Consider the following 72,089-nt stretch of genomic DNA (forward strand, 5'->3'; position numbering starts at 1 on the left):
TCCAAATGACCCCAGTCCTTCGTTGTTACTGTCGGGGTGGGGGAAAACCCCCCTTCTTCCTTTCTTGTGTTCTTAAGGCTAGACTAATAATAAAATTAACACAAGACCAGATTAACAGGAGAAAACCCCAGTTTAATATGTACGTGTTGGCGATCATAAAGAAATGACGGTCAGAGAGCGAACAAGGCAGGCAGTACGTATATCTTTAACACAAAGAAACATAAATTTGCGAGGAATTGACAGGACAAAGAAACTTAGGTTTAGGGTACGTAAATAGTGAGGAATTTAAGCAGAGTTTCGGCCTGAGGTAGTAAATTAGCTAGGTTTGTTTATGTAGCCTTCTTGGCCCTGACTTCCCCAGCTCTGGTGATGACGACGCAGGGAGAGCGCCTTTCACAGGGAGATTTACTTCCTGCTTTCAGGGGGAGCAGAGACGGGGGCTCAGAATGCCCTTCTTGCTTCTCAAGTAACTTTAATTCAAAATAATCACTATGCTATTGTGGGATATTTTGGGGTGGCCTGCCCTGGGCCCCAACATTACATATCACAGCGTGGCTTATAGGTTTCTGTTTAAAGTACTCTAACTTCAGGAGCCAATGGAAAGAAACCCCAAAGGACTGCACAGGATGTTAGACAGTCCTTGCAAAGTAATTTTTTTTCTGATAAAGTGGTTACTCACACATAGAAGTTTTGGTTTTTTAATCATCTCACACTTCTCTCTCTTACAAGTATTGCTCGTAACACCTGGGATGGAGAGTGCTGACCTACTTTTACAGGAAGCGAACCAGAAGGAAAGGTTGCCTCGTAGGAAAAACTGAAGTACACTGTTTAAACACAAGCTTGTTAACTTGGTTTTTGTTTTGTTAAAACTCTTTAGCATTGAAAATGAAACACTTGGGTAAAGATGTAGCAAAAAACATATTTCCCCTTCTATTACCTTTTGTTATTTGAGTCCAAATGACTGGAAGCAGCTGTGTTGGATAACATAAACTTTCTTGAAGTATTTGAAAGGTCTAAAGTCCCAAACCTGGTACAACATTTATTTTAAACCGTCCCTCCCCATCGCCCGCTCACAGGCGTCGTCTCTCCTTGCTTTCCTGCTCCTGCTCGAGGGTGGCATGTTCTCTCAGTCCTCACGGCCGGCCAGGCTGTTAGAGAAGATCTTCCAGTACATCGATCTCCATCAGGATGAATTTGTCCAGGTAGGAAAAACTAGACACACAACATGCTCTCATGATATGCCCTTTGAGTATCTGGGTGAATGGTTATTTGCTGGGAGATGTGGATTTTTTTCACCTGACAACTTAATTCCATTTAAAATGCCTGTGACTCCTCGTTGAATTAAAATAATTCATTAGGTTTAGGTAAGAGATCCCTTCCAGCCATTCCTCCTAAAAAGGGCAGTCCCAGCTCGTTGGATCCAGAGATGTCCGTTTATCGATGACTAGCAAACTCCGTTCAGCCCACGTTTACTCTGGACCGTTATCAGATGGCGCATCCTCCCCTTTAGAGGGGCCCTTGATGATGTCCTCTCTGCCTTCAGAACCTGCCTGAAACTCATCCTCCCCAGGACACATTCCAGGGAAATGCTGCTTGCCTGCAGCAGCCTTAGGTCCAGACAGAGCTCTGCCAAGTTCAATGTCAAAGCTGTTTGTTTTGTAGTCCATGTGCAATATGCACTTTATCTCCTCCTTTATACCCTCTGCTTCCTTCCTAACTCACCACGTGGTGTGGGCACATACAGAGACAGGGAGGGTGAGGAGCAGAACAGGAGCTTCCGTCTCTGTGGGGTTGGGGTGCACCACCCTCCCGGCACATGGAGGTGTTCCCCTACCCGGAAGCTCTTGAACCCCATGCTTGAGGGATGTTTATGGAGGCTTCACCACGTAGGCGTGATAGATTATTAACTCAGTCTCAGCCCCTTCCCCATCCCCAGAGGTTGCAGGCTGGGGCTGAAAGTTCCCAGCTTGTACTCACAGTTGGTCTTGCTGGTGACAGCCCCCATCCAGGAGCCACCAGTGTGCCCTCATTAAAACAAAATATGCTCCGATCACCCAGGAAATCCCAAGGGAGTGAGGAGCTCTGGGTTGGGAACCCAAGGCAGAGACCAAATACTAGAACAAAAAATGCTCCCAGCACCTTGATCACTTAGGAAATTACAAAGGTTTTAGGAGCGCTGGCCAAGAGCCCAGAACAAAGACCAGGATATATATTTTTCCTTGTATCACATATCACACTCAGCATAACCCGCAGTTAGGGAGCATTGCTCTCCTAGAACAGATGAGAAAGCCGAGGCTAGGAGCGTTCAAGGGATGTACTCAAAGCCACACGACTATAGTGGGAGGAACAAAGGCTGTCTGCCTGTACCGCCCTGAGCAAACCCTGGGGTGCTCTGCCTACTGATCCTAAATGCACAGGGGCCACAGGAGGAGTCCCGCAGCCCGGCTGAGGCCACTGTGGAGTTAAATCAGAGTGGCCTACGAGGTCAGAGGCCTCCAGGGGTATCTGTGGGAAGCCCAGAGTCCTGGAGTCGGGGTGGCCGGCCAGAAACAGTGAGTCCGGCGTTCCCTTCTCTGCAGCCCTGGTGGACCCAGCAGGCACAGGCCCAGGGTTTTAGGAAGGCAACCTCCCACCCAACCATCCTGCCCTAGTCTTCTTTATTAACCAGACGTCTCTGGCCTCTGATCTTGACTAAAACTCCAGCTTGTCTTTTAAATATTGGGTGTTTGCCAGCTCCGTCTTCAGGTCAAACGGAGAGCACTGGGGGTTCTGGGTCTCTTGCCCTCACATCCACCCCGAGTGGACGTGGATGACCCCCCCATGCTAATCACCTGGCCGCCTCTCCTCACAGACACTGAAGGAGTGGGTGGCCGTTGAGAGCGACTCCATCCAGCCCATGCCCCGCCTCCGACAAGAGCTCTTCCGGATGATGGCCCTGGCTGCAGACGAGCTCCGGCGCCTGGGAGCTAGCGTGGACTCTGTGGACGTGGGCTCTCAGCAGGTGCCGGGCGTCCCTCCCTCCTGCAAGCTGCCACTCTCCAGATATCAGCCACGCCTTCCCTTGGTGGGGGCAAGACGGGGGCTTGCCCTGATCCTCAACAAAAATGCCCCCATAATCTCAGTTCCCAGTAAGGATGAAAATTTCCACCTTGTCCCAAATGAGAGGATATTGCCGATTTCTTGTGTCAGGATCGGGGGTGGGGGGCAAGTGGATGAGGTGAGCGCAGGTCAACTTGTTATGGAAAGGCCCTGTACTATTCACATCCTTCGTGTGCCTCAAACCTCTCCCAAACTGTCCTTCCCCTTAGATGCAAATGCGTCTTTCTCAAAGGACGTCCATATGCAGAGCTGCGGTCTCTTACCAGAGTCATTGCTGTCCCTGCCGAAAGGCCACAAATGGCGGTCTTAGACCCAAGCTCCCGATGCCTCCTGCTTTAGCACTGATGAGTCTCTGAATGGTCTGTGTTTTCCAGAACTGTGTCTACCTAATTTAAGCTAGTCGAGTCTGAGTTTGGATTGAAGAGCATGTTCAATTAAGTAGATTATTTGTCAGTGTGTATCTAAGGAAGTACTTACTTTTAATTATGTCTCATGGTACCCATATTAGAGCTGGAAAAAGTGATGATTAGGAAATTCATGTGGGCTCTACAAGGACCCAGGGGTGGAAACAGGACTCCTAACATCATGTCTGTGGAAGAACTAAACGGCTTTTTTTTATTTTTTTAAATGTATTTCTTTTTTCTTTTTGTGAGGAAGATCAGCCCTGAGCTAACATCCATGCTAATCCTCCTCTTTTTGCTAAGGAAGACTGGTTCTGAGCTGACATCTATTGCCAGTCCTCCTCCTTTTTTTTTCCCCCAAAGCCCCAGTAGATAGCTGTATGTCATAGCTGCACATCCTTCTAGTTGCTGTATGTGGGACGCGGCCTCAGCATGGCCGGAGAGGCGGTGTGTCGGTGCGCGCCCGGGATCTGAACCCAGGCCGCCAGTAGCGGAGCGCGAGCACTTAACCAGTAAGCCACAGGGCCGGCCCTAAACGGCATTTTTTAAAAAAATGTGATCCATTTTCCTTCTGCAGCTGCCTGATGGTCAGACTCTCCTGATACCTCCCATCATCCTGGCCGAACTGGGGAATGATCCGAAGAAACCCACCGTGTGCTTCTACGGCCACTTGGACGTGCAGCCTGCTAGACAGGAAGACGGGTGGCTCACGGACCCTTACACGCTGACGGAGGTGAACGGTCGGTGACACATCAGGGCTGTGTTCCCTGGGGATGAGGGATTGCTTACCAGGCTTAAGAATTTAAGATGTGACTCTGTCCCCAGCTGCAGGGCTCACCCTGTCATTCAGAATGAATAGAATGCTGCTCTCATAGTCTATTGTCTCATAGTTGGTCCACTGAGGCTGATTTTCTTTCATTTTTGAGAGAAACTATGAAACTTTGTGCCCCTGGGTGGACTAACTCCCCAGGATGAGCGTTCTTGGGTTGTTAGGAAAATAGTTGTCTAGGTCACGCATTTTCCGTTTTAAAAATACCAAATGTAATTATGTTTTATAAAGAAAAGAAGAAGAAAGGTTAATAGAGATACACATACACTCTTTTTTCATTCTTCTGCCAACTGTCAAGTCTCAAAGTGAGAGGCTATGTTATATGACATTCTGCAACAAATCCTCGGGTCCTTCTCAGTGAACTTGGATAAAGTAGCTAATTACTATTAAGGCCAAAGGGGTCTGTATATTTCAGATTAGCATACATTATCTGACTAGATGATGACGCTGCTATTTGTGCATAAGAAATCATCCTTTGAGCTTTCAGAGCAAGATTTGTGCCTCGAAAAAATAGAAAGCACTGTTAAAATCATTACTCATAAAACTACCTCTGTTCTTAACCCACTCAACTTGGCAGAGGTGTCCATGCTTTTCTGAAAATTCTTCCCCCATTTTTAAAGGAAAACTTTACGGACGAGGAGCAACAGACAACAAAGGCCCTGTTTTAGCGTGGATTAATGCTGTGAGCACATTCGGAGCCCTGGAGGAAGTAGGTGACCAGCTGTGTTTGGGAGAGAGGATGGTGATGAGGATGGTGACGGCGATGGTGACGATGATGATGATGATGGTGATGTTGATGACCGTGATGAGGATGAGGATGATAAGGATGACAATAAAGGCAGTGTGCTTTGAGCCGCTCACTGTGCTCCACGCTTTAAACTGTGTGTGTCCTTTCCTCTTCCCAACAATCCTCAGAGGAGTGGATTACAATCACACCCATTTTACAGATGAGGAGAGTGAGGCTGGGGAAGGTTAGAGAGCTTGTCAAAGATGCCCAGCTGGTCTGGGGCACGGATGATAAGCTGAGCCTGTGCTGTTGACCACACTGGAAAAGAAAACACCACAAAAAACATGGTGAGCCCGTGGCTAAGTTACTATCTGCTGGGATTTGTCTTTTTTATCTTTATCTTATCTTGTCTTTTTTTATCTTTATCTTATCTTAGCTTGTCTTTTTTTTATCTTCCACTCCTTCTTATCACAAAGTATAGTTTTATTAATAGAAACAGACATACACTTTTTAAGAAAATATTAGCTACTTTGCAAATTATCAAGATAGAAATCTCTGGTTATGTGACATTCTGTCTGAATCCTTAAATCTTTTTCCATCCCTGTGGAAAGTAGTTCCAATAGATGTCCAAATAATGGTTCTGGAAGAAAGGTGGGGGTGCAGCTTTGAGGGGGAGGGCTCCCCTTCAGGCCACCAGAGGACCGTGTTGGTGGGCCAGGCGTGCATCTTTAACTGTCTCATGTCATGCTCTCAGGATGGTTTCATCTCACACCACTCTTTTCTCTTCCACTAGTCAATGTGCTTGGACTCCAGACAGAGGATTCAATCTAGCTGTGTGGCCACAGGCAGGAGAATTAATCTCTGTTGGCCTCAGATTCTGTTCTGTAAAAATGAGGGTGTCGATTTGGGTGGGCAGCTTTCTGACACTGTGTTTATTTGATGACATACTTCCATTTTACGCAGAAATGGCCCATCTAGTTAGTGAACTTGAGACGGGAAGAGCCAGGTGGGTGGCTCTTAGCCCCTGTTCTCACTCCCCACTCTGGGGAAGTTAGAGAACTCCCACACTGTGGCTGGGCCAGCTCTGAGTTCAGGAAAACTTCAGAAGAGAGGAGGCAGCTCCAAGCCTGGAGATGTTGGGAGGAGTCATTGGAAATGGCCAAGGAAGTGGGAGAGGGAAAGGGAAGAAGGAGAGGCACAATCATGACACCCCAACTCCAAGGCACTTCCCAAGGAAAGCCAACCTGTTGGCCTCTCCTGCACTTTAAGTGCATGAAACATGCTCAGAGCACCTACTGTGCGCCAGGTACTATGAGAGGACCTGGGGCTGGAGGTGCAGGTCTCCACCGTCCCGGCCTTGAGGACTCTCGTCTCGTTCCTCCCTCCCCCTGGACCTGTTTCAAGGCCCTGCGGTCTCCTGGGATGCACTGTGATGGCCTCAGCATTCTAGAAAGTTCCTCAGGACACTTTGAGCCAGAGTTTCTCTTCTGCTCCGACCCAACCTTTGGGGTGTCCATTGTTGAACATTCCTTAAAGTGCAGTGTGTAACAGGAAGTCAGACATGCGACTTCCTAAAAGAAGCAACTTTTAGGTCATAGGATTGACATTGTACACAAACATTCAGAAGCAGCTAATATAAACATTGTTCAACGTGGTATTTTATAATACAAGGAGGCTTGTGTTGGCTTTGTGGGCGATGGGACATGCACAGGAATTAGACAGGGCTGGTTCAAGTCTGGGCTCCACAAAGTATTAGCTCTGTGACCTTGGGGTGCAGAAGGATTTTGTAGGCTAACCTTGCTACCTTTCCCTCATCTTACTCACCTGGCTTAATTGAATTAAGCATTTTTGAACACTGGAAATTTAAGAAGGAAATGGGGCCAATTTGTTGGGTTCATGGACACCAGTCACAGTGCAAGCCCTTTACCCATCGTCCCCACCCCTGGCCCTGCAGAAGGCTCTGAGAACAGCACACCTCTTCCAGGACAGAGGAGGTTCAAGGTCAGGGCTCGGCTGTGCCGGTCTCCATCTCACCTGTTCCGAGGAGGACTGGGGGAGTGGGGGTCAATTTCCAGAACCGTCCGCACAGGGTGAACACGATGCCAAGTGGAGCAGCACAGCCCATGCCCAAAGCTTGGATGTCTGATGGTGCCCCTCCCAAACCCCGCCCTTCAGAGCGGGTCCTGACGGCCGTCTCTTCTGGAGGCAATTTCATCAGATGCCGGGGCTGCTCTTTCATGGGTTTATTTTCTGTTGAGACATCAGCAGAAGAGAGGAGATTTAAGAGTTCTTGACTCAACTGCTTTATCTTATGGAGAAGGACAAACTTAATAAATCAAAGCATTTTCCAGCTGGGTCCTGTTGACTACTCCAAAGTTGTCCTCTTGTTCCTAATGTTCACACTAAATAAGCCCTGAACGCTCATGTGGCCTTGGTTTTTCTCTCTCTTTAATTCTCTCTCTCTACTTTCTTCCTCTCTTTTCTTCTCTCCTTCCTCCCTCCCTCCCTTCCTTTCTTCCTTCCTTCCTTCCTTCTTCCCTCCCTCCCTCCCTTCTCTCTCTCTTTCCTTCTTTCTCAGGGGAAAAAAGCAATATTTATAAGAAAGGTCCTATATAAAGGCCAAAATCTGCTTTGCTTTTTAATTTTCATCTCTGAAACTTACACAATCACATACAAAACATAAGAAATATTTGCTGCTCTTGGACAAGTCAGTTAATCTCCCAGGCTTGCTGAGAGGATTCGATGAAGCGACATAACGTAAAGGTGCTCTAGGGCCTACATGTGCTAGGCCCTTCAGGAGCACTGGCTTCTTCCTTCCTGGGGCCTCCAGCCCTCGCATCCTTTCTTTCTGTCTCGACTGCAGAGCACTTAATGTACATCATCTCACTGGATTACTTTAGCACGAGGCAGAGCAATGTTAATACCCATGCTGCATAGATAGAGAAGTGAGCTGCTAAGAGGTGAAAGGGCTTGTCCTAGGTCCCTTGGGTGTCAAGGAACAGAGCAGAGACTGAAACCCAGGCCTGGCTGCTGGTCCATCGTCCTCCTCCTACACTTAGTGGCTATTGACTTGTATTTTATTAATCACGTTTTGCCGGAAAATTCTTAGGCTTTCCAACTACTTCTCAGCAATTGTTTTCTAGTTGATAAACAGCTTTCAAATATTAAGATTTCAGAACTTTAGCTTACCTTCCTAAGATACATAGAAGTGTATGCAAGGGACACATTTGAATAAATCATTATCCCCAAATGCCCTTAACTAACTGAATGACCGAAGGTCACTTGTTTTTCATAGATAATCCTCCACTCATCCTGCCTTTGTTCATCTTTGGTGAGTCCATCCCACTCATTAGAACTAATTAGCACGTGTACCGTTCTTGCCTCTGCACAGAATCACTTTAAAGTCTTCCATGTACGTCTTATGCTCCAGGGAAGGACTTTGACCTCACGTCTTCATGTGGCTCTCAAAGATATGAAGTTATAAATTATAAAGATACAAAAAGATCAAAACCAAACTGGGGAAAAGGCACATCGTAAAAATTTTAAAGGAGCTATTCCATGCCCTGATATTAACTAGAGAAATACTCAAGTTCCATTTTGCTGCAAGATCAAAGCCTGTGAATAAGTTAAAAGGCAGATTGAACCCGCAGCTGAAAAATAACAGATACTTGAAATAAAAATTATCCTGAGGCTTAAACATTAGACGGTCTTTCAAAGGCGAGAGTTCTCATTTATCATGCTCAGAATTATGAGGACAGAAAAGAAATTTGTAATTGAGTAATCTTTCTGGAAAAATTCCTTTTGGGGAGAAGGAGGAAAGCACATCTCTCTGGGGCAGCCCAGAGAGCTCTGTAGTGTGGATGTTGCTTTTTCTTTAGGAATTCCTTCCCCAAATTCTTTGTCATTAACATCAAATTGATGGGTAACGCTGGAGTGTATACACTGGGCATTATCTCAAATTCTCCTTCCCAATCTTAGTTAAAATTCCTTGTTGTAAACAGACCTGTTGGGAATGTAAACAACCCATAAACTGAATATATATAATAATTTAATGTATTTATGTTATATACAAACAAATCCTGGGTCTTAAAAGGTGAGGGGGCAAGTTGTGCAGTTTTTTGATGGAATGGTTTGTTCCCTTGTTTATTTGTTAATTCAGGATCTCCCCGTGAATATCAAATTCGTCATTGAAGGGATGGAAGAATCTGGTTCTCTTGCCCTGGAGGAACTTATTAGAAGAGAAAAGGACCGGTTCTTTTCCAGTGTGGACTACATGGTCATTTCAGATAACCTGTGGATCAGCCAGAGGAAGCCAGCGCTCACTTACGGGACGCGAGGGAACTGCTACTTCATGGTGGAGGTATTGGCAAGCAACAGCGGCGAGCAGGGAGGCATCCGCTCTAGGACCTTGGTGGGGGAGAGAGAACACTCTTGGGAGAGCAGAGTTCTCACCTGGGTGCGCAGCCGGGGGGATCACGGAGGTCTTGGGACTGGGGGAGTTCGTGAAACCTCCCAAGCCGGGGGTGGATGTGCTTTCTGCATTTTTCTGGAGAAAGGATTCAGAGGGGTTTGTGACGCGCAAACCAAAAGGTTTAGGAACTATGGCTGTGGAATCTGGAGGCAGGAACAACAGCGCTGAGGTTGCGGGGTGCGGGGGGTAAGGATGCTGCCTGATCAGAAGCTGGGGATGCTGTGAGGGAAACAGTACCTGCTCTGTGGTACTGCCTGCCGCGTCTTGGGTGGAAAGAGAAGCAGCGCTGGACTTGCCGAGGCCTGAATCTGCACTCTGGCTCACACGATAGACAGCCTTGCCCAGGCACCTCCACCTCTGAGCCTCATTTTACTTGACTATAAAGTGGGCACAATAATCCCCTGCCCAGGGTTGTTGTGATCACTAAATGCGACCTCCAGGTCAGGTTTGACACCTAGTCCATTTCCTTCTCCTTTCCTATGAATACAGACAGCCTGTGATAGAGCACACCTTAGAATCAGAAAGTCCCTCCCTGATAAACCGCTAGTTATTTAGCTACTTTAGTCTGTTTTCTCATATAACAATGTGTATGCTAATGATACGTGCCCTATCCAACCCCTGGCTGTTGTGAGAATCAGGTGGTATAAGAAAGATGAAACATTCATGCATTCTTGTGCATTTTAGAAACAGTGTGTGCCCTCTGTCGGCAGACAGGATGATGCTAAATCCCAGGGGATACAGTACTGACTAAGACAGCATCTGCCCTCAAGGAGTTTACTGCCAGGAGATACAGATACTTCTTGAGATGATGTGGGAGTGGAAGGAAGAGGAAGCCGCGATGGTCCTTGTAGAAATCTCGCTCAAGAAACTTGGCTGTGAAAAGAAGGAGCGAGCTGGGATAGCACCTCAAGGGAGCATAGCCTCAGAGCCTTTAGGAGGCAGTAGAAAACCACCTGGGGAGAGGGGGTATTCATGAGAACAGAGGCACTGAGGAGGTAGGAGGGGATGAGATCCTGAGCCAAGTGAAGGAATTTACCTCTTGCACAAGGGTATCAGCTGGTTGCAGCTACAAGATGGAGTTAGAGAGATGAAAGTTGTGGATCATCTCCCCTGTTGTTGGCTTCTATTTTTTCTGTTGAGAAGGAAGGAAGTTTATCTGCAGAGAAGTGATTGCTTGAAGTGGTCTCTCTGGGGACATGTCAGCAGGATTAGGGGTGTAGAGTCACGTGGCCATGCAGTTGGGTAATTTTTCTAGCTGTGCTCAGTGGCCAGGGATGGAGAAGGCCCAAGTGGGAAGGGCTGATTCAGGGTTGAGGCTATTCCAGGTGGTGTGATGGAGGAAGTAGGAAAAAGCAAAACCTGACATTGACCACAGAGAGGCTGAAGTGATGAACAGTGGCATTTAGGTCGAATGGAAGAAAAAAGAAAGACAGGAGGACGACAGGTGGGGAAATCTTGAAGGGATCAAGGGACTGGACGTCTTGCTGAGGCCAACAGCAGGCAGAGTGCAGGATAGTGCTAAGGCAGCCAGGAGGAGAGAAGTTACCACCAGGAAGTGGGATAAGGGCTTAAGATTTTGGAGGTGGGGTTCTGCAAATTGCAAATTGCTTTGTTAGTATTACTGTCTGATAAAATGAAGTGACTAAATGGCAGATTCACCTGGCAGTACTTTAAAGATGGATTGGAGCAGCGCAGGAAAGACAAAAGGGAATGAGCCAAAGAGCCAGTTCAAAAATAACTCATTAGAAATTGGCAATGGATTGGATATGGTGTGCCCAGGAGAAATCAAACATAATTTTAAGGCGATAGATTTACGGAACAGATTTACAGATTTAGGGGTCTGTCCTTGTTTTGGAAATGGGCAAGCTGGCAGGAAGTAATTGTAGGAGAAGATGTGGAGTTCACTTCTAGACCTACTGAATTTCAGAAACTGGGAGCACACCTAAGTGTCATACACCAAAAGCAATCAAAATTTTAGGTCTAGTGAGTAGGTAAAAGGTCAGACCTACAGAGATGAACATTTGAGCGTATGGTGGTAGTAAATGAAGACACGTGAGTTCTTGAAGCTCTGTGTGTAGAGAATGATCCAAGGACTAAGCTGTAGGGGTGGGAGACAGAAAAGAAGTTATTAGAGGAGACATAAATAGAACTGTCCTACAGGCAAGAAACGAATAAAGAGAAGAAAGTTTCTCAGAAACCATGGGAGAAGAATTGTTCTGGAAGGAAGGTTGAGCAATAGATGGGACAAAACCAAGAGGAAGATGACTCTATAAACATCAATAATCTGGCCAAGGAGGGCTGGTGATCTTGGAAAGGACCATGTTAGTGGAATAGTTGGGGGCTGAAGTCAGTTTCAGGAGATTCAGTGGGAACTGAAGACATGGGTGGCAAGACGCTCCAAGTCGTGTGACAAATACGAGAAGTGACGACGTCAAGTTACCCACCTGAGTCCTGAGGGACACCAAATGAAAGCTATTGCTAAAGCAACCACGAGGTAAGCACTTGTCTTCTCTTTTACCTGTCTTACAGGTGAAATGCAGAGATCAAGATTTTCATTCAGGAACCTTTGGTGGTATCCTTAATGAACCAATGGCTGATTTGGTTGCTCTTCTCGGTAATGTCTTATCTCATTTCACTTTTTAAGCATCAAGGAGTCTATAAAATACAGTTCTGTTTGACTCAGTGTGCCTCTCCTCCCTTGGTTTCCAAGCCAGCTCTGAATAAGGGCGGAGTAGAGGAAAAACCATATTCTTAGCTTTCCCCCTTTTGGCTAAATGTTCCTTAGGCTTATTAAGTCCACGTTGTTTCTTTTCGTGGACTGAAACTCTTCCTCGACTCACCCCCTTTTCTTTTAGTGGGTCTTTTGACACATCTGGCCACACTAAGGACAATAGCATAGAGACCCTTCTGCAGAAGCATCCAGAGATGGTACCAAATATATCAGGGTCACTTGGCTTCGTTTTTCCGGGTTGCTGTGGCCCCAAGTGGCACAGAGACTCCAATGAGTTTGCTCATTGCCCCCTACTTCTGACCTACTGTAGAGTGCCTGGTATATACAAGCAGAAGTTGTGTGTGTGTGTGTGAGTGTGTGTTTCCAGAGAGCCAATTGCCCACTTTGATTCATCCTATAGCTCTTGCCTATGTCAGGACTGCCCAACATCCTGGGAATTGAAGGAAGCTTCATGTTCGGAAGCCTTCCCTGCAGGAGGCCCTTCTACAGTCCTGTCAGGGACATTGCACTTTTATATTCATAATTTGATGTTCTTTTTAAAAAAGAGGTTCTCAGGTTACATAAGCTTCAGACTCCACAACACCTGGGTCTGTCTCATCTGGCACAAAAGGCACTTTTATGCAAATTTTACAATGTGCCCCTTTTGGGCAAACTGCCGATAAGCTCGCCCTCTATGGGATCAATCAGTCAAAGTCTCCTCTTTTTCCGTGTTGACACAGCTCTAACCTCAGCCCCGTCCACCTGCATCCCCTTGGCCGTGGCAGGGACTTGGCAGTCTAGGACAGCCCGCGTGGCCGACCTGGTGGGAGGTCTCCTCAGCATCTTCAGCATCATCTTTAGATGTAGAGCTTCCTGCTCCTTCTTTCCCCAAATTAAATAATGAAATCTGTCTATCTATCTATCTGTCATCTCTCTACCTGTTATCTGTCTATCTTCTGTCTATCAGCAATCATCTACCTATCCTCTATCATCTATTCTATCATATATTTTATCTATTATCTGTCTATCATCTACTATTCTATCTATTGATCTCTCATCTATCTACCCACCTACCTATCATGTATCTACCTATCATCTACCCATTCTAGCTATTCATCTATCATCTTTCTATTCTTCTATAGTCTTCTAGTTTTCCTAAAATATAACTCTTGGACTATATTTCCCATGCTTGACAATTTCAGACAGAACACAACAAGCCCTTTTCCTTTAAAGTCCTTTAAATTGTATCCAGAAGAATTCAGATAGCATGCAACTTAATATTTTTTGGGGAAAAAATGTTAATTCTCTATTTTACCAGAACTAATTTTCTCTTCCCTAGGAATGGCATCATCAAATCTTTATGGTGCATTTCGATTTCCCCCAGGCATGACTGCTGCATTACATCCTTTTAGACTGTATGGTTTCACCCAGGCATAGAATTCCATTTAGCCCCACAAATGCATATTACTCTGCTGGGAAAAGTCAGATCAGGATCATGAACATAACGAACATCGCATGGTTTCACTTTCTTTAATTTTTGAAACAAATCAAATAATCAATCCATAACAAAGTGATTCTGGATTGGCCCTCTATATGGTTTTCATATGGTTTGTACAAATACATAAGGACAGAGGTTGAGTTTCAGTATTGCTCAGAGGATAAGGAGGAATTTTGCTTGCTGTCCCTCTGAGCTCTTGAAGAGAAATCCACATAGCGTCTTGACTTCCACACCCCACCTCAGGCCACTGCAGATTAGGATGTCATGTCGTGGGAGAGCTGGTTCTATCCTGTCCTCCTCCTGTGGGCTGGCAGGTGCCCTACACATCAGTCAGGAAATGGAAATCCAGATGGCAGCCGCCCCGCTGCTATGTGACCGCGCACAAGTCTCTTAACCTCTCTGTCCTTCAAGTTCCTCATCTGTATGATCCTGATAACCATCATGATTACTAGTAGGTCTCAAACGTTTACTGAGTGCCAACTATGTAAAAGGCATGGGAATCTTCGTTAGGGGATACAAAGGGAAATCAGTAAGTTCCTTGGCTTCAAGGAGACTTCAGTGCAGTGTGCTGGGGAAGCGGGAGGTGGGGAGTGGAGTCCTCGTGTTTACACGGAGAGCTCTCTCCTCTGTGCTTTCCTCTTTGCAGACATTTCCCACTCCCTGCACTCTCCTAAAAGCCACAAAGCAGAAAAGATCACTGGGCCCAGGGCGTTTTTATAAATACCAAATATCCAACATTATTAAAATGTTGAAATTCCAAGAAGACTCCTGGGGATGGAGTATTCCGTTTCCTATGGGCAGTTCTCAAAGGCGGCCCCCTCTCCTCCCAGGCATGTCCCAAGCCTGGGCTCCTGGCTGAGGGACCTGTGGCTGCAGAAACTACCTCACATTCAGAGGATCATGATTTCAAGTGGAAAATGAGAAAGGGGAGATGGACTCTTAAGCGTCCTGTTTTCATGAAAATACACTCAATATTGAAGCACTAGGCAAAGAAACACCAAAATAGGATACGTGAAGCAGAATTATCTGCATGGCACACACATTGGCGTTTTCCCGTCCCCACCCCTGGACGGAGATTCCATTGGGGCAGAGAGTACCGAGCAGACCCCCAGAGCTCTCTCTAATCACACCTCTCTCTAATTAGACCTCTCTGCCAGTGAATGAAAAGGGAAGGAAAAGGAGGACATCACCTTCTATTCTGTTAGGATGTGTGTCCGCCGGCACATCCCAAGCCAGCAGCTGGGAAGGCTGCCTTGCATCCTGAGAAAATAGGATCCGTGATTTCAAACTACGCCGAGGACTGGGCCGGGCAGTTCTGCTGGAGACGTGCAGTGCTGTGTAGACAGCCCATGCTGCTCAAATCACAGCTTGATTTGCTAATGACATCTGAATCCCCCCAACACTGCACCACATCCCCACCCCCACCCCGCCACACAAACACACACACTATGGTAATGTCTGGCAACACCAGCTAAAATGACAGGGAAAATGTCACAGCTCATTCCAATTAGATGGACATTGAGCATCCTGGCTGCTAGAATATTTCAGGTCTTTCTTGTTAACCTTGACATCTCAGACACGCCTCTCTCTTCTCACCACTGAGACTGTGCCGTTGCGTCCTACTCAACCTCTGAGGCCCGAGTGATGTGGTCGGCTTTCCCGACGCTCCCTCCCTGGCTGGTTCAGTCTGCTCTCTGTGCTCCTGATGGTGTGCTCCTCTTTAGAGTTCTTTGCACGTGGACCCGCAGTTATTTCTTTACCCTGCATCTTCTGGCTGGATTATGAGCAGAGTCTATCTGTTATTCATCTCTGCAGCTCTGTCCTTGCAGAAAAGAATGTCAGCAGAAGTTCAGGGACATACACTAAAGGGAAGACTTCATGATTGTGTTATCAGTGGTAGGTTGATGTTTGGTTTTGATTTTGGTGAGCATGCTACAGGGTGGGTGGACTGTGAATCAATGACAGTCCCAATCACTCAGTGCTCAACTTATTTTTCTGACTTGAATTTTACTAATGGGTTTGTATCATTTATTCAATGTACAGTATGCTTTATTGGGCTAAATGAGGGGAATTCCACAACTCAGGACCTGCAGGGAGGCTGATACCTGCACAGCAATCTGCGGTACTGTCCCCGAAGGGCAGTTATACAAGTCTGGGAAAACTCTTAAGAGGACCAGGAGAGAGGACTCAAGGAGGATGTGGTTGAAAATGAGAAAGGTGAAGCCTTCCCTTCACATTTTGCTGCATTCACAACCTCAAACGTCAGGGCTTTGCTGTCTATGATCATTCTCAAAGTCTTGGGAAGCCCATTACATATTGCACTCCTGCCATCCCTACTACTGTAGATTTTGGTAGGGTGTTTACCTTGGCTTTAATTGTGTCTACACAGAGCCAGCCACCTGGTGGTCCACTCATGTGGGGTCACACTTGTTACTTAGCCTTTTGTGGTCAGAGACAGTGCCCTCTTATATATTCATTCATCTGGTGCCTGGAACACAGCAGGTGTCCAATAACTAGGTGTAATGCCTCTGTTCTCATAGAAACTTCATCTCTGTGCTTTGTAATTGTTGTCTTTAACAGAAGTATTTGAAAATACAGTGCTTCGCAGTAATTTTCTGACATTGTCAAGAAAGACATTGTCACATTAAGAATATGGAGCATATATTTACGAAGTGTCTTTACTTGAATAAAAGTACCCAGATGGATTGAGGATTAAGTTGGCTGCCCTAGAGACATTTTCCTGTCATTTCTATTAGTCTACTTGCTGGTTGCATTGTATCTTTGATAAGTACTTTCTCAAGACGGTGAGCAGTGTTTACTAAATCTCGACATCTGCTTCTTTTATAGATATTCATTTGGGATTTTCCTCCATTCCTATTGATCCCAAAACTCTTCCATAAAGAACAGACTTGTGTATCTGCTTACTCACTATGGAGGCTTTTGTGGTCATGACGTGTTTCTCATAGACTAGACCTTAAGGTTATTATGCTTTTGTTTAAAGATGAGTATTTACTATATTATTATGGTCTGTGTAGGGGGAGAGAAGTTGAGAAGGAATGATGATTTTCAGTTTCTCAGGTATGTATGTATACACATAAACATATATACTTAAAAATTTTTTTCTGTAAATTTTAATTTTATTTCAAACCAAAATTAAAAATAAAATCACAAATTTACAAGGCCTTTTATAAACATTGGTATTATGCACTTTTGAACCATTTTTGCTTTTCATTCTGATTGACATTTTGCAAGTACTTCTCTTTTCCTCTGAGGCCGGTAGGATACCTAGACCATAATAATCAGTGATCTTTAAAAAACAAAGACTCTGAGGCCCAAACATTAAACTTATAAGGCAATCTGATTTTTAAAAATCACAAATAATGCCAGATTTCATTAAAAAGACTTTTTTTCCTTGTAGTTGGTTGAAATGTTGGATATGTCTGTCCCCACACTTGTTGAGACGTCTTTTAGATAGTCTTCCAAGGGAAGCTCTACCAGACATTCTTTTTGTGTGTGTGTGTGTTGTAAACAAGAGAGAGCTTTATCTTTTTCCCATGTAAGAGGCACCTGGAGGTAAGCAGCCCGAGGCTGTATGAGAGCTCCACGTTACAAGGTCCCAGGCTCTTTCTAGCTTATGCTCTGCCACACTTAGCCCAAAGTCTGCGTCTTCACAGTTCTATCATGACCCACGATGCCTGCTGAAGCACCAGCCATCATGTATCTGATCCAGGGAGGAGGCAGGAGGAAGAGGAAGAGGAGCAAAGGAGGGCTTTCTCATAAGCCCCCGCAACAACCCTCACCTACATCTCAGCTGCCATCCTCCTCAACAAGGTACCAGGGAAGACTTGTTACTGTGAAGGCAGCAAGCTATTTCTTCCACAGGTGGCTAGTATTTTTTTTTTTTCCAATTCTTTTTTGTTTTATTGTGACATTTTTGTTGTACATTATTGTTTATCAGTCACCATATATGTGCATCCCTCCACCCCTTGTGCCCACCCCCCACCCCCCTAGCCCCTGGTAACCACCAAACAGTTCTATCTGTGTGTGTGTTGGTTTATCTTCCACATATGAGTGAAATCATGCCGTTTGTCTTTCTCTTTCTGTCTTATTTCACTTAACATAATACCCTCCAGGTCCATCCATGTTGTTGCAAATGGGACGATTTTGTCTTTCTTTATGGTATATATATATATATATATATATATATATATATATATATATATATATACACACACCACATCTTCTTTATCCATTCATCAGTGAGGGACACTTGGGTTGCTTCCATGTCTTGGCTATAGTGAATAATGCTGCAATGAACATAGGGGTGCATAAGCCTCTTTGGATTGTTGATTTCAGGTTCGTTGGGTAGATACCCAGTAGTGGGATAGCTGGATCATAAGGTATTTCTATTTTTAATTTTTTGGGGAATGTCCATACTGTTTTCCATAGAGGCTGCACCAGTTTGCATTCCCACCAGCAGTGGATTAGGGTTCCCATTTCTCCACAGCCTCTCCAGCATTTGTTGCTTTTTGTCTTGGTGATTATAGCCATTCTAATGGGTGTAAGGTGATATCTTAGTGTGGTTTTGATTTGCATTTCCCTGATGACTAGTGATGTTGAGGATCTTTTCATGTGCCTATTGGCCACCTGTATATCTTCTTTGGAGAAGTGTCTGTTTATTTCCTCTGCCCATTTTTTGATTGGGTTGTTTGTTTTTTCGTTATTCAGTTGTGTGAGTTCTTTATATGTTATGGAGATTAATCTCTTGTCAGATATATGGTTTGCAAATATTTTTTCCCAGCTGGTGGGTTCCCTATTCATTTTGATCCTGGTTTCATTTGCTTGTAGAAGCTCTTTAATCTGATGAAGTCCCACTTGTTTATTTTTTCTTTTGTTTCCCTTGTCTGAGTAGACATGGAATTCAAGAAGATCCCTTTATAGCTTTTTTTTTTTTAATTAATTTTTTGTGTGTGTGAGGAAGATCGGCCCTGAGCTAACATCTGCCAATACTCCTCTTTTTGCTGGGGAAGACTGGCCCTGGGCTAACATCCATGCCCATCTTCCTCTACTTTATATGGGACGCCGCCACAGCATGGCTGGCAAGTGGTGCGGTGGTGCGCACCCAGGATCCAAACTGGCGAACCCCGGGCTGCCGCAGCAAAGCACGCGCACTTAACCGCTTGCGCCACTGGGCCGGCCCCGATCCCTTTATGGCTGATGGCGAGTAGTGTACTACCTGTATTTTCCTCCAGGAGTTTTATAGTTTCAGGTCTTTGATCCATTTTGAGTTAATTTTTGTGTATGGTGAAAGAAGGTGGTCTACTTTCTTTCGTTTGCAAGTGGCTGTCCAGTTTTCCCAGCACCATTTATTGGAGAGACTTTCCTTTCTCCACTGTATGTCCTTAGCTCCTTTGTCAAAGATTAGCTGCCCCTAGATATGAGGTTTTATTTCTGGACTTTCAATTCTGTTCCATTGATCTGTGTGTCTGTTTTTGTACCAGTATCATGCTGTTTTAATTACTATCGCTTTGTAGTATGTTTTGAAGTCAGGGATTGTGATGCCTCCAGCCTTGGTCTTCTTTTTCAGGATTGCTTTAGCTATATGGGGTCTTTTGTTGCCCCATATAAATGTTAGTATTCTTTGTTCTATTTCTGTGAAGAATGTCCTTGGGATTCCGATTGGGATTGCATTGAATCTGTAGATTGCTTTAGGTAGTATGGACATTTTAACTATGTTTATTCTTCCAATCCAAGTGCTTGGAATATTTTTCCATTTCTTTATGTCATCATTGATTTTGCTCAATAATGTCTTATAGTTTTCATTGTATAGGTCTTTCACTTCCTTGGTTAAATTTACTCCTAGATATTTTATTCTTTTTGTTGCAATTATAAATGAGATTGTCTCCTTGAGTTCTCTTTCTGTTAGTTCGTTGTTGGTATATAGAAATGCAACTGATTTCTGTAAGTTGATTTTGTACCCTGCCAATTGGCTGTAGTTGTTGATTGTTTCTAATAGTTTTCCAATAGATTCTTTAGGGTTTTCTATATATAAGATCATGTCATCTGCAAACAGCGAGAGTTTCACTTCTTCGTTGCCTATTTGGATTCCTTTTATTCTTTTTTCTTTCCTAATTGCTCTGGCCAGAACCTCCAGTACTGTGTTGAATAAGAGTGGTCAGAGGGGGCACCCTTGTCTTGTCCCTGTTTTCAGAGGGATGGCTTTCAGTTTTTCCCCATTGAGTATGATGTTGGCTGTGGGTTTGTCATATATGGCCTTTATTATGTTAAGGTACTTTCCTTCTATACTCATTTTGTTGAGAGTTTTTATCATAAATGGATGTTGGATCTTGTCAAAAGCCTTCTCTGCATCTATGAGGATGATCATATGGTTTTTATTCCTCGTTTTGTTAATGTGGTGTATCACATTGATTGATTTGCAGATGTTGAACCATCCCTGTGTCCCTGGTATAAATCCCACTTGATCATGGTGTATGATCTTTTTAATGTATTGCTGTATTCAGTTTGCCAATATTTTGTTGAGGATTTTTGCATGTTCATCAGGGATATTGGTCTGTAGTTTTCCTTCTTAGTATTGTCTTTGCCTGGCTTTGGTATCAGGGTGATGTTGGTCTCGTAGAATGTGTTTGGAAGTGTTACATCTTCCTCTATTTTTTGGAATAGTTTGAGAAGGATAGGTATTAAGTTTTCTTTGAATGTTTGGTAAAATTCTCCAGAGAAGCCATCTGGTCCTGGACTTTCATTTTTTGGGAGGTTTTTGATTACCGTTTCAATCTCTTTACTTGTGATTGGTCTATTCAGATGCTCTATTTCTTCTTGATTCAGTTTTGGGAGGTTGTATGAGTCTAGGAATTTATCCATTTCTTCTAGATTATCCAATTTGTTGGCATACACTTTTTCATAATATTCCCTTATGATCGTTTGTATTTCTGTGGTATCTGTTGTAATTTCTCCTTTTTCATTTCTAATTTTATTTATTTGAGCCTTCTCTCTTTTTTTCTTGGTGAGCCTGGCTAAGGGTTTGTCAATTTTGTTTATCTTCTCAAAGAACCAGCTCTTTGTTTCATTGATCCTTTCTACTGTTTCTTTAATTGCAATTTCATTTATTTCTGCTCTGATTTTTATTTCACTCCTTCTGCTGACTTTAGGCTTTGTTTGTTCTTTTTTTCTAATTCTGTTAGGTGTAGTTTGAGGTTGCTTATTTGGGCTTTTTCTTGTTTGTTAAGGTGGGCCTGTATTGCTATGAGTTTCCCTCTCAGGACCGCTTTTGCTGCATCCCATATGAGTTGGTACGGTGTATTTTCATTTTCATTTGTCTCCAGATATGCTTTGATTTCTCTTTTAATTTCATCAATGATCCATTGGTGGTTTAGTAGCATGTTGTTGAGTCTCCACAGCTTTGTTACTTTCCCAGTTTTTCTCTTGTAGTTGATTTCTAACTTCATGGCATTATGGTCTGAAAAGATGCTTGTTATGATTTCAATCTTCTTAAATTTATATAAGCATGTCTTGTTTCCCAACATATGGTCTATTCTTGAGAATGTTCCATGCGCTTGAGAAGAATGTGTAATCTGCTGTGTTTGGATGGAGTGCTCTGTATATGTCTATTAAGTCCATCTCATCTAGTTTTTAATTTAGGTCCATTATTCCCTTATTTATTTTCTGTCTGGATGATCTGTCCATTGATGAGTGTGGGGTGTTAACATCCCCTACTATTATTGTGTTCTTGTTAATATCTCCTTTTAGGTTTGTTAATAGTTGCTTTATGTACCTTGGTGCTCCTATATTGGGTGCATATATATTTAAAAGTGATATGTCTTCTTGGTGGAGTGTCCCTTTTATCATTATATATTGTCTCTCTTTGTCTCTCATTACCTGTTTTATCTTGAAGTCAACTTTGTCTTATTTAAGTATGGCAACACCTGCTTTCTTTTGTTTGCCATTAGCTTGGAGTATTGTCTTCCATCCTTTCACTCTGAGCCTGTGTTTGTCTTTAGAACTGAGATGTGTTTCCTGGAGGCAGCATATTGTTGGGTCTTGTTTTTTAATCCATCCCACCACTCTGTGTCTTTTGATTGGAGAGTTCAGTCCATTTACATTTAGGGTAATTATTGATATATGGGGGCTTGTTGTTATTTTATCACTCTTTTTCCAGTTCTTTTGCACTTCATTTGTTTCTCCTTCCATGTGTTTTGGACTACCAATGCAGTTTGGTAGTTCTATATGGGGGTTCTCTTAGTTTTCTCTTTCTTTATCATGTGTGATTCTGGTCTGATTATTTGGTTGGTGGTTACCATGAGGTTTGTATAAAAAATCTCTTGGATGTGATAGTCCATTTTTTGATGGCCTCATATTCCCTTAGACTAAGTCAATTTGATCCCTTTCCTCTTCCCCTTCTAAGTTATTGTTGTCACATCTTATTCCTTCTTGTGTTGTGAGTTCGTGTTTGACATGATGAGGTTATATTTATGCTTGCTGCTTACCTCCTCTTGATCTTTGGTTTTATATTGAAGTGTTTGCTAATCTATTTTGATAGAGGACTGCAATTTTTCTGGTTTTGTAGACCTATTTTCCTCCTCGTTCAAAACTTTGAACCCCCTTTCTCTTTTTTTTCTCATGCATGAGGGCCTTCTTGAGCACTTCTTGTAGTGGGGGTCTTGTGGCCATGAACTCCCTTAGTTTTGTTTATCTGGGATAGTTATTATTTCTCCATCATATCTGAAGGATATTTTTGCTGGATAGAGTATTCTTGGCTGAAAGTTTTTGTCCTTTAGAATTTTGAATATATTGTTCCACTCTTTCCTAGCCTGTAAAGTTTCTGTCGAGAAATCGGCTGAGAGCCTGATAGGAAATCCTTTGTATGTTATTTTTTTTTTGTCTAGCTGCCCTTAATATTTTTTCTTTGTCATTGACTTTTGCCAGCTTTACTACTATATGCCTTGGAGAGAGTCTTTTCCTGTTGATATATTTAGGAGATCTATTTATTTCATTCACTGGTATTTCCAGCTCCATCCCCAGGTTTGGGAAGTTCTCAGATATTATTTCTTTGAACAAGTTCTCTGCTCCTTTTTCCCTCTCTTCTCTTTCTGGAATACCTATAATCCTTATGTTGGATTTCCCAATTGAGTCAGATATTTCTTGGAGAGTTTCTTCATTTCTTTTTAGTCTTAGTTCTCTTTCCTCCTCCATCTGGAGCATTTCTGCATTGCTGTCCTCAATATTGCTAATTCTTTCCTCCACATTGTCAGCTCTGGTGCTTAAGGCTTCCAGATTTGTCTTTATCTCCTCTATTGTGTTTTTCATCTCTAAGAGTTCTGATTGTTTTTTTTTTTTTATAGTTTCAAGCTCTTTTGTGAAGAAAGTCCCAATTTCACTGAATTGTCTGTCTGTGTTTTCTTGTATTTCATTAAGCTTTTTTATGATGGCTATTTTGAATTCTCTGTCATTAAGGTTATACATTTCTGTGCTTTCTGGGTTGACTTCTGGGTGCGTGTCATTTTCCTTTTGGTCTGGAGATTTAATATGTTTTTGCATGGTGCCTGTTGGAGTTGGCTTACCTTTCCTCATACTGAAAATATATGGTCACAGTTTCCTCTTGCTGCCACTGGGTGGGGTCAGGGGCTGTGTATTCTCGCCCGCCTCAATCCATGAGCACTCTTGTTGGCCCCTGGCTGATCTGAGGCATGGCTGAGTGGAGGTTGCTGGGGGGGAAGCGTGGAAACAGCCAGAGCTGGAGTGCAGCTAGGCCAAAGCAGCTGGGGCTCAGGTGTGGGTGGGTTGAATCAGCTGCAGCTGAAGTGCTGCTGGGCCAAAGAAGCTGGAACTGGAGTGCACTGGGCCAAAGAAGGACAAGCTGGAGTGCCACTGGGCCAAAGAAGCTGGAACTGGAGTGTGCTGGGCTGAAGTTGCTGGCGCCAAGTCAGCTGGAGCCTGAGCACAGGCCAAGCCGAAGCAGCTCCTTCCACTTACTCTGGAGATTCCAGCACCTCCATCCTCGGGTGTACGGCTGCCTGGGTGCCTCAGACGTCCCCTGTGTCATGTGAATAGCTTCTGTTGGAATATAAATGTCCTTTTTGTTGTGTCTTAGAGGGGGAGAGTTCAATGGGAGAAGCTCACTCCGCCAGGATGCTGATGTCACTCTTTTTTTTTTTTTTCCTGAGGAAGATCAGCCCTGTGCTAACATCTGCCAATCCTCCTCTTTTTTTGCTGAAGAAGACTGGCCCTGGGCTAACATCCATGCCAATCTTCCTTCACTTTATTTGGGACACTGCCACAGCATAGCTTGCCAAGTGGTGCGTTGGTGCGCACCCGGGATCTGAATCAGTGAACCCCGGGCTGCTGCAGCGGAGCATGTGCACTTAACCACTTGTGCCACTGGGCCAGCCCCTAAAATTTTTTTATAATGAACATGTATTCGTTTTTAACTCAGGATAAGAGAAAACTAAAAAACCAAACCTGGTTTATGATATAAAGGTAGAGTTGAGAACTTGAATGTAATGCAGGTAAATCACAGTCAGTGTAATTTACTACAGACCCATGTGTTTTTATCCCTCCATTGACCAGGTAGACGTTCAAGTGGGTCCAACTCAGGCTGAGTCTAGCTGGTGACCAGATCCTTCCACTGACCATCACCTCTGGGATGTGAGTTGCTCCAGTGGCTCAGCCATGGGGACCAAGGCCCGTCACAAGGCCTGCTACAACCCCAGGAGAGTCTCCTATGGTCATTGATACTGGTGTCAGCACACTGGTAACTCCGCCTGGCTTTGTTTCTTGTGTGTATCCTGTAGGTAGCCTTGTAGACTCATCAGGTCATATTCTGATCCCTGGAATCTATGACCACGTGGCTCCTCTTACAGAAGAGGAAAAAGAAATGTATGAAGCCATTGATCTGGACCTAGAAGAATACCAGAATACCAGCCAGGTTAAGAAATTTCTGTTTGACACCAAGGTATGGCCACAAGTTGATGATTAATCTGAGCTGGGAATGACAATAATAAATCATATTTTCCCAAGGCCTAATTTACTGTGTCCTGCTAATCTGTACATCTTAGAACTGAAAGCAGATGTTAATTCTGGGGCATATTTTCACTTTCATGGCCACTTCCCTGTGGTCTAGATCAACCAGACCTTTATCTGGGTCCTGCAGGCACTGGCCTCAGGTACATAACCATGAAGCAATTTCTCATTTCACAGATATGCTTTTCTAAATCAGTTTATTAGACTCAATCCCATGCCAGCCTTCAGCGAGTGAGCTGGCCTTCCTATCTGTTTAAATTGAGAATAGTCTGGGATTGTTCCAGCTTCAAGACCTCTAATTGTTCATTTTTCTAGACAAAACCAAGAGCCTTAGGGGCTAATCTGTAAATTGCTACATTGCTGCCTCAGTGTAGTAAGTAGACCCAGAGCCAAAAGTGTTTGTGAATGGCAAATTTAGATTTTTCCCTTTTCCCTTCTCCTTCTCCTTCTTTTGAAAACACTCGTCTGCTAACCTGTTTGGTAGCTATGGCTGGTTCCTGGGTGAACAGCCAAGAGAGGGAGAATCATGCAGAAGAGAGTGGTGGAGTTTATTATTAAGTATAACTCTTCCTCAGACTAGCCCTATGGTGGCAATAACAAGAGAGAAAACTGGCTCAAACATCTGCAGAGTTCTTTGAAGCCTTCTGAAAAATAAAATGCATTTAGCACACAAGTTATCATTGCAATGACTGGGATAGAAATTTATAATTGAACCCAAGTTTCTGAAAGGGCCCCTTTGCCATCTATTAACTGCAAACTTGAGAGCTCGGTGATGAGGGGCCCTTGCCAATGGGAACAGCTTGGGCAGGCGAAGGCAGCAGAGGATCTAGTGTCCTGAGGGAAAAGTCCACTTGTACTATTTGTCCAGACATATCTAAGTGAGGTGATAATTAACTTGTCATTAACAGTGTCCCAGATGTATAGAAATTGGTGATACAAACAATATAATTCAACTAAGTTTTAATTAAATGTGCTTTCATATAATAAAATACTTTTATTTAATTTAGGAGGAAATTCTAATGCACCTATGGAGGTACCCATCTCTCTCTATTCACGGGATTGAGGGTGCGTTTGATGAGCCTGGAGCTAAAACAGTCATACCTGGCCGAGTTATAGGAAAGTTTTCAATCCGTCTAGTCCCTCACATGAATACGTCTGTGGTGGAAAAGCAGGTAACAGACGTGCATTGCTCCTCTGCCCAGCAGCACCATTCCTGAGCACCATGTGCCACGTGCCAGAGAGCAGTTCAGCTGTTCGCACTGCCATATCATTTTTTTTCCAATACAAAAGGGACTGGAACAAATGTCAAGAAACCAATATAACTTTTGTTCGGTAAAAATATCTCCTCAATTATATGCAATTACAGTCATCAGATAAATAACCATTTGGAGTTGGAGTGATGGGAAATTTTTGATAATTAAATGGTGGATATAAAGGCAAGATTGGTTTTACACACAGATGGAGAAGCTAACTGCCTATGGCTGGACTGAGTCAGAAAATCCCCAGCCCCCATCATTAGTTTGTCCATGAAGTCTGAAATCAACACCCTGAAAGCAGCCATTTTAGTGAAAACGTTCGTATCTGGAAGGAGTTGTACATCTAATGTATCAACCTATCATCAGTTTCCCTCAAGTTTAACAGAAAGTAGACTCAGAATAAGTGGGCTCAAGACATACCTCCTCCCACCCTCTCCGTCCGTGGTCCTCTTTTATTGTCTTAGCACTAATCACATTCTAGAAGGCCCTCCCTCCTCTCTCCATCCCTCCGTTTTTTTCTTTCCATCTTTCCTCCCTCCCTCCCTTTCTGGATAGACTGTTCCTCTTTCTCACAGCCTACACTTTCCCCAAGCGCAGGACCTTCTTCATCTTGCTCACAGCTATGTCCCAGAACCTAGAACAGTTCCTGCCACATGACATGTGTACAATAAATGTTTGTTGAAGGAATGAATGGAAGGACTATTTCAGAGTATGGAGTTTTTCTCGAGACAATTTCCACAGTAGCAACTGGAATGGAGCCCAGGGGAAGGAGGACACTGACAACGAGCTTCCTTCACAGCAATTGCTCCCACTTGTCAGAAATTTCCAAATGCATAATGTTCCCAAAATATTCATTAAGGTGCTGATAAGTCCAAAGAGAGGGATATTGAGATTGAGAAGTTTTACTTGCATTGTGTTTCATAATTACTTCACAACATTCATCATATTCATATTACTCAGAATATCATTCAAGGTTTCAGAATTACCCAAATTCATAATAACCCAACATTAACAGTCAGACATTGTGATCAGGATGGGGTGGGGGCTGGACTGAGGATTGGAAGGTCTAGGGAGAGGAGGGGAGTGACAGCAAGTGTTTCTCCCACTGGGTGAAGCTCTCAGTCCTGGAGACTGCTCACTCCTTATCCTCTCTCTGGAAGAATTAAGGTAAAATCAGAATGCTTGAATGTGTCAGGTTGGAATTTCAATCAGTTTCTTGATAAAAGGCTCGAATATATTCATTGTATGAGAGAGTAACTTGAAATTTTCTCTTACAACTGAAAATGTTACCTTTTAGGTGAAGCAGCATCTTGAATACATATTTTCCAAAAGAAATAGTTCCAACCAGATGGCTGTTTCTATGGCACTAGGACTACACCCATGGATCGCAAATATTAAAGATAATCAGTATCTTGCAGCAAAAAGAGCCATCAAAACAGGTTAGACTTATGCTATTTCAATTGCCAGTTTACACTGGGATCAAGTGGTGGTGGCTGGTGGGGCCGTGGATAAAGCAGACACGTTTAAAACTTTCATATGGACTCTCCTTTTATACACGCTGCATTACTGAGGGTAAACGATGTTGCTGAGGGCTCTTGTTACACACTGTCTCATGAATCCTCCCAACAGCCTTCCCCAGTGTACAAATTAAGGTGTGAAGAGATTAAATAATTTGCTGAAGGGCACCCAGCTAGAAGTGGCAAAGCCAGTGTTCAAATTCACGTTCTGGAGACCTGAATTTGGGGCAAAATGATGGACTTGGAAACCCCCTGACCCTTCTGCTACAAAACTCATGGAAATGATGGCCAACATATAAAAACTTTTAAAAGCGCAGCTGAACTTGCTTGAAAATAAAGGAAATGCTCTGGAGTTAAACATGAAGAAGCTACAATTTAGTGAGTAAGCAAGCTGGCACCGGGCTGCCCTGGGGGGACTTGCTCTTTCCGGTCACAGAGGTCTGGGTTTAATGGCCCCCAGACTTCCTTAGAGCACTAGTTCTCTATCTCTATCAGTACAAGGGACACAGATATCAAAAATGAGAGGACAAGTCCAAGACTTAGAGCCATACTTCCCTACATATTCATCCCCACTGCCCCCAATTGTAGCAGTATTTTATCAGTAAAATTTGGGAGTGAAGAAAAGAGGAAGAAGAGTTAGGAAGGTAAATGGAATGCCGGCTGAAGAGAGATGTGTGATTGAAATGTCAAGTTCAACAGTAAAGAACTGAAATACAGGAAAATGCAGGAGTTCATAAGGCATCTTTTGGTCTATTTGTGTGCTAAACCAGTTCTGCTGACAAAGCACAGTCATGCGTCATGTAACAACTTTTCCTCAACAACGGAGTGCATATACATTGGTGGTCCCATAAGATTAGTACCATAGAACCTAGGTATGTAGTAGGCTATACCACCTAGGTTTGTGTAAGTACACTCTATGATGTTTGCACAACAAGGATCTCACCTAATGATGCATTTCTCAGAACGTATCCCGTTGTTAAGCAATGCATGACTGTACCTTATCTTTATTCACATTCACACCCTGATCTGTGGATACAGAAGACGTGGCATGTTCTCTTTTGTGTCTTCGTTTTATTTTTCATTCCCACTCCATCTCTGGCAACTTGTCCTCTAGCCTAGAAGGTTTGAACTCATCTCTTTCTAGACCCTAGGATATCCATTAAAACTACTTCATGGGATACCTTGAAAGTTGAGTACAAACACTGCAACATTCAGGTGATAGATGAGTACAGCTATTTATTTGTATATTGGTTACAAAAGAAACACCAAACACTGAAGTCCCACTTTCCTAATATTTAATTCATGAAGCGACCATAAAAGTAGGTAGGTACATCTTTTTGTGGTACTCTGGCCAAAAACACATGACCTCTTCTGATCAGGAGAAGACGTCAGACAAACCCAAATTGAGGGATGTTTTACAAAACAACTGATCAGTACTCTTCAGGAGGGTCAAGTTCATGAAAGACAAGAAAAGACTGAGAAACAGTCACAGACAAGAGGAGACTAAGGAGTAATGACAAAATGCAGTGTGGGGTTCTGGATTGGATCCTGGTACAGCAGAAGGGAAAGAGTGAAATTCAAATAAGGTCTGAGTCTAGTTAATAAGAGTATTCCAATGTTAACTTCCTATTCTTGAAAGCTGTACAATAGTTATATAAGATGTTAACATTAGGGAAAGTAGAGCAAGAAATACATGAGAATTCTCTCTGTACGATTTGTGCAACTTTTCTGTAAGTCTAAAATTAGTTTAAAATAAAAATTTTATTTAAAAATATTTTTTAAAAGCAGATAATACTAAATAAGGCAACCACGGTTTTCTTCTTGACTGTATTGACTATTTTAGAATATAAATTGCCTGATATCAAGAAGCTTACTTATCCCAGGCACCAAATTTAATGGTAAAAAAAAAAAGAAGAAGAAAAAGAAGAAAAAAGAAAGATAAAGCAAACACTACATTTGAGGAGATTACTGGGGGTAGTCTTGTCATTATTTTATTCAATGCCTTCTTTTCCTGTGTTTCAGTATTTGGGACAGAGCCAGATATGATCCGGGATGGATCAACCATACCAATTGCCAATATATTCCAGGATGTTATCCAAAAGAGTGTGATGATGCTCCCGCTGGGCGCTGTTGATGATGGAGAACACGCACAGAATGAGAAAATCAACAGGTTAGCGGATTCCTGGGGGAGCACAAACCTCAGGGTCTCCACATCTGTAACTTCTGACATGCTACGTACTTGAGATTGAATTTATATCATCAAATCTTCCTGTTTAAATTGTAGACTTTTCCTGCATCATTTGAATGGAAATAACAGTTTCTCTTTATTTCTTCTTTTGTTAGGTGGAACTACATAGAGGGATCCAAATTATTTGCTGCCTTTTTCCTAGAGATGGCTAAGCTGCATTAACAATGAGAGGAACCTTGCAGCTTAGATCTGACCTACCGACAAATCCCCTCTCCCACACCCATGAACAGGAATAGAATCTAAATATCCAGAGAATTTCAGTCCAGTAAATAATATTTTCCCTCTTTAACATGTCTTTATTACTGGACATTTGGACCAGTAATAAAATATTTGAAAGATACAGACATTGGAAACAGTTTAATGTCCCCGTCGCACGTCTCTCTCAAGTCCCAGCTACCTTCAACAACTTGATTTCCTCAAGTCCTGCTGCAGTAGTCCCTGGACTGGACTCACTCTGCCCTCCCAGCACAGGGACAGTTTTTTGATTGGACTCTCCCCCTGCCATTTGATTGGCGTAATTGCTCCAGTTTGCTTTCTAGGTCCTGAAGTGCTCATGACACATGATCATTCCACCCACTGGCTGTCAGTACACCCTTGTCACCCTGGCTTTCACCACACGTTCCTTTTATCTTATTAATAAAAACTTTGGTCTCCACCACTGACTACCATGATTTCCCTGTGGGTTCATTTTCAGGGGAGTTACTAAAGCATGATACCATATTAACCTCTTGTTTCCCCTTCATTTATTTTTCTTGCTTCTTGAAAAGTTCTGAAACGGAAATGATCAATATTCATATCCTTATGCCATTTGGGATTCCTGATGCAAAGATGAGTATTTTTTTATTCCAAGTCTCTTTACCTTTGCTGTGATGGATGCCAACACACCACCCCTCCAGCATCCTGTTCTTTCTTGCTGCCCCATCAGTAAAGGCCCACTCTCTCCCTCCAATATCTGCGCACATGTAAATTTGCCACAGCAGAATCTGTCCTGATAGAATTTCTCTCACCCCGTTGGAATTTTACTCAATGACTACATCTAAATTGCTCAAAGCTTTTAATAGCATCAGTTTTAGATAGAGAACTAATCAACCCTGACATCAGTAACACATTCTAAATTTAAAGCCATCAGCTCAGGCTGCATTCATTAATCATTCTAGTTAACCATCTTGTTTGGCTTGATTGGATTCGATGGTGTAAACAAATAATCAAAAGAATGTAATTTTCTTACAGTTGAGTGTCTGTAAACAAATCAATCTGTATGAATTCACTATTTAAATAACATTAATGGAGAAGAAGTTAAGGGTTTATTAAAAATGTTTCTCTTATGATTCCAAATAAAAACAAAGTGTAACACATTCCATCTCTTTGTGCGTTCTTGAAATGTCGGTTTTAAAACTTGCTGCACCACATCTAAAATGGCCTGACCCTGGGGCCGGCTTATCCCGACTCTTGTCACAGAAATGGGACCCACCTGAGGCCTCAGCCTCCCTGAGGCATCCGTAAGGATTCACTTCTTCTCTGATGCTGGAGAGCCTCAAGTCCTGTTTGTTGAATATTGGCGGGTGTTTGGTATTCTTTGCTATTTAAACATAGTCCGTGCTCGCCAGATTACATTGAATCTTGTGAGGTTTCAGATTCCACGGGACCTACCTGATGTATTTGGCAGAGTACCCAAGGACTAACTGTGCGAGAGGTTTATGATGCCAATCTCTATTTGAAAAATGGTGTTCATATTAGTCAATTAACAAAAGCTGGTTGTAAAATATATTGTAACAATTTCTGAGCAATGGAACATCAGTTTTACCAAGTCACTCAACAATAAGATGTATTTGTTGATCTTCGTTTCTGCAGAATCTCTGAGACCTGTAGTGTCTCAGTTAATTAATCAGCTGCCACCAGGCAAGAAGGGTAGGAGGACGAATGAGGTCGTTGAAACTAGGAGATTCCAACCCCGGGATGCCTGAGGCCAGAGCTGCTGTTTTCTACTTCTCAGGGTCATGAAGGGTCTCCCCAGCTCTCATTGGTGGGTCTGAATTTTCCACCCAGCCCTGAGCCATGTGGCTACCTGGGTCCTGCTGTGATTCGGGGGCCAGATAGGAAGTACTTTCCAGGTTGGTTACATTCAGAGGGATGCGAGAAACCTACCCAGTTATTAGCCAGGAGACCAATTAACCAGTGAGATTAGAGATAGAGAAATTTAAGTATTTGCTTTAAAAAATTTTATCAAACAAATACACGCACATGGATAACATGACCACCCAGTATACTTGGGGGTACATTGTGACACATCCATCAGGAGGGGACTTCACTGTATTGAAGGAGGGCAACATATCAGGTGTGGGGTTATGACTGTCAATTGGATTTGGTAGATGCTCTCATGGAAGATTATGAGGACTGGGAATGTTTTTGGTTTTATGTTGTATTCATAAAAATAAACCTTGGTGGCCGGCCCAGTGGTTAAGTTCCCACTTTGGCGGCCCGGGGTTTGCAGGTTTGGATCCCAGATGTGGACCTACGCACCGCTCATCAAGCCATGTTGAGGTGGCATCCCACATAGAGCAACTAGAAGGATGCACAACTATGACATACGACCATCTACTAGGGTAATGGGGAGAAAAATGGAAAAAAAAGGAGGAAGACTGGCAACAGATGTTAGCTCAGGGCCAATCTTCCACAGTAAATAAATAAATAAAATAAACCTTATGTGAGTGCTTGCTGGACAGTGAGAGCTCTGCGGTGACACACGTTTTCTGCACTTGCAGCTGGAGGAGGGCAGTGGGCCATAGACACACAGAGAACCTGCTCTGGGCTTCTTCTCACTTCACTGGCTCATTCCAGTGCATCCCTCCCTCGGCCTCTGTGTTAGCCAGACAGCAGCCCAGCCCCTCTTCTGAGAATCGGACCCCCGATCCTCCCGCATATTTCATATCTGAAACTCAACTCGTCCAAAATGGAAACTTTCATCCATCCTCTCAAACGTGTTTCACCTCAGGTGTTCCCTGCCTTGGTAAATGGATCATTGGAATCCTGAATCTTCTTTGACACTTCCCTCTCTTTCAAATTCAATTCAATAGCAAGACCAGTCAACTCCATTACTCAAAAGCCACCACTTCCTTCCATTTCCACTGTCCCCACCCATAGCCTGTAAGCCAAATCCTCTATAACTTTTACTGGGTTATTGCAAAAGCTCCTACCTTGTCTCTGCTTACATGGCAGCCCTCCCCAATGTATGTGTCACACTGCAGCCTGCATGTCCCGTTTCTCCTGCTTAAAATCCTACAGCAGCCGTACGGTCTTAGGATGAAGTCCAACATCACAATAGGGTCTACAAGTCCGGCCCACTCTCAGCTCTGCTTGCTCCTCTGGCCTCACTACGTATGTCCCAACAACCCCATCCTTCTAAGCTTCTGGTTTCTCAAACAGAGATCTCGCCTGCCCCAGAGGCTTCTCTGAGTCCCTCCCCATCCCTGGAACACTACCTGCCCTCTTGGTCTGGCTAGCCTCCCCACCACCCCAGACTCCACGTTATTCTTCAGATCTCAGCTTAGTTGTACTTTTTCAGGAAAGCCTTTTCTGATTACCCCTGAGTGAGTTAGGTGTCCCTTTTCACCAACACAGTCTCCATAGTTAAGTTGTAGTGTTTATTCTAATTGCATGTAAGAACATATTTGTACGAATAAGAAATTGCAAGCTCCCCTGCTAGATTATGAATCCCTTGAGTGCAGAGACTATGTCTGTTTTGTTTATTGTGGTGTCTCCAAAGTTCCAGGCATGTTGTATGCTTTCAGGAAACATTTATATGATAAATTAATGGAGACCTCAAGACTTGTGTGATCCATCTCCACGCTGCCATGCATTTCCATAACTTGTGTACATCTATCTCTCCCCTAGTGAACTTTAAGCTCCATAACACCAGATTCCATTTCCAACTAGTCTCTGTATTTCAGGGGCCCAGTTTAGTGCACTGCATACAGTAGGTGCTCAATATTGCTTGCTAAAATCTTCCTTTTGACTCTGCAGCTGCATTTTTGGGGTGTCCCCCGCCAGGCCTGCTGTCCCCTGCCTGGACTTCTATATGCTTCACATCATTCCTAGTCGAAACCACTTTGAGAGCAGCTAGTACTGGGAAAAAGGCACATAGAACAAGTCACGCTGAGGTGCCACTGACTGACAACAGCTCCTGTGGATCCTCCCAGCAGTACTTGTGTCGTCACGGGGGTCATCCCTTAATTCAGAGGCCACAAACCAGCAGCCTATGAGTCTCATAGGCTCCCTTCCCTCTGTTTCACGTGCTCTTCACAACGTCCTAAGCACTTCTGAATGGGATGCCAGCATTTCAAAATCGGCAGACTTCATACAAATGATTTCTCTTGAGCAATTGCAAGATTGGGCAACAGTGATCTGTTCCAGCAGGGTGACGACCCGCTCAGCTGAGAGGCTGTGCTAAGGACAGTGCCTGGCCCATAATATGCGCTCAACAAACTTCTTGGAGGTGGAATAACAAAGAAGTTTCTGAAAGAAGGAGACAACACTCTTTTATTCGGCTTCTCACTTCTACTCACAGCTACTTTCACTTAAAAAACAAGTCCCCTAACAAATACCATTTTATAACAGGGCCAAATGACTTTTAAATACTATACTATTCCAAATATCTAGTTTTAAATGTATTCAGTGTTATCTAGCTATTATTTTTAAATGTTATTTTTCAATTCAAGTTTGAATATTAATTGAACATGTAATAGCTAAAGAATTAAATAATGATTTGAGGTCTTGATTATATAAGATGAAATAAAATATTTGTTTCTGTGATAATGTACCTACGCTTAGCTCTAGCACAGTTATCTATCTATAATACCACTGCCTTTCGTGACAACCAGTACAACTTAAACCAAGGCCTAATACTTGCACATGTGATTTCTGTTCTTCCACCGACCAACCCTGTAACATCTACATTCTATTTTGTAGATCACTTGACAAGTAAGAAAGATAATCTTCCTCTTTACTATGTTGAAAAGAACTTTCCTCTTTAGGAAGCAAGGTCTGGGAGGCAGAGGCTGGGTTGGATAAATTCTATACTTTGCTCAGCTGGCCAAAGGCTCAACAATTGATGCAACACAAAGACAGGAACACAGCGGATTTTCTGAAGCAAAGTGATGTGTTTTTTTTTCCAGCACGATGTGGAGGAGAATGGATGGGAGGTGTAATGACTACAACTTCTTACCAGTCATGTTAAGTAAATAAACGTTTCTGAGCTTTTTCAGTTTGGGTAGATTGAAGAGAAAAAAATTGTTATTACATGGAAAAATTTTATTTAAAAACATTATTCTAGTGTCATTTCTTACCCAAAATGAAAAAAAGTGTCAGAGAAATTATGCCTTTGACTATAACAGAAAATATGAAGTTTTAAATCATCTCACCTCCCTCACTGAAATTCATCAAAACAGTATTCCAAGAGAACTTAGATTTAAAATTTTTGTGTAGGTGGTTAAGTGTTCATAGCATATTCTCACTGTTATTGTAGGTAGGCATATGAATGTAATGGCAGAAAATGTTAATTTAAAGGAAATTAGTGCTTTAAATAACACTGTTAAAGTAAATTAGTCATCAAAAATGATTAGTCACCAAAATGACCAACATTTGCATTAAAATTTTAAATAATTATAATCAAATAAAGGAGGCTATCTAAACTTTATTTAAAACCCCACTTGAAGAACCAGAAGGCAGAGTTCATGTCTACTACATCAGTGCAAAGTGAGGGAAGGGAGGTTTTACAAAGGAGAGAGAGTCACAGAGAGGAAGAACCCAATTCTGCATACTCTGCCTAAATCTCTGGATAACCTCTGAACTATGCAGGTGTGAGGCAAATTCAAGTCTCCCAGCTAAGGCAGAGGGAACTGAATGAGATTTCACTTGCTACACTGACAAGAGAGACAAAGTATGGAGTACGAATACAGCCAAAATAACTACCTATTAAAACAATAACAACAACCACCTCTTCAAAGGAACATAACCAAATTCAGAATCTCCACATTATATTACTCAAATGTCTAGGACACAACTCAAAATTACTAGACATTTAATAAAGAGGAAAACATGACTCATAATCAAGAGAAAAGTAATGAGTAACCTCAAGATGATTCATATGATGGAATTAGCAGACAAAATGTTAAAGCAGCTATTATAAATTTGCTCAAAGACATAAAGGAAAATATACCTTTAATAAGTGAACAAATAGAAAATCTCATCAGAGAAATAGAAATTACAAAACAGAATCAAATAGAAATTTTAGAACTAAAAGATACAAAATCTGAAATAAGAAAAAAAATCACTAGCTGCTTTTAACAGGTGATTGGAGATGACAGAAGAAAGAATCAGGGAACAGAGAAGATAGATCAATAGAAATTATCCAATCTGAAGGTCTGAGAGAAAAAAAGAATGAAAACAAAACAAAAAAGGACAGAACCTCAGTAAGCTGTGTATAATATCAAGAGGTATAATATGTATTTAATTGGAGTTCAAGAGAAAAGAGAGAGAATGGGGAAGAAAAATATTTGGAGAAATAATAGTGGCCCCAACTTTTTCAAACTTGGTGAAATACATAAATTTACAGATATTAAAAGCTCAGAAAACCCCAGGCAGAATAAATATGAAGAAAATCATGCTTAGGCTTATCATAATCAAACTGATGAAAGCCTAAAATAAAGAGAAAAATTTGAAAATAGCCAGAGAAAAATGACTAATTACATAGAGGGAAACATAAAAGAGAGGAAATATCGGAACGACCTGTGCTCATCAGAAACGAATGGAAGCCAGAAAACACGGCAAGAAATCATCTTTAACAAACATCTCTTGTGGGCAGCAGATGGGGCTAAGATACTCTTTTTAATCCATTCTGGCAAGCTCTTCCTATTAAATGGAGTATGTAGTCCTTAACATTTAATGAAACTATTAATATAGTTGGATTAAGGTCTCTCACTTTACTATTTGTTTTCTATGCTTCATCTATAACTTTCATCATAACCCCTTTTGGAAATTCTTTAAATTATGTAATAAAATAAAGGAGAACAAGATAAAAAATGAGTGCAAAAATATGAATTGTTGTTAGTGCCATAGAATTGATTCCAACTTCTAGCGACCATATGTATAGCAGAGTGGAATCCTGCCTGATCTTTCTGTGCCATCCTCTCACCTTCTGGAGCTGTGTCAGACAATGCTCTGCTGCTATTCATTGGGTTTTTCATGGCCAACTTTTTTGGAAGTGGCTGGCCAAGTCCTTCTACCTAGTCCGTCTTGGTCTGGAAGCTCCGTTGAAACCTGTCCACCATGGGTGACTGCTGGTATTAGAAATACTGGTGGCATAGATTTCAGCATCACAGTAACATGCAGCCGCCACAGTACGACAACTGGCAGGTGGGTGGTGTGATTCCCTAACCGGGGAATGAACCCAGGCCACGGTGGCGAGAGTGCCAAATCTTAACCACCAGGCCACAATGACTGGCTAAAATATATATATATATATATATGAATAAGGTCTGATCATTATATAAGAGCTTTGTGTCAGTGTTAATTTCTTGATTTTGATAATTACACTGTATTCCTATCTAAGAGACTACCATGTTCTTAGGACACAAACGCTGACATATGTCGGGGTAAAATGGCATCATATTTGCGATCTATTTTCAAATAGTTCAGGAAAAATATGCATAAAACAATAAAGCAACTATGGCAAAATGTTGACAGCTATAGAATCTAGCTAGAGAAGATATGGCAGTTCTTCGTACTTTTCTTTCATTTTTTATTGTAAGTCTGAAATTGTTTCACAATAAAAAATTATAAAGCAAGAATATGTCAGAAATTAAATGTTCTCTAAATTCTAGTTGAGCATGAATGATTAGCTTGTAAGAAGAAAAGGAAGTCTACTATTCCTCCATTTTTTTCCTAATTAGGGAAAACACACCACCGCAAAGTCAAAACTGCTTCTGCATCTGTACGATGTTTAGTGTGGGCTATGTGAGAGAGGTGAAAGGGAAACGCAACAGTAGTTAACCTAAGGCAGCACTCTGGAGTTAGGGGACCAATTAGGAGTGAGAGTGTACACTGGAAGGTATTATTCACTGCTCTGGGCCTTGAAGAGAAAATTCTGGCTTGCGTTCCTGCCTAAAGAAGCAACATAACACAGTGCGGTGGTTCCTAAACTTTGCTCCACATTAGAATCACCTGGGGATCTTTAAAAAGTACTGATGCCTGGGTTCCTCTCCTCCTGCCGCCAACTTTCTAATTTAATTGCGAGGGGGTGTGATCTCGGCAGTGGGATTTTAAAAAAGTCCAGCAACTTGGAAACCACTGTGTAGTGGTAAAAGTATGTTGAATGGCTTCCAGTTCAAATCCAGACTCCAGATTTTGCCAGTTGAATAATCTTGGGCAAGATATGTCATCTCTCTGAGGCCTGGTTTCCTTAGCTGTAAAGAAGAAATGAGAACATTTTTATTGCAGGTTGTTGGCAGCAAAAGTGACAATATATGTAAAGCACTTAGAATCGTGCCTAACACATAGTAGACACTCAACAATTATTCGCTTTTGTTATTTTAACATTCTAACATTTCTTCCATTTATAAATGAGAGAGAAGTCTACAAATCATCATTTCTTAAAGAGGAACATTAGGAATCAACTTGTGCTGCTGGGGTACATATGCCACAGTTCCAAATTGGGATTCTCCTTGCTCTTCAGCTGATGTTTCTTGCTAGGAAATATCCAGTTATTGGAAGATGAGGCCTCCTGGCAGTGAGGACAGAGGTCATAATGCCTCCTCGCTTAGTACTATTACGTCTTAAATCTCCATGGAGAATGCTGGATGTCTCATTGTCTCTGCACTTCCTTCTACCACATTGATCGAATATATTAAAATTAGGTAAGAAGAGGGAGCCGGCCTCGTGGCTTAGCAGTTAAGTGAGCGCACTCTGCTGCTGGTGGCCCGGGGTTTGGATCCCGGGCGTGCACCGATGCACCACTTGTCAGGTCATGCTGAGGCGGCATCCCACATACAGCAACTAGAAGGATGTGCAACTATGACATACAACTATCTACTGGGGCTTTGGGGTGCAAAAGGGAAAAAAAGGAAGAGGATTGGCAATAGATGTTAGCTCAGGGCCAGTCTTCCTCAGCAAAAAGAGGAGGATTAGCACGGATGTTAGCTCAGGGCTGATCTTCCTCACACACACAATAAATAAATAAATAAAATAAAATAAAATTAGGTAAGAAGAAATCAATCATATTCTGTTTTGATTCTTACTTAAGCTATTGGCTTCCTACCCACCATCTCTTTTCCCCTTTCTTCCTAATTCTTATTTTGTTCATGTATCCACCCCTTTCCCACTCAGCCAAGTGGTACAGGGAAAGCTGACAACTCACCAAGATCCAGGAAGGCCCTAGAGGTCTAAAGGCTTAGGATGGGCATGTGAGCCAATTCTGGCGGTGAGTTGTGGTTTCATTTTGCTGCTGGGGGCTTTTGGGAAAACTTTATTCTCTCCTAAGGAAAAAAATCTTAGGAAATGAGCTCTCTTTTCTTCTTGGGACATTTTTTCTGTCCAGACGTGATGACTGGAATCACTTTACCCTGAAGTTGAATCTCCCATTCAGAATCGAAGAGCAGAGAGATGAAAAAAGTCTAGGTTCTTGGTACCAACATTCAGCTACTGAATCAATCAGTGAAGGCTCCTCTACCTCCTCCAAGTTTTGTGAGCCTATAAACTTTTTCATGGATTAAGTGAGTGGTGGTTTATATGTATCATCTGTGCTAAAAGCCTCCCACACAAATGCTTTGTGTGTGTGTGTGTGTTATACTGCAACTGTTTCACCATTTTACCATTTTCAAAGCAGTGATACATTTTCAATTTGTATAACTTTCTACAGTTTAGTTTTTTTTACATTAGTGATCTTGTTATTTACAAAGTCTTTGAAGTAGATATTATCACAATTTACCATTCCCATTTTACTGATAAGAAAACTGAGGTTCAGAAAGTTTAGGTAACACAATAGCAGTAAATGATGGAACAACAAACTGTTTATTTGATTCACAGTCTGGTGGTTTTTTTCTGTAGAGAGTCATTAATGCCCTTCACCAGATGTTTCGATTTCTCGCCGGCACAGGCCAGGATGAACTTCTCACCCCTCTGAAGTTAGGTGTGGCCATGTGAGTTGCCTCGGCCAATGAAACGTGAACAGATGAGAAGTTTTTTACTTCTGTGCTGAAGCTTTCAGAACTAGCACGAGATTGTGTCCTTTCTCCCTCTGACCTAGAAAGTGGAGGTTCCACGAGCCTGGGTCCCGCAAAGGGGAGTAGGGGAGTGTAGTGTCCAGCAATATTGTGATGGACTTGAGGAGGGAATAAGAATAAACGTTTGCTGTTGTAAACCACTGAGATCTGGGATGGTTGTTAGCACAGCATACGTAGCTTAGTCTTTCCTGACTGGTGCATTCACAGAGTTAAAGAGGCTGTACCACTTCGTTTTTAAATCACAAGAGTTTAATTCCGTTCCTGTTAGATACCTCCATTCTAAATTTTTCTCTTAGCGAGTTTTGTCAATTTTATGCAGGAATAGCAAATTAATGAGCTAATTAGACACAAAACATATAGTTCCCATTAAAACAGGTTTTATATTTAGGCTAACTAAACTGTAACTCCTGACAGTCCTCTTTGATATGAGACAAAGACTTATATCCAATGTTTGTCAACATTCTCTGTGTTCGAAAATGCTGCTTTGATGTGGAGAAGATGATGATGGGGTGAAGTTCTAGCACCTTGTCTGTGCAGCGTCTCCCTCCGCCCAGCGAGCCTCTTTACTGGGACTACATCCAGGCCACAGGGCCAGACTAGCAGGAGCAGTGTGTGTGTGTGAGAATAAGTTTGGGATGTCAGAGAGAGGGAAATAGTAACCAAAGTCACCGAGTATAGGCAGAACTACAGAACGTGACATCACTTCTTTGAGCTTCATTTCTCTCATCTGTAAAATGGAAATAATATCCCTATTTAGAGAGGTTATAAGGTTTGCAGCATAATGCCTGGCATTTATAGAACAGTTGGTATATTTTAATTTCTTTTGTACAGTCTCCTTTTAATTTTTAACCTGCTATTATAAAAGTGTTTACTATTCACTATCTAATGGAAATCACATATACCTAGAAAAAGATGTAAATCTATCAACTGCTTTATTTCCTCAAATGTGACGAGCATACGTTTTTTTACTCAGGAAGTTTGAAAACCTCTGCTCTGCGTTTTTCCTTTGCTTAGACTGCAGCTGTGGTAGCTTTGGTAATAATACTTCTGTATCATTTAAGTTGCTTCATGGGGCAAAGAAAACTGACTTAAACAATAAAAGGACTTGTTCCTGTCTAACGCAAGTGGCAAGTTCCAAGCAGGGCTGGCTTTGCCTGAGGCTTAAACCAGGCTGACTATCACCAGGAGCTCTATGCCTTCGCCAGGCGTCTGTGTAGCTATTCACATCAAACACGACTCAGTTGGAGGAAACCTTGCTCTGAATTTGCCCCTTAGAATCAAAAAATTAGTCCTTAATCAGACGAATGGAGGCTTCCAACTGGAAATGAGGGGTATTTGGGTTGTCGGCGAGACAGCACCCTTATTTTTTGTGTGTGTGTGTGTGAGGAAGATCAGCCCTGAGCTAACATCCATGCTAATCCTCCTCTTTTTGCTGAGGAAGACCAGCTCTGAGCTAACATCTATTGCCAATCCTCCTCCTGTTTTTTCCCCCAAAGCCCCAGTAGGTAGTTGTATGTCATAGTTGCACATCCTTTTAGTTGCTGTATGTGGGACGCGGCCCCAGCATGGCCAGAGAAGCGGTGCATCGGTGCGCGCTGGGATCCAAACCCGGGCCGCCAGTAGCGGAGCGTGCGAACTTAACCGCTAAGCCACGGGGTCGGCTGAGACAGCACCCTTATATAATTGACAGCTGAGTTGGCCCTGCTGCTTGAACAGTAATGACTGTTCCATTATTCTATTTACTTTTGTTAAACATGAGCAGATTAAAACTAGACACAATGAAGGCAATAACATATCAATTTGTATTAGGAAATTCGAGATCATTATAATGCTTGAGTACACTTTTTTATGATAGAAATATTATGATAAATTCTGAAAATCTAAATGGTTTAAACCTTCCACCTACTGTGTGCCATTGTCCTCATTTTTCTTTAAAATTCCATTAGGTTCCTTTGCCCCAAAGGTAAGTAACACATATTCATTGGCTACTTCTCCCTTACTGGAATTGTCAATGGGCAGGGCCACTGCTGAAAAGAAAGCACCAAAGAGTGGGAGAGGCCATGAGTAATACACATGCGGAGTACACCCCAATAAATCCACACACTTGAATGGACAGTATTTGAATTTCAAAACTATGCAATTTTTTTTAGATTAATTTGTGGCAGAGAAAGAACTATAACCTAGATGTTCTTATCCTGTGGCACAGAGGGATTTGAAGATAATCCTCAAATCAGTGGTGCCCCCCCCACCCCCTTGCTAATGCTCCAACTCTGGTTCAGGAGTGCTGTGGAAACATTTACGAGGACAGATTATTGCATGTAAAAATATAATGTAAAAAGTAATTCACATTAATCAGAAAAAAATCCTCATCTGTTGGAGCAGCCTAAGATAGCGGGGAAATGCATTAGCTAAAAGCGTAAGGATAGTGATTTGAGAAAACTTGTCTACAATATTAAGAAACATTAGTTTCATCGAGAGTAGAGTTTGAAGACAAGGGGTTGGGAAGCTCCATTTCAGAGAAAAGTGATGGGAATGGGAGCTCCAACACTGGCAGAGGGTCCACTGCTCTACCCAATCAACGGAAGGGATAAAATCTCTGAGCAAACTCACCTATGGGCTCCATGACTTTCCCAGAAACACTCTATAACTGGCTCGTCTGCATCTCAGCCCAAAAAAGCTGCTTGGTCGCCCACCCTGGGGTCTCCATCCCTCCAAATGCTAGACAAGAGTTAGATGTGTCAGTCTACTCTGGTTTTAGAGCAACCTTGTAAAAATAAATTAAAATTTTGTCCTGTGGTTACATAAAGGTGTGGGGAGAAATAATTCTTAGAGAAGTCCCAAGGTTATATATATGTACAAATTATATATAAATTATATAAATAAATAACCTTGGGGCTTCTTTATATATAAATTTTCCTAATGAGACACACAAAAAAATTTTTTTCCTATCTTCTTGGGTTTTTCTAGAGCATTGCATGACACATATTAAGTGCTAAATAAACCACAGCTATCATCGTTAGTATTATCTAATGGAACAAAGTCCTTCAATGAGAGTAACAGTATTAGACACCATTACTATGATATAGTATTTTACAACCTCTTCTATGAATAGAAGTTCAAAAGAAAAGAACTCCTAAATGACACATTTTATGTATGAGGAAAATGAGGTCAAATTGACTTCCTTAACCTCACATTATGATGTAAAGGTGCTGTTTCAGGAAACCAATGGATGATGGAACTGAAAAAATGAACTAAGATTTTTTATTTCACTGCTCAAAGAAGGAAGATGAGATGTAAACTAAATGCCCAAGGTAAGAAAGGTAGCAAGATCAACCACCCAAGACCCCCAGAACACCTAATCCTGACGGAGGACTGCGCTAGCTGCTGCTGTTGTCAAGAAATTGATCACCTTGTCATACGAGACTAGCACTGTTGATATAGATACTGAAAGATTGTGTTAAAAAGTACTACATTTTCAAGTAAATTCTAAGTAAATTTCAAGCGAACTCTTTGATGACAGAATCTAGTTTTACTCATCTTTTACTCAACCAGGCACCAGTAAATGTTGGTCAATGGAATAAATCTAACACTGACAGGCTGGCAACCTGTTCTGAGGAAACTGTTTTCCATGTGCTTCTCTAGAACTTCTAATTAACTATTACTAAACTGAGTCACCATAGCCGACTGGAAAAGGTTGACTCTGAAGTTTAAAGCCGAGTTCCCCCTTTACTAGCTGTGTGATCTTGGAATGGTTATTTGACTCTTCTCAACTGCAATTTCCTACTGTGGATGACAGACATAAGAATTCATATGGATTACAATGAGAATTCGACCAGATAACGTCTATGTAAAGTATTGTATAAAACAGTATTAAAAATGGTATCACCTGAATATTCTGATTTTTTAAAATAGAATTGAGCTGGAATTGGCCTTAAGAGATGATCTGGTTTAGAAAGCCTATTATTATTATTATAAGGCCACAGTTTTTAAATCCTACTTTATCTTTCTAAATACAAATCTGATTATTTAAGATTTCCCTATGCCTAAAGATAACGTCAAAACTCCCCGGCAAGTCCTATCTTCACAGTCTGACCCCAAGTGGGATACCGCTGCCCATCTGTATACACATTGTCTTTGTCATTGCACTTTTCAAGTGGTGGTCTTCCTTCCCAGATTGCGAGTTTTCAAACATAGGGTTCTGAACTTGGGGTCCGCGGATGCGCCCGTGTAAGAGGCGGGAGAGACTGTGACTGCTGTGCCCCGGTCACGCCTTACTTTCTTCCTAAGAAGCCTTGTGCTGTGCCGTTAACGTTTATGAAAACAGTCCGTGCGGGAACGTTAAACACACCCAAGGCGTTTTCAGCCTTAGCTGACCAACAACTCCATTCAGCTTCTTCGCCTCCCCTTAGTATCAGAATTCGGCTCCTGGCTTCCTAGGGCCTGCGACTCCGAGGACCCCTGCTAGCAGTATCCAGAAGTCTTGCTCGTAACCCGGAGGCGCGCACGCGCCTGGCACAGCAGGAAAACCTCGCCCCGCTAGAGGAGGCCTCAGAGGCGCCGGGCACCACTCGGGCCGGGGGAGGCCGAGGCCGGCGGCCGCCCAGCAGGCCTCCGGCTCCCGCGCCGCCCTCGGGGTTCTTTATGGCGGGCGGGCGGGCGAGAGGGTGGGGTAAGGAGGGATGGCGACGGAGCAGGCGGATCGGACAGGGGTACCCGCTCGGGGAGCCTCGGGAAGCGCCAGGTGGCCCTCCCGGTAGGACACCGCCAGCCTCCCAGCCTGACGCGCGTCTCCCCTTCGTTGGATTGACTCGTTCGGCTTCCCGTTTTCCTCTCGGGGAGGGGTGGGACTTCCGGTTTAATGTCCGAGTGACTTCTGCCAACAGCTGATGGACTAAAAACAAGACGGCATACGGGTCCGCCGGCCATTCGGGGCAAAGAAGGGGAACTCTACGTGGGTTTTACTAAACCAGTTCCGTGATGCTGTTTTTCGGTCGTGGGGTCCGGTGCTCGGTCCGCGACGGAGTCGTCCTGGCAGCCGCCGGAAGTTGCTCAAAGGAGAGACAGGAAGTCCCTCCCCTTCCTCCCAGAGGGAAGACGGTGAGCCGGAGGAGTCAGTCAGAGGGGCGAGCAGGAGCGATTCCGTCGGCAAACAGGTAAGTTATTCTCTGCCCGGGGCGGGGGGTTTGGAGGCGGGGACCGTCCAGCGTCAGCGCGGGGCCTGGGGGCGGTGGCTTGAGGGCTCGGGCCCGGGCGGCTGGGCGCCGGCAGCCCCGCCAGGGCCCTTCGCTCTTCCTCCTCCCCCCTCCCCCCGCCTCCGCCCCTCCCCGCTCGCCGGTCCCTCCCGACGCCGCCCAGACTCGCCGACACCCGCCCGCCGCCCGCGCGGCCTCGCCGCCGCCCGGCCCCCGCTCCCGCCCTCACCTGCTGGCTCCGCGGGCCGGGCTCACGAGCGCCCGGCGGGCCTCGGTTTCCCCGCGGGGCCGGGCTGTCAGCGCAGGAGCGGCGCCCCGGGCGCCCCACGCTCCCCTGCACGCAGTCGGGGCGCTTCCGACCGCCCTGCTTCTTGACTGGGACGCGCGCGCCCGGGCGCGGAGCTGCCCGGTGTCGGTTTATCGTCTGGGCAGTGGTTTCCTAGCCGCCGCCCACTCCCGGTCTCCCCCCGTGCACCGATGCGCCACTGCCACCCGCGCCTCCTTCCGTGGAGGACGCTGGGGCCCGAGAGCACCACGACTGGAAGTGGAGGGTCCTGGCCCCTCAGGGTTCAGCTGCTCTCAGCAACTGGAGGAGACCCCCGGTTGCTGCACACCGCTGTTTGCAGCAGCGGGATTTGTGCCTGTAGATACCCACCTCTTCCAGCGGGCGAGCACGTCCTGAGTGTGCGTGCCCGCTTTCTGGAGCTTAGTCTGGTGGAGGTGGGTGCCTGGAGCTGCTGACCCCTGTCGGTTGCCTTGAGTTTCGAATAGCCCATTTATTTCACTGGGTAGTTCTACGCTAGGACATCTTGGTAGGGTTGGCATCTGTGGACACACATGTAGGATTTCTTTATGTTATAGGTAACCAGAGCCCGAATGGTGATTGAGTTATAACTTTACAGTCGGTGCCAGTGGAACTGGTTACAGTATGCACCTAGTTTGCGGTGAAGCGTTAGTCCAGTTGGAACACTGCATAGGGAAAGGCGCTAACGTATCTTAATTAGAACATCATTAGGAGAGCTCATTTGATATATACTCTGCATACTTCATTTAGCACGGCAACTTTGTAGAGTAAAATTACTATCCGCTTTTTATAAACTGAGACCCAGATTAAATAATTTGACCAAAGTTAACGTCAGGATTCAGATCTCAAGTGTTTGTTATTCATTCTTTTTCAAGTTTGCTACATGCAAGATTACTGACTCCTACTGGCATGTCTGAAAAACAGTAAGGCAAGCCTTTCTAGTAGCTGATGTCTTGTGTGATGTGTAAGGCAGGTGTGATTATTACTGATAACACAGTTGCTACTGGTGCCTTTTATTTAAAAAACTGTTTATTTTGGAATAATTTCAGATTTACAGAAAAGCTGCAAGATAGTACAGAGAGTTCCACTGGTATTCAGCAAAGCAAAGTGGCTCCACTTCAACAAACCTTGGTTCCTGCTTCATGCCAGTCACCGTTCTAGGTGCTGGAGAGAGTAACACACTGCCCCAGATGATTTCAAGATCTGGTTGAGGAGAAAGATACATGAACAAATATAATACCTTTTGCTAAGTGCTAAAATGGAGATATGGGACCACAGAGGAAGTTATGTCTTGACTAACTGGGAAGGGGTGGTGAGAGCTTGCAGGATATAGAATTTGAGTTAGATCTCAAGGATTAGTGGGTACTCACTTGATTGATGGGACATTTCTCCCAACATTTATTCTAGGAGAACGCTCTAACCTTTTATAAAACAGACTCTTCTTATTTGATTCTCCTCTTTTGCTCTTTCTCACATCTCCTCTGAGAGGTTTGTATCTTAGGTTTCAGAGGTTGTGAGAAGAATCCCAGTTTTTTATAAATACATGAATAGGAGATGAAATTAAGCTGTGTTTCTTATTAGTAATGGAAGTATCTAGATCTATACATTTTAAAATTCTTTGTTTCTCATTAAATACTTCTGTGGTCTTATCACACACGTTCTTTATGCGAGGATGGGAGCACAGTTCTGAACTATAGCCTGGTGTGTTAGATCCCCACACCAGAGGGGAACTTTGAGTGAGTGTCTGAGTCAGCTTGGGCTGCTATAACAAAATACCATAGCCCTGGGTGGCTGAAACAACAGGCATTTATTTTTCAGGTTCTGGAGTTTAAGTCCAAGATCAAGGTGCTGGATCCTGGTGAAGGCTCTTCTTTGCTTGCAAATGGCCACCTTCTTGCTGTGTCTTCACATGGCAGAGATGTAGAGAGAAGTCTGGTCTCTCTTCCTCCTCTTATAAGGACACTGATCCCATCTTGGGGACCCTACCCTCATGACGTTATCTAAACCTAATTACCTCCCGAAGACCCCACTTTCAAATACCATCATGTTGGGGATTAGGGCTTCAACATAAGAATTTTGGGGGGTACGCAATTCAGTCTGTAGTCGATGGGTTTCTTGGAATTTTTGTTATTATGTGGAATTTCTCCCAAATAGACTTTATATAGAACTAAATAGGAAACTGTAAAATTAGCATTTATATGGCTTTTGCTAAAGCAAAGTAGTAAACACAGTTTTATTTAAAATAAGAAAAAATTATTTTAGATATGTTAAATATGATTCAGAGACCAGTTGATGAAGAAATTTTAATTGTTTCATTTTGATGAAAGAGAGAAATATGTGGTGAAATACTGTGGTGGTGTTTTCACTTTTAGGCCTTATACAAATGAATGCCTTCATAGTTGTCAAATTAGGATAGTCCTTAGACTGTGGCAGTGAGCTGTTCCAGTTCCCTCACTGTCTGACAAGGAGGCTGAGCCCCACAGAAGCGAAGTGACTAATCCCTTGTAGAGATTAGTGGCAGAGCAGGGATTGGAATCAGGCCTCCTGATTTATGGGCCAGTCTTTCTGCTGTTCCATCAGTGGTTCTGAAACTGAAGGTGCATCAGAGTCAGCTGGGGAGCTTGTGAAAACACAGATGCTGGGCTGAGTGTTTGATTCAGCAGGTCTGTGCTGGGACTGAGAATTTGCATTTTTGACAACTTCCTGGGTGATGTTAAAGATGCTGGCTCTTTTTTTCTTTGAGAAACCTGGCCTTACATGATGTTGCCTTTTTTTTTTTTTTTTTGTGAGGAAGATCAGCCCTGAACTAACATCTATTGCCAATCCTCCTCCTTTTTTTTTCCCCCCAAAGCCCCAGTAGATAGTTGTATGTCATAGCTGCACATCCTTTTAGTTGCTGTATGTGGGACGCGGCCTCAGCATGGCCGGAGAAGTGGTGCGTCTGTGCGCACCCGGGATCCGAACCCGGGCCACCAGTAGCAGAGCTCCCACACTTAACTGCTAAGCCATGGGGCCGGCCCTGATGTTGCCTTTGATCTCTTATAAGAGGAGAGTAAGTAAACCTCCATGGGTTTATCCCAGCCTAACCTTTCCCTGGTACTCAGAGAATCAAGTTCTTTAATTTTGTGTTATGAACAGTAATACACTAACAGCATAAACATTAGATGGAAAAAAGTACTAGAAATGGAATATTTCCTGGCGAGAGTCATTATGGCATTTTCAAGGATAATTTTTGGAGATAACTCTAGAGGTCAGAACCACTCACTGTTGAAGGGGATACACTTGAGCTGTGAGGACCCTCAGTCTTAGCAGCAATCGCACTAAAAAGGGTGTCCATATTGATTGCTAGATTACATAGGAGTGAAAAATTACTTCCAGTTTTGTTACTCTCTCTTATTTTGTGTACTAAAATGTTCTTTTGTTATATATCAAAATCTTATCAGGCCTCAGCACAGTGACATGCCCATAGTAGATGTTAAATAAATGTACATTGAATTGAATTAAAAAAGAGTAAGGGGGAAAATAAGGTAGGTTATTTATCTGGAGAGATTTTAGTGCCCTAGGAAAGTTACTTTGCTCTCTAGATTATCCCAATCAAAGGTTTTTGTGGAATAATTACAGTTTATTCCAGTTTAAGCCTTATTTGCAATTATTGGGATTTTTTTAGAACAATTATTGGAAGAGGTAGTATATTTTTATGTTAGAGTTAATGAGTGATCCCCCATACCTTTTTATCATTCATCTGAGATGATTTTTAAAAACTTTTTACTTTGAAATAATTTTATTTATTTATTTTAATATTTATTTATTTTAATATTTATTTTAATATTTTATTTATTTATTTACTTATTTTTGAGGAAGATCAGCCCTGAGCTAACATCCATGCTAATCCTCCTCTTTTTGCTGAGGAAGACCTGCCCTGAGCTAACATCTATTGCCAGTCCTCCTCCTTTTTTTCCCCCAAAGCCCCAGCAGATAATTGTATGTCATAGTCGCACATCCTTCTAGTTGCTATATGTGGGACGCGGCCTCAGCATGGCCGGAGAAGCGGTGCGTCGGTGCGCGCCCCGGATCCAAACCTGGGCTGCCAGTAGCAGAGCGTGCGCACTTAACCGCTAAGCCACAGGGCTGGCCCTGAAATAATTTTAAAATTATAAAAAAATTGCAAAAATAGTCCAGAGAGTTCCTGTATACCTTTGAACCAGCATCCCTTTGTTAACATCTTATGTAACTGTAGTGTAGTTATCCAAACCAGGCAGTTGATACAGTTAATCTAAAGACTTTGCTCAGGTTTCACTCTTGATGTCCTTCTTCTGGTTGAGGATCCACACTGCATTTAATTATCATGTCTCCTTAGTCTTTTCCAATCTGTGACAGTTCCTTTCAGATTTCTTTATCTTTCATGACCTTGATTCTTTTGAAGAGTACTGGTCAGTTATTTTGCAGAGTGTCCCTCAGGTTGGATTTATCTGGTGTTGTTTTGTGATTAAATTGAGGGTTAAGCATTTTTGGCGAGAATACCACAGTGGTGAAGTTGTGCCCTTCTCAGTGCATCATATTTGGACATGTATGATGTAGATACGTCTTATCACTGGTGAATGTTAACTTTGATCTCTTGGTTGAGGGGGTGTCGGACATCTTTCTGTGCTCTAAAGTTAAAAATTTTCCCTTTGTAATTAATGACTCTCATAACTTCACACTGATTTTAGTGCAGGTATTTAAAAGAAATGAACATACGATGTCAGAATCCTTTGAGCCTGACCCTGACTGTGAGAGCTTTCTTATCTTGGGAGGCTTCATTATTATTCGTTAGATCCAAACATAGCAGGGAAGGGTAAATGTGTAGGCTGCTGGGAGAACAGTTATTTGCTCAAGAACCTGTGTTTCATCTCGATCAGTCTTAGTCTTGAATTGGCAACAGTGGAAGCTGTTTGTTACAATTCTTTTGCTGTGGTTCTGTGATCTGTCTCACATCTGTCTTCCAGGGTATGACTTTCCATAACTTTGCTGCATTTCTTAAAGTTCTCCCTAGAGCATTTTTGTAGAAGATGGATGTGCTTCAGTTCATCACAAGGCAGTTGCTCTAAATATCCTGCTTACCCGCTTGTTAGTCCATACAGCTGGGTGTGTGTGTTCTCTTTGTAGACCATGCTGATGAAATGCTGGGGGTATTACATATCCACATATATACGTATATACATATAAATTGTCTCTAGTTTCAAAATTCATGTGCCTTTAATATCCCAACCTGAGTAAATTGGAAGATATGTATCTGGTCTGTCTCCCCCGCAAAGCTTGTAAGCTCCTTAGAGCTACCAGTGACTTGCTTGGTACTTGGCACACACAAGGCACTCAATAAATATTTGAGAATAAATGAATATTATATGTGCATCTTGTTAACTGGTTTTATGAATTGCCAGAATATTGTGAACGTCTTTCCACATTAGCACAGGTATGTAATCTGCATGGTATTCCAGTACAGTGATGCATTGCTTAACGATGGGGATACTGAGAAATGCATGGGTAGGCAATTTCATTGTTGTGCAAACATCATAGAGTGTACTTTCACCAACCTAGATGGTATAGCTGTTGATGCAATTAATCAATAATCATTCTATAGCAAAGAGTTTTATTCGAGCCAAGCTGGGGACTATAGCCCGGGAGTGCAGCCCTGAAGTGCTCCGAAGAAGAGTGATTTTCAGCACCATTTTATACCATTTCCAAACAAAGAGACATATATCAAGTGTGACAGGGTTCAAGGATACATTCTTTCAAGAGTTCGAGGAGATACTTTGTTACAGATTAGGACATATGTAGTGAGTCAACATGACCCTGGAATCATGGGAAGGGAACTTCAAAAAATACTGGTGTCATTTTGATGAAGGGAGGCGTCAATTCTTATCTTCAAAGAGTACATTCTTTACTTTGGGATAATATACAATGAATGTTTGACAGGCCTTAAGTCAGGCTTCTTTGGTTAAATAAAATTTAGGCCAGATCAAGTTTAAACCAGAATGGCTTCCCCATTCACCTCAATATGTAACATTTTCTTGTATCGTAGCCTTCTACACACCTAGGCTCTGTGGTACTAATCTTACCGGACCACCGTCGTACATGCGGTCGGTTGTTGACTGAAACAGCCCTATGCGGCGCTGTATATGGATGTGCCACAACAACTTCATCTTTAACTCATCCTGCGTTGTTGAATATTATGTTGTTTCCAATTTTTTCTATTATACAGAGTTCCATGGTGAATCTTCTTAAAACACATATTTTGTCCAGTTATTTCCTTAAGATAAATTCTGTAAAGAGTCATTGATAGCTCAAAGAAGATATATATTTTAAGACTTTTGATATATTGCAAAATTACTCTCTAGAAAGGTTGTATAGATTTATATCCCAACCAGTACTGTTGAGGGTGCCCATTTTCCCACTTTCCCCAATGCTCAACTTTCAATTTTTTTAGAATGAGACTAAACTGAGGGTTTTTGGGGATGTTTTTAAGCATTCTTCCTGGAGTGTAGTGGGGTGGGGATCGTAGTCTGACTCATTTGCTAATAACCCTCCAAATTTTCATGTTGATTGAAATTATCCAGGTTTTTGTTTGCCTCAGTGAGAGAGCAGAATAAACCTCAATAAAGTAGTGATTAACACTAGTCAGTATTTCACTTGGGGCACTTTTTTTATCCTCCCTAAAGTTATAGTTGGTTATATCTGTGGCCCTTAGCAAACAAGAAACTTCTTTATTGTTTTTTTTTGTGTGAGGAAGATTAGCCCTGAGCTAACATCCGTTGCCCATCCTCCTCTTTTTGCTGAGGAAGATTGACCCTGGGCTAACATCCGTGCCCATCTTCCTCTACTTTATATGGGACACCGCCATAGCATGGCTTGACAAGTGGTGTGTGGGTCTGTGCCCAGTATCTGAACCTGTGAACCCTGGGCTGCCGAAGCAGAGCGTGTGAACTTAACCACTAAGCCACCGGGCCAGCCCAGGAAACTTCTTGAGAGTGGGGTACGTTTTTAATTCACATCATTCACAAAAATCAACCACAGATCAATTAAAGGCTTAAATACAGAAGGCAAAACTATGAAACTTTTAGAAAACAATGTAGGACAGTAATTCTATGACTCTGATGTGGGAAAGAGCTTCTTAAACAGATACAGAAGATGCAGACCATAAAGGAAAAGATTGATCCTTTTGAAAGCATTAATATTGACAACTTGTGTTTATTGAAAGAAACCATCAAAAAAGTGAACAGACGAGTCACAAGTGAGAATAGATATTTTCAGTACACGTTATTGAGAAAGGATTAGTATCTAGAAAGGTAAGCAACAAAAAATCAGTAAGAACAGTGGAAGAATGGGCAAATCACCCGAATAGGCATCTCACAGAAGAGGAAACCTGAATGCAAAGATTCTCGACTTCATTAGTAATTAGGGAAAGGCAAATTAGGACCAAAGTGGTGTATAATTTCATAACACTGGGTTGGCAGTAATGTAAAAATCTGACAGTGTCTGCTGTTTGGGAAGGTAGGAAAAAACTGGAATGTTTACACACAATTGGTGGGAGTGTAAATTGGTACCATAACTTTGGAATTACCTAGTAAAGTTAAAGATGCGTATATACTTTGACCCAGTAATTCTACTCCTGGGTCTTTATCCTAGAGCAGTGCTTCTAAATTGTGTTCTCAGGAAACTTGTTAGAAATGCAAAATTTTGGGCCCCACCCTAGACCTACTGAATCAGAAACTTTGGGGATGAGCCAGCTTTCAGTCTCAACAAGCCCTCCAGGTGGTTTAATGGATGCTAAAGTTGTCAAACCACTGCCCCAGAGAACCTCATGTACGTGAGTGCCTGAGGACGTGTACAAGAATCCTGACAGTTGCACTGTTTGTAAAAGGCAAAAACTAGAAGCAGTCCGTCAGAGAAGAATGGATAAACTGTATTGTATTCCTGTAGTGAAGTACTGTACAGTAGTGCACCTGAGTGGATTTTAGCTGCATGCATCACTGAGGATAAATGTCAGGAATATCATATTGAGGGGAAAAAAGCTACTTACACAAGAATGCATATAGTATTTTTCCATTTTGTTAAGTTTTGAAACATGCAAAAAAACCCTGCCTGTTGTTAGGACTACAGATATGGTAAAGTAATAAAAATTACAAACACAGAATTCAAGTTAGTAGGTAGCTCTGTAAGAAGAGGGAAGGTGATAGGGACACCAAGAGGGAATTCAAAGGTAAGAATTTAATTTTCTTAAACTGTGATCTGTACTCAGGGTTTTGTTATATTATGCTTAATACCTTGCACATATTAAAATTATTTTTTGTATCGACCAAATATTTAAGAAACAAACATCTATGTGTTTTTCTTTTTGCAAAGTCTGTCTACACAGGGACTATTCAGTTTGTATGAAAAAGATATGATGGGGGTGATGGTGGTCAAGATATGTTCTTGCAGGATTATGATATAAAAGTACTTTCAGGAATAGAGATATCAAACAGTAGATTATTTTAGAAAATAATGATGGTTAATACTTGCTGAGTGCTTACCAGGTACCAGGCACTGGTCCAAGGACGTTATGTGCTGAGTTTATACTCTATTAACTGAGGATTGAACCTCACAGTGAACCTACAGGGGTCAGTACCACTCCTGCTTGTGTTTCACAGAGGACGAAAGGTGCCCGTGGGCACATAGGTGAAAATGAGAGAGGCCGTCTGACTCCTAAACACTCCGTCAGAGATGGTCAGAGGGAGAAGACAACCAGACAAAATGGAGTTATGCCCGAGAGTGTTGCAGTTAAACGAGAAAAAAAGGAAAAGTCAAAATAGGAATGGGAGTGTGGAGGACTGGTAAAGGGTATCTTTATCCCCATTTTAGAAGTTACTTTCTTTATGTTAGTAGGTTTGTTTTTAAACCGGTGTACATCACTATCATTCTAGCAGATGCTATGCCCCTAAAGCAGAAAAGTAATTGCATTTTGTTTTTAGTTCTAAGGACTGCATCTTCCAGTTCATTAGAAATTGGTAGTATCACACCATAGGATTTGGGAAATCTTACTTATTTGCTTAGGCAATTGGTTGCTAAAGAGGGTACTTTTGGGAAATCTACCTTTGCCTGTTTTTTTTCTTTTCCAGCCTTGGATACTTTTTTTTGAGTCATAATTAACCCATATTATGAGGACTATTTCTTAAATAAACATTGCTTATAATGTAAACCTTATTTTAAGCCATTGTGGTATGAGTTACTCCTTGAAATTAACAAGTATAGGAAAAATTAAAAGATGGTTCCAGAAGCCCTAAGTCAAATTATGTGAAACCAAATAGCACTACTATTTTTGTTTGATGTTCAATTCAGAGTGCTAAAATCGTCTAACCCACGTGAACTGTCAAGTATTTGTAATTATGTAATGTCGTATGTTCTGGCGGAGGCAGCCCCTAGCTAAGAAGTTGACAGCCTATGAGAGTCCTTCCATAGCGGGGATGTCTGCGTTTCAGACACATGTGGTGCATGTCAGAGAACCCTCATGGGCAAATGTAGAGCATAGGCTTCTTCAAACAGATTTTAGGTACTTAAGCTCTTCTAGCTTCAAAATCTCATTCTTAATTCTCAGTGCTTTTCAATGTGTTCGATATTCAGACTTCTCTCTTATTTTCTCTTATATGCTTTTTTTTCCCATTTAAAAAAACCCAAAAAGTTTTAAATAAGAACAGGTAAGGTAATAAGCAGCCTAGTAGGGAAAAGACACTGTTGAACCCAACTGGAATAGTAACCAGTGTAATCATGCAATGTAACCAAAGCCCAGCAGGTTTGTCAGTGACTAAATATAATGGAAACTTGGTGTTTTAAACCTAGAACAAACAACAAACCACTTCTTTCAAAGTGTATAATTCACTTGTGATTTCTGCTGATTGTGAATTATGGACCAGAATTTGATATATAATTATTGGATCAATTATTATAGAATGAGGACTCACAGTTATAGGAGTTCATATAATTATAAAACCATTAGAATTTAAACTAGGTGGTAATGTACTTTTAAAAATAGCTTAGAAAATTTAGATCATTCAAGGAGAGGTGGTAGAAATTACAGTCTTTCAAAAAGTGAGACCAAATGGTTTTCATTAAGAATCTTCAGGGCCCATAATCTGGTTTTCCGTATGGGTGGTGTTTAACACCCTAGGATTTCAGGGTGGTAGGTTGAGGCAGTGTTTGCTAAAAGTGACATTCAGAATAATTTTTTGTGACAAATTATGATGTAGGCGGATGGTTCTGGAATCCATGAGTGACAACCCTGTTTAGTACAGTACCTTTACTCTCCTTCCTGAGGCACCTTTCTTTCTTCTCCTTTTCCCCCCTCTTCTCCTCCACACTTCAGCTCTATGTCTGGTAAATATATGTTAAGTTTATGTAATTTTTTTTGAAGTTAGGAGGGACTTGAATCCAGTGGGTCCCGAATCTGGCTCATCAGAATCATTCAGGAAGCTCTTTAAAACTACAGATCTTTGTCCTCACCTCAGACTTAACTTTTTTTTTTTTTTAAACAGTTTTATTTTTATTTTATTTATTTATTTATTTTTGTAAGGAAGATCAGCCCTGAGCTAACATCCATGCTAGTCCTCCTCTTTTTGCTGAGGAAGACCAGCTCTGAGCTAACATCTATTGCCAATCCTCCTCCTTTTTTTCTCCCCAAAGCCCCAGTAGATAGTTGTATGTCATAGTTGCACATCCTTCAAGTTGCTGTATGTGGGACGCGGCCTCAGCGTGGCCAGAGAAGCGGTGCGTCGGTGCACGCCTGGGATCCGAACCCAGGCCGCCAGTAGCGGAGCATGCGCACTTAACCGCTAAGCTACGGGGCCGGCCCTCACCTCTTAATCAGACTCTCTCCATGGGTGGGACCAAGGGATTCATGTTTTGATGATTAGCTAAATGTGTAAATGGTTGATATTGTTCGTAATTCCCTTGTTTTACAAATGTGGAAGTAATAGGTCTCGGTATGCTCTTTCAGGGTTAGTTGCATTTCTCAAAAAAGCTTTTTATGAGTCTTGTAAAGACTAAAAGCCTTCATTAATGGTAGAGTGACAAGCAATATGATAATTTTTGGATTGGGATGTGGCAGAGATGGCTAGCTGTCCACCTAAATCAGTTCTTTCCTTCCATAAGATACAGTTTTACAGCTCCAGGTTACATTTTTCAGATTCCCTTGCAGCTAAGCAGGTATGAGTGGAAGTGGTAGATGCCACTGTCCGGGAGGGGGAAATTTCCCCCAACCCCTCTTGAGTTCTTGTGGCTGGACTAATAATAAAATTAACGCAACACAGATTAACTGGAGAAAAAATCCAATTTAATACGTACACACAGGAGATCATAAAAATAATGCTCGGAAGTGACCAACGTAGGCAGCTTTTATATTTTTTACACAAAGAAACAGTAAATTTGTGAGGATTTGACAGGACAAAGAAACTTAGATTTGGGTGCTTAATTAGGAAGGAATCTAAGCGGAGTTTGGGTTTGGGGTAGTAAATTAGTAAAAAAGTGACAAGGTTTGTTTATACAGGCCCCTCTGCTCTGAATTCCCTATCTCTGGTGGTAAGGATGTCTCTCTGTCTCCTGGTGTGGGAGGGGTACCTTTCACATGGGAGATTTATTTCCTGCTTTCATGGGGAACAGAGAGGGTCAAAGTGCTGTTTTTGCATTGGCTGCTTCTTAAGTAACTTTAATTCAAAATAATCAATATGCTGTTGTGGGATATTCTGGGGGCAGCCTGCCGTGGGCCCCACTAACGCTTTTGAGTCAAGATTGCAAAACTGCTCTGAGTCGTAGAGACTAGAGACGGAAAGTCAGAGGCCAGGTGTGCGGAGTGCAGCAGGTGGAAGCAGAGCTGCCCGGGACGTGGAGAGTTGTGACAGAGCGTGTCTCAGGGATATTTTATCAAGAGTCAGCGCTTTTAGGAAGCAGGTGCGCTGCTGCTTTCGTGCTTGTTTTCTTCTGTCAGCTGGGTGCAGGGAACGAGGATGCTCCAAGGCAGAGCTTCAAGATGGGAAGAGCCAGGACCCCTGAGTCGGCCTGGAGCAGACTGCCTGCTGACTGGGACACCTGCTGTGGAGGTTTACAAGAGCAAGAGAGAGGCTTCTGTTGTGCTTGGGCAATTTCTAAGTCCACTTGTTCTAGCAGTCATGGTATTAGGGCATTACTTTCTTGTTAGATTGGTTCTAGCCACTGTGTCCAAATCTAAAAGGAAGGGCAGATTATGAATATGTAGAAAATTAGTATTCTGCAGTTTTACTTCTCCATGTATATAATTCTTTTATCTGTTCCTCAGAATGTAGAACGTGATTTGACAGAGTTGGAACATTTTATTAGGCTGCAATATTTTCTTAGAGGCGTAATCTGCAGGAGGTTACTACTTATGTGTGAAAATTAGTAAATGAAGTCTTGTGATGCCATCTATGGAAGGTTGCCAGCAGTGGGGAAGGGACTGATTTTCAGAAACTCTTGTTTAATGATGAACTTAGCAGTAAGAATTCATATCTATTTTTATTGATTTCTTAGAATTAACATAGTTAAAAAATTAGTAAATGAATAAGGTAATGCGATGCAGTTTTCCAAACTTAAGTCATTTACCTAACTCCTTCATTGCTTTTGCTGTATTTTATACCACAGTATTGTATCTCACTTTTTTTTAACTTAGCCTTGTCATAAGAAGTAATACACGTGGAGTCATACGTTGCTATGTTATTTTTTCCTAATAGACATTCAAATAATACATACTTATTTAAAAATCCTTACTTGTAGTACATAACTTTATTTTAAATGCCACTAGTGACATTTCTGTCATACTTGGGATATACTGTTCACATAATGAATACTGTTTTTTAGTATCTTCAGTGCTTAATCACTAAAATTCTAATAGAAATAAATGCAGTTACATGAAACTAGCAGACATACTATGTCTAATGGGGCTTTGGTTATAGCATTTTCCTATTGCAGAGATTAATATTCTGGTTAATGTCTACTTTTGTCAATGAGGGACAACAGAAACAGTGCATCTAAACAGTTTGAGAACAGTGTTAAGCAGGATGTGCTTCTAACTGTAGTGAGCAATGGGCCTAAGGAAGTGCTAATGAACATGAAATTGAAATGAAAATCTTGGGAAGTACTGATACTTTTGGTAGAGAAAGAATTTTATGATAATCCCATAATCCGAGGGTGAAGAACATAATGAGACTTGAAAGGGACTGAGAAGCATTGTTAGATTACTGACTTAAATTTTAGGTATTTAAGGAAAGAAGTTCAGTAGGGAAATTATTCACATCTTCCTCCTCTTCTTCCATTTGCCCATATTCTTTTGTTCACTTAAGAATATGTAAGGTGCCATCCTGGGGACGTTTGCTATCAGTGTCAAGCAGGAAAGAATGCTTTGTTGGAGGGGGTGCCTTTACATCCTTGGTAGCTGAGGAAGTGCCCAAGCACTTCTCTCCTCTCTCAAATGGTTTTAAAGTTCTAGAATTTACCTAAACCATTGGATTTATATATAATTTAAATTTTAACCTCTTCAATCATTTTGATAAGTTTGTCTCTTGGTGTATAAATTAATACTTTAAATTTGTTCTAAACATGTCTTTAAGTTGAAAAGAGAGTTGCTTATTTCAAGTGTTCCGGAATTTTGTAGACGAGTTTTATATGCTATAGACATTGAGCACACTGAAACTTAGTCTCTTTTTGGTTTTCCTTTTGAAGAGTCTAACTTCATATATAGTCCTGTGTCCTCTCCTGACTTCCTTTACCCATTTTTTATTTTTGAATTCATTAACACCCTATACTAGCAGGCAGGATAAATAAAAGCAGGCAAGATAAATAAAGGAAAGGTGATAGAATTTCAGATGAGTTAGTTTTGTAATTTATACCAGATCAGTTAAAACGAAGGAGTGTGTTAAAATAGTCAAAGAATAATCATTTAAAGTTTGGAGATTATCTACTCTTTTCTCCTTTATAACAATTAATTGAGAGTGATATGTGAGAGACACTGACACAAGTTTAGTGAAAAGCAGCAAAATGGAATTCAGATGGAGAATTCAGGGGGAGAACCTGAGAATGGAAATGTAGTTTTGCTAGGGGAAAACTAAAGGAAAGGGGATAAGGAAAGTTATTATAGAAAAGTGATAGCATTCTGTAATGAATGGCATGACGTTTATAGAGAGAACCTTCTGAGGTAGTGAAAGAACCTAAAAATGTGTATGATTGCAAAACTGCTCTGAGTCATAGAGATCTAGTCATGACTAGAGACGGAAAGTCAGAGGTCAGGTGTGCAGAGTGCAGCAGATAGAAGCAGAGCTGCCCGGGACACAGAGAGTTGTGACAGAGCATGTCTCAGTGATATTTTATCATCTTGTGCCTTTTTGCATCACGCCTTTGCTAATCAATTCTGATTGCCATCTTGCATCCTTTTGCTTGGGATAGGAGAAAGGTTTATCCTTTGTAGATAGCTAATTAATACCATTGAAATTTTATAAAATTTCAACACACATTAGCCAGCTTTGCCAGGAATAGGAAAAATCCTTTAATGTGTGACATTGTGTTTGCGTCCATGTCTACGAGGACTGTTTTAAGGCTGGTGTGGGAACCACAGCGGACAGGAATTGACAGAAAAATTCCAACAAATTGGTTTTTTTTTAATGGCAGAGGAGTTGAAACTTTTTAATATAGAGACATGGCCACACCAGGAAGTATATAACGTGCAGTAGACCCACAGTTGGAGGTAAAGCTTTTTGGATTCCTGGGCGTCTTCATGGGAACCATTAGCTACTATGTAGAGTATGGTTTTTGTCGGGTCTAAGAAAACTCTTGTCATTTCTAGGGAGCGTTATATTCTTTTGACCCTCTGACTGTTACTGGAGATGTTACAGAGGTCTTTGTAAGCCACATGTATGCAACCAGCCCACCTTCTCATTCATTTTTTTCCCTTTTTACTTTCTATTTGGAAATTATTTCAAAATTATTAAAAAAAAATGTGAAAATAAAAATAGAAAAAGAATACATATATAACCTCTGTCCAAATTCATCTATTGTTATCATTTTGCTGGATTTGCTTTATCATTTCCTCTCACTTTTGCTGTCTTGGGTACACTCTCTTTACATACACATGTGCACACACACGCTCTCTCAACTTTTTTTCCCTGAAATTTTTGAGACTAAATTAAATACTTCATGACCCTTTATTTATAAATACTTTAGTGTATATTTTCTAAGAATAGGGATATTCCCTTACATAACCTAGTAAAGTTTTCAATTTTATAAATTTACGTTGGTACTTGTATTAGTCAGTGTTCTCCAGAGAAACAGAACCAATAGGATATATGAGGATATATATATATGATGAGATTCATTATAGGAGCTGGTAGGCCACTACCTCTGGGAGTGGAAATGCTGCTGCCACTAGGGGTGGGGAGACTTCTTCCACTGGTGAAGAAGACTCATTAGAATTTAGGGACTCAGTGTTCCTAGCTTCTTCAGGGTCTTCCCATACATCCCCATCCCAACTTATAGAATCCCAGTCTTTCCTCTAATCAATGCCCTCACTTTATCAATAGACACCCTGCCAGTCTGAGAGTTCAGTTTGCCTTCTAATTTAGCCAATCACAGAATGAGGTTCTGTGTTTGATATTCAGCAGTTTCAGCCCAGCAGCTACAGGAAATCAGACTCTCCTTCCGGGCTCACCTAGAAGCTCTTAGGTCATTTATGCGGTGCTTGAGCTGGGAATTCGAATCACTGAGCTTGTTTTCTTTCACTGCTTTTTCCCTGATATTAGGGCCAACCAACCAAAGCCATTATTATAGTCCTTAAGTTTTCCAAAAATGTTCATAAGTATAATATCCAGAGTCACTTAGCTCTTTGCTTCTTATAAGTGGTTGGTTAGAAGTATCCAATGCAGATATTTTGTGTATTTCTTTAAACAGTTCACGCCATAGACTATATGTAAATGCTCTCTTTACTACTGGAAATAGAGCCATTAGCATCTTTAAATCTAATTAGATTAGAGACCCAATTCTAGAAACCCCAGAACCAATTCAGAAAACTCATCATAAAGATTCTGTTCCTCTAGAACCAGGTACCAAAATATAGTACCAAATCTGTATTAGTCAGGATTCTCTAGAGAAACAGAACCAATAGGGTATATATAGATATATATATGTAAGACGAGATTTATTATAGGAGTTGGCTCACGTGATTATGGAAGCCAAGAAGTCACACAGTCTGCTTTCTGCAGGCTGGAGAGACAGGAAAGCTGGTGATATGATTCAGTCCGATTTCAAAGGCCCAAGAGCCAGGATCGCAGATGTCTGAGGGCAGATGAGGACGGATGTCCCAGCTCAAGCGAAAACAAAAGCGGATTTGCCCTTCCTCCGCCTTTCTTCTGTTCAGGCCCTCAACAGAATGGATGGGCCCACTCACACGGGAGAGGGTGATCTGCTTACTCAGTCTACCAATTCAAATGCTTATCCCTTCCAGAAACACCTCACAGACACACCCAGAAATAATGTTTTACCAGGTATTTAGGCATCCCTTAGCCTAGTCAAGTTGACACATGAGATTAACCATACAATCCCTTTTGTCAGTCGACCTAAAATGTCTTTAATAGCATTTTTTCCCCCTGCCGTCACAGGATGCAGTCTGAGATCAGGTACTGCATTTAATCGTCATGTCTCCTTAGCCTCCTCTAATCGGGAACATTTCCATAGTCTTTCTTTGTCTTTTATAGCATTGACACTTGTGAATATTGTAATCCTCCCCACTTTGATTTTTATTCTTTAAATAAAACTTCCCTCACTTTGTGGTTGTCGCTGTTTCCTCTTGCTTAGCTGCAGGTTTTGCATTCTCGGCTGCAGTGATGCATAGGTGTCCTCTCCTTCGGGCGCGGGGGTGGGACGGGTTGTGGTGGATATCTGGAGGTATATACCATGTCTGTTTGCCCTTCATTGAGGATGTTAATTTGGCCACTCCTGGCAAGGTGTTGCCAATTAATCTATTGTACAATTACTGCATTTTTTTCCTTCTCTTGTGGCTAATAAGCAGTTTGTGGGGGAGATGCTTTAACACCATTCAAATGTTCTGCATATCATAATTAATCCCCCTAGATTTAGCCCATTGATGATCCTTGCTTGCTACAATCTTTGCCAGTATAATTTTCTATCTTCTGTACTTCCTCCATATTTACCAGTTGGATTTCAGCATTCTACTGTAAACAGTCATCCCTTTGCCCCATCAGTCCCTCTGTCTGTCTGTCCGTCTGTCAATCTGTCTGTCTCCCAATCATTGATATGGACCTATTTTTTCCTACATTTAATAGTTTAATGGTGCATAATTATCTTGGTGCTCAAATTGTCCCACATTTGGCCAGTAGGAACCCCTTCAAGCTGACTCCTGTGTCTTTGTCACATCATTTTTTTAAGCATTTCCCCACTTTTTGACATAAGATGCTCCAGGTTCATCTTTTACGTAGCTTGCCCAGCCATGGAATCTCCCAGATCTCTTTTAGGGGATGGTATTAGCTGCCAAGACCTGGGTGCTAGGTGTGCTCATGCTTACTGGTCCTTCTTCCCCCATTCTCCAGTTGAGTATGAGGTCGGAAGAGCCATTGGTAAATTTCTTGGTGTCCCTGGGTGTTTGGTGAAAACTAGACCCCAAGCATCTCTGTATGTTAGAACAAGTCACCTTCTAACTTTCCTTTTAATGGTGGTTTTTGATCCTCAATTAGTCGAGGAACCACAATCATAACTTTCTCTTCTTTTCTTGAGAGGAGTCCTCATTTTCTGTTACTTCAACCATGTGTAGAAATTGTGTTTAAGCTTCCCCATTAGTCTTCCCCCCAAGTAATATATTTTGGAAAGTATAGAAAAGTGCCAGGTAGAAGAAGAAAAACTACCTATAATTTCACTACCCAGAGTGGGAAAAAACTATTAACCTTATTATATAAATGGACTTGCTTAGATCTATATCCATTTTTAAAATTTAATACTGAAGTTTTTCTCCTTTCTAAGTATACTTCCTTATCGCTCAGATCTTTGATACCTAATAATTTATATTCAAATATCTTGAGGCTTGATAGTTTTATATCGTGTGTTAGCTTATTGACATTTGAAATTACAGTGTTTCCCAGCTTTCTTTCAAAATTAGTAGTTTTAGTCTTTTTTCCTGCAGTTCTTTGATTAGCCATTGTATTTCATCTCTTCTCAGTGGACCTGATGAATCTGTCTAAGCAAGAACAGTGTGGAATGTGTTTTTAAAGTTATATTTCCCTCAGATTTACATGTTGGAAATACCCTTTTTCTTCCTATTTTTCCTGCTGGAATGAGAAACAAATCCAGTACTAAGAATACTTGGTTCTGCTGGTTGAGTATTCAGCAATTCCTTACTGTCAGCGAGGGACTTGCTCATCGAATTTAGGAATTTTAGTCCTTCGTTCTCACTTTCTGAACGAGGAACCTGAGGCTCAGAGGTGTTAAATGTCGCCGTGTGTGCTTCAGCGTCTTGCTGGAAGAGTTGGGCCTCTTTCCTTGTACTTTGATGTTCTTTTTCACTGGTGTTTAACATTTTCAGTGTAAATGTGTGATGTGTTTCTTGACTTTTATTCTCCCAATTCTCTTCCCTTTCCTCAGCATTCGTATACTATGCACTTGCTTCTCTTGCCTTCTGAAAAAGATGAAAGGAATATTTAAGGAAAGTATACTAACTTTTATTATGGAATGCTTTTTTATGGCTGCATTATAAATTCTTGAAAATAAAGGGTCTAATGGAAACACTTAATGAGAAAGTAGGGGCTCTATCATATGTAGCCCCCCTGCCCACTTTTTTTAGTGAATAGACCGTTTAAACTAAATTAAGTAAAGGATATAAATTCTGTTGTTTCAGTTTTAATATTTCATGACTGATTTTATAGATGAAATTATATTTTACAATAAATAGGAAGAAGAATTTATACAGCCTGTTCTATTTGATGTGAAACAGCAAATCCCATTTCTCTGTAGCTGTAAAGAAAATTCATTATAATGTCTTTAGTTGTAAGAGATGGTTTCATTGTGATTAGTTACATTGATAATAAAACAACCTTTTCAAATGGCATAAGATACAAACGATCCTATGTGTCTGCTTTTAATGGCATTGAATTTTTTCATTTTCTACTTTACTCGTGGAGTCTTCATTCCTTTCTTTTATCCCTTGTTTTCCTGTTCCAATAAGAATTTTCTTTCTTTTTTAAAAAAATTGAAACAATTAGGTGGAAATATTAACAAAGCATTAATTTTAAACATACATTTTGTAAGGAGATATATTGAATTTTAACTTTTTGTGTAAAATCTTTCCTACTGCAAAAGATACCTTTGACAGAGGTGGTTGAGATAAGATCATCATAAAATTAACTTTATTATTGGATCAATTTAAGGTATTTGGAAAATACTACTTGAAGTGCAGGAAGATTTAACAAAAGAAATAACCAGGTAAGAGAGCTAAGCTAATTTTACAGTTTATTTTTGTCCCATGATTTGTTGTTTTATATTGCTGTTAATACATCTTCACAAGTAGTGTTGGAAAGGTGGGAATCTTTGATAATCAAAGGGATGATGGTCTGTTTATTCTGTTATGGTCACCATGGTTTGATCCCTATTAGTATGGTTTTTTAGTGATTGTTTTAGCTCTAACTTAAGCACTAAACAAAATTCTAATTTTTAACTTGCAGGCAAAATCAAATTGGATATTTGAAATAGAACATGGATAGCCCCTAGAATAGAAACAATATTCTATTCTGACTTGAGTGAGAATTTTTTTTCTCCATTTGATAGTTTCATTTACTCTGACCACTGGGCTTAGGGGCACCTAGTTCCAGCCTGCTTGTCTTCCGTGTGTCCTTGGACCCTGGCTGGGGAAGGTTCTTTCTGGGATTAAGCTAGACATGGCATGTGAGATGCTTTGGAGGTGGGACTTAATCAGACAGGAGGCCTGTGACCAGAGGCTCCTATGTCTCCTAAGCTTGAATGCCTCCTGCTAGGTGAAGGTGAGGGAGTTTTGTAGTCTGCGTGGCTAAAAGGATTGTGACTTGTTTGACCCCGATGACTTGTGGCTGTATATGCGTTTACTGCATGGGCTGCCCCATCAGATTTGGAGAATATTAGAATCGCAGGTTGCTAACATTTCTGAGCCTAGGAAAGGAACTCATGGCTACTGTTACCTCTGAGGCAAGTCACTCGCTATGAATGATTCTAGGGGCTTATAAGAATGAATGCCTTCTTCCAAAATGAGCAGGGTTTTCAGGAAACATTAAGACATTTCTTTTATTCCATACAAATCTAAATTTAGAACTCTCTCTACCTCATCTCTTTATTAGTTAGCTCTTTAATAACTCTTGATTTTATTATCCCAGTTTTTCATTGTAAGCTGTGTCAGATCTGGTTTTGGTAGTGAGAGAGGCATAAATGTAAACATCAGTTTATTAAGTTCTAAAATCTTCTTACAGAAGTTCGATAGGAATTCTGCTCTTCAAACAGTATACTTCAGTTAACATTTATTGACCTCCTCCTGTGTATCTTAATACTGTTGTGCTGGTACAGAAGGTTATTGTTAAAGATTAGAGCATATAGGAAAGGAAATATATGTAAAATATATACAAAGGAGGGGTGAACTTGAACCATATCTACTTTTGAAAAGGTGCAAAGGAGAGAGAGGGCATTATATTAGTTATCTGCTGTGTAACAAATCTGTCAAAACTTAGTGTCTTAAAGCAAAAAAGCATTTATTATCTCCCAGTTTCTGTGGGTCAGGGATTTGGGAGTGGGCTTATTTCCTGGGTGGTTCTGGCTCCAGGTCTCTCCTGTGGCTGCAGTCAGGATTTTATAGAGGCTGCAGTCATCTGACGGCTTGCCTGGGGCTAGAGGGGCTGCTCCCCAGTCGGCTCACTCCCATGGCTGTTGGCAGGACCTCCGTTCCTCTCTGGCACTTGGTATGAGGCTTCAGTTCCTTGCCCCCTGGGCCTCCCCATATGTCGGCTGCAGAAGTGTCCTTGCAACAGGGCTCTGGCTTCCCCCGGCAGAGTGATCAAGAAAGGGGCAGGCAGGAAGCACGGCGCCTCTTATGACTTCGTCTCTAGTGTGGAACATCCTCAGTTGTTTTTTGTCCCTTGCAAGCAGGTCAGCAAGGCCAGCCCACACCAAGGCGAGGACGTTAGGCTCCACCCTTTGAAGGGAGTGTCAGAGAGTCTGTGGACTCATTTTAAATCACCACAGGCATTTTCCTGGTGGGGGAGTGTAGGAGTTAACAAACTTAGGAATGCATTGCAGCCTGTTCCCGGGACAGTGAGGAGGTGGGTTCTACTGGACCTGAGTGTTCATGAACTAGTCCCATTGGGAATAAACAACAACTATATTGCACGTCCATTTGTGGTAAAATTGCTTCTGATGTTACCAATAAATGGTTTTTAGGGTGTTAAAGTTTACCTTTTTGTCGTGGAAGAAGTTATTCCACTTGTAATTGTTAGCATTTTCATAGAAAAGTGATTTTTTTCTTTGTAGGATCAGATACTTTGTTTTGGGTTCTCTGTTACAAATTGATGTTTCTGATGGGAGAGCACTGGTGAGAGGATTATGTAAAGTACAGTGCCTTTTAGTTACCCTTAGATTGTGCACGTGGTGTTTTGTAACGACAACTAATACTACAGCTTTCTCATTAACAGACTCTATATATGGACTTGGTGGTACTTTATTAAATCAGGTAATAGTAAGACGTATATTTTCAGTAAAAAGTCCAGTTGAAAATGGTAGATTAAGAAAGAGATCTGAGTAGTCCACTGATTTCCATTTGTTCTTGTCTCGCTCAGCTGTCACTGTTGCAGCTCATAAGAGGCTTGTAGGAAGTCTTACCTGTCCTACGTTGTCCTTCCAGGAGGAGACAGTCCCTGCTGTAGGATCTTCATGACTTCTGAGTTCATCCTTTTTTGAGCTCCTTGAAGGGAAACAGCAAAAGACCATTGAGACTTCTATAAATGCACGTTGTGTGCACACCTGCCATGCCGCACACGTATCCCCTGCTGTAATTTTACCATTGGCCTGGTGACAACACGTGCTAACTGCACACTGCTTGCACCACTAATGTGGGTACGTCTAGGAGGGGTGAAGGGCAAGATGGCGTGGGATGGAGGCAGGGAGAAGGTGGTTTCCTGTGTGGGTGGCCTTGTCGTACCAGGGAGTACCAGGGTGTGAGTGTATGTGTGTGTGTGTGTGAGAGAGAGAGAGACAGGAAGAACGAGGATGCTCAAGCTCCCTTAATGTATACTGGTTAGAAAAGAGAAAAGGGGTGAAAAGAGAAATGAAGACGAGATGGGGATGAGTGAAAACTGGAATAAAAAGGACGAAAAAGGAAGGGAAAAATTTCCTGCGTGCTGCCCATAGTCAAGATAGCACGTGAAACGGTCGAATAACTGTTCACGTTCCTCTCAGAGTTCCTGGAGTATTACTTTCTTTAAAATGCTGAAAGAACTTCCTGTGAGAAGTGGCCACCAGGTGTCATCAGAAGGCTGCTATTGATTTGTTTTATTATTGTTCTTAAGGAGTATGTGAGTGTTTTGATTTCTTTCTTGCAACTGTTTTTTTTTCTTTTTAAGCCATAGCAGAGATTATTCCAGTCAGAGCAGGGGCTTTCTTTTGGGACAGTTTCTCACTGAGCTAATTATTTTTTATAGATAAAGTTGAAGATCAAGTTACAAAACATTTCTTTTTAGTCAATGAACAACTAATTGAGAATTTGGGTAAGAGTAGGTACTCTAAATGGAATTGCATATTTGAAAATCTTGTGGCACAGGGAGGATGTGTGTTGAATTTGTATAGGTAACATGTACCTTAAGAAGATTTGATTTAATAATATATCTCATTGTTTTAGTCTAAACACCTACTAAGTCTTGTGAGTCTTGAAACCTTACTGTGGGAAGAAGCCCGAAACTCATTTTCTTTCTCCAGTGGATACAAGTGCCAGTACTTTCAGAAAGGATGGAGATTATGCCTTTCTTACTCTGGGGTTGGCACTGAGTCCCCTGCCTGTTCTGTTGTTTTACTTTGTTCCTGAGGGAATTAATGGTGCTTTCTGTTAGGCTTGCAATAAGTGTTTGTTGAGTGAATAAATGAAATCTGTGTCCAGAAAAATGAGCCCTTAAACTGTCCCAATTGGGCGATTTTTTAATTCTGCTTTAAAAAAGACCCAATCCCCTATCTCTATTGGTAATGAGGTACTTGTTCTGATAACCTTTCTGATGAAGGTTTTTCCTTTTAATTTATATTTGCGTGAATTTCCTCATTTCCATTTAATCCCCTCTAGATCACTTTAAGATACTTTTCTAGATCACTTTAAGATACTTATTAAATCACCTTGCATTGCTGCTTACTGACATCATTCTCATTCTGGACCTTATCATTTAAACTGTTAGAATGTGCTTTTTCTGTATCTGGACTTTCTCCACCTGTCCTGTGTCCTGCGTACTGAAAAATGAACCTCCCTAAAGCAGTGCTGTGTTTTGGTGACTCCCTACTGACGCTACTGAATAAATTCCAGCTCTGAATTCAGAGCCTTCTGTGCTCTGGTCTTGGCTGATCGTCTGCCTTTGTTGTGAGTTGCTGTGCAGTAGAGAGCCAGTGTTGTAGCTGTCTGGACTGCTCACTGTCTTGCACGCTCATTGTGTATGTTTTCTGGCTTTGCGTAATCCCTTCCTTCTCCTTGAAATGTTCAACTGTTCCTACCTGCTCCCTCAACAAAAGAAAAACACAGTTTTAGTTTCCTCAAGGTTTAGCTCAAATGATATTTCTACTATTTTAGCCAGATGTTCTACTTGAAAGTATGATCCCTTGCTCATTTAACTGCTGTAGATCTTAGTGTATATCACAGGTGTGATCATGTGTGGCCTTGTGTTAGGGTTCCTTTGTGCATATGTCACATGGCTCCTGATAGCATATGAGCCTGGTGAGGGCAAAGAATGTGTTTGTATCAGTATAGTTCCTTTCATATGCTAGGTACTCGATATGTATTTGTTGAATGTTTGTTGTTCTTTCTTAATATAATGAGATGTTGAATTATTTCATTAACTTACAAAATCAATTGGGAAATAACGAATGTAGAAACATTTTCTCCTTTTGTTTTAGAATTTTTGGAGCCATTATATAGAAAATAATAAACAGTCTCATTATTTTGCTTCTGCATGTTAATGCACTTGTCATTCTTTTGTCTCCAGAAATCTATGTCAGGTGCCATCAACAGAACATTCACTCTGAATAGACGTGCGTATGTGCATCTTCCTTAAGTGAGTGTTTGTGTTTTCTGTCCAGTGCTTCTGAAGATGAAACCCCTGCTAGTGTCCATAGTGAAGGGGTGCAGTAGAGTGCCACAGTGATGTGGGAAGAGGAGAGATGGACTCATCATTGAAAGGAAGAGAATTCACACTCTTTTAGACTAAGCATTAAAAGCTTTTTAAAAATAACTTGTTATAGCCATTTTCAAACGTATACAAACACATAGAAAAGTTGCCAGAATAGTATTGAATCTCCATGTAACTGTCACTCAGCTTTAATTATTATCAGCGTATAGCCTTCACTATGCCCTTCTCCTGGACTATTTTGAAGTGTATCTCAGACATTTTTCATTTCATCTATAAATGCTTAGACAGGAGATATTTCTTATTCACAGTGAGGTGTTCATCCATTCTAGTACCTTATATGTGATTGGAATTGTTCTAGGCTCCTGGGATATATGGGTGGATGAAATAAACCATGCCCTTGCATTCCAGCCTGGGGAGACAGAAAATAAACTAGACACATAAATAACCAGAACAGGAAAAAAAATGATTTCATCAAAATTTAAAACTTCTGCTTATCAAAAGACAACGTTAGGGGCCAGCCCCGTGGTTTAGTGGTTAAGTGCACGTGCTCTGCTACTGGCGGCCCCGGTTCGGATCCCTGGCGCGCACCGACACACCGCTTGAACAGCCATGCTGAGGTGGAGTCCCACATACAGCAACTAGAAGGATGTGCAACTATGACATACAACTATCTACTGGGGCTTTGGGGAGAAAAAGGGAAAAAAAGGAAGAGGATTGGCAATAGATGTTAGGGCTTGTCTTCCTCACAAAAAATAAAAAAGACAACATTAATAAAATGAAAAGGGAGAAAATATTTGTAAAACATGTATCTGACGAAGGATTTATATCCGGAATACTTGAACAGCTCCTCCAGCTCAATAATAAAATAGAGAAACAACTGATTTAAGAAATGAGCAAAACAAGGACTTTCACAAAGCACATAACAAAGTATTCAGCAGCATCACCAGTCACCAGGGAAAGGCCGAGTCAAGCCGTACACACCACTAGAATGACTAAAATTTAAAAGACCGACGGTGTCAAATGTTGGTGAGGATGTGGATCAATCAACTTTCTTGGCATTGCCGGTGGCTGTGTACAACAGTACAGCCAGTGTGAAAATCAGGCAGGCAGTTTCTCATAAAGTTCAGCCAACACGTCTGACCTGTAACACAGCAATATCGCCCCTAGGTATTTACACAAAGGAAAGGAAAATAGGTTCCTAAAAGGACTTGTACAAGAATATTCATAGCAACTTTCTCATTATAGCCAAAAAGGGAGAAACAGCTCAGATGTCCATCAGCAGAGTTGTGGCATATCTGTAGAATGGAATACCACTCAGCAATGAAGTGAGACACGTTGCTGATATACTTAACAAAAACACTGTGCTGAGCAAAAGAAGCCAGACCCTCCTTCCCCAGAAGGCGTATTTTCTGATTCCGTTTATATGAATTTCTGGAACAGAGAAAACGAATCTTCTGTGGAAGAATTCTGAGCAGTGGTTGCCTCAGGGAGGACGAGTTACCAAGGACTGAGTGTGAAGGGGCACGAGACAGCTTCCTGGGAAGATGGCAGTGTTCTCCATCTTGATAGGGACGCTCGTGAGGGACCCTCTTCAGGTCTCTGGGCTTCTCTTCCTGGCACCTTCCTCTCCTTTCCTCTGCCCTGTGTGCTCTAGCTGCACCCAGCTCTGTTGGGCGACCCCTGGGCTCTGTCTGGGACCCCTTTCCTGTGCTGTGGCCTGCGTCCTTTTTCCAGGCGGAAGCTGGGGCTCGCCTGGTTTGTGTTTCATCTCTCAGGGGTCACTGTCCTTTGGTGCCTGATGTCCAGTGTCTTGTGCTGTTTTTTCACAGATTTTATCTGTTTTTTCTTTTTTGGATTCAGGTGTGAGAGTAAACCCAGTCCCTTTGACTCTTGTTGACCGGAGGTGGATGTCCTGGATTCGACAAAATATCTATTTAAAAAATATATTGTGTCACTCCTTACAATGTGAGGCAGAGATTTTGTCTTCTTTGCTGTAATTCTGGTATCTACGGCCAAGAATACTTGGCCTATAATAGGCACTAAGTGAAGTTTTTGGAACAGATGCATCATTCATTCTTTCTTTGTTTCTTTCTTTCCTCTTTTTACTTGTCCATTACAAACGTTG

At 41.9% G+C, this 72,089-nt stretch overlaps 2 protein-coding genes across 2 annotated transcripts in view; both read left to right on the forward strand.

Moving 5' to 3' along the window:
• The first annotated feature begins 1,094 nt into the window (after nucleotides 1-1,094).
• Nucleotides 1,095-29,977, forward strand: CNDP1 (carnosine dipeptidase 1). Its single transcript, XM_014781498.2, is given in 12 exon segments — nucleotides 1,095-1,202; nucleotides 2,852-3,001; nucleotides 4,078-4,240; nucleotides 4,950-5,038; nucleotides 9,216-9,416; nucleotides 12,057-12,141; nucleotides 24,541-24,701; nucleotides 25,777-25,941; nucleotides 27,323-27,464; nucleotides 29,565-29,712; nucleotides 29,886-29,949; nucleotides 29,951-29,977. Coding segments are annotated over 12 exon segments (1,479 nt in total). The 5' UTR covers nucleotides 1,095-1,118.
• A 14,750-nt stretch (nucleotides 29,978-44,727) lies between these two features.
• Nucleotides 44,728-72,089, forward strand: part of ZNF407 (zinc finger protein 407) — a 458,423-nt gene continuing 431,061 nt past the window's right edge. Inside the window, exon 1 of the mRNA XM_004422642.3 lies at nucleotides 44,728-45,217. The gene's annotated coding sequence lies outside the window, so the exon portion shown is untranslated. The remainder of the gene's footprint in view (nucleotides 45,218-72,089) is intronic.

Source organism: Ceratotherium simum, chromosome 14 (assembly GCF_057802395.1).
Source record: "Ceratotherium simum simum isolate JZ-2026a chromosome 14, ASM5780239v1, whole genome shotgun sequence".
Classification (NCBI taxonomy): domain Eukaryota; kingdom Metazoa; phylum Chordata; class Mammalia; order Perissodactyla; family Rhinocerotidae; genus Ceratotherium; species Ceratotherium simum.